This window comes from Notamacropus eugenii, chromosome 2 (genome assembly GCF_028372415.1).
Source record: "Notamacropus eugenii isolate mMacEug1 chromosome 2, mMacEug1.pri_v2, whole genome shotgun sequence".
Classification (NCBI taxonomy): Eukaryota; Metazoa; Chordata; class Mammalia; order Diprotodontia; family Macropodidae; genus Notamacropus; species Notamacropus eugenii.
Genome location: NC_092873.1, coordinates 538,916,649 through 538,975,640, shown reverse-complemented (window position 1 = coordinate 538,975,640; position 58,992 = coordinate 538,916,649). Strand labels below are relative to the sequence as shown.

Genomic DNA, 58,992 nt, shown 5'->3' with positions numbered 1-58,992 from the left:
CTCCCTCCACAGACTCAAGTCACTTCCATGTGATCCGAGCAGGTCACATAGGCTTATTAATGAATGGAAAAGATCTTCCCAATTAAATTACCATTATACCAACCCATTTTATATTTATGGAGTAACACTGTCCCACTTACATTTAATATTTAAATGGTTGGATGGGACTTCGACCAGACCTGGCATTTCATCTATAGAGTGAAACTCCCTCTGCCAATATATATGAATGTACATTTGCAACCATTCTGCAAGTCATACCCTTGGAAAGTTTTCTAAGGGTGATTCTCTAATTCAGTGACTCACTCAGGGTCACAAAGACAGTGAGCATCAGAGGTAGCACTTGAACCCAGGTCTTCCTGATTCATAAGCCACCTTCCTATCCACTATATCAAGCTGCTTCTCTTTGTCATCATTCACTTTGTTGGAAGGAAAGCTAAAATTTTTACATTATAAAATATGTAAATAACTTGATCTCTACCCAGTTTTCCATTAATACCACCACTCTCCAGGCTCTTTCTGGTTCATGCAAAAGCTTACTGAAATTCTTCAGGTTATATGGCAAGAGGAGGTTATCCCCCACGATTTCAAGGATGCTTCCATTGTCCATCTCTACAAATGTAAAGGAAATAGGTTGTCCCGTTCCAATCACAGAGGGAGTCTTTCTTAGTCATTGCTCGCAAGATTCTTCCCAGAGTCCTCCTATTTGATTATCTACCTGAAAGCCAGTGTGGCTTCAGAAAGAGCCAAGAACAGTTGATATGGTGTTTGCTGCCCAACAACTACAGGAGAAATGCCAGGAGCAGAACAGAGGTCTGTACACAACGTTTGTAGATATGACCAAGGCCTTTGACACTGTCAGTTGTGAAGGCTTGTGGAAGCTCATGGTAAAATTAGGTTGTCTGGAGGTGTTCATCAGTACTGTATGTCAGTTCCATGACAGTGTGCTTGCTTGGGTTCTAGATAATGGATGATGTTCTTGTGCTTTCCAGTCACCCATGGAGTGAAGCAGGGCTGTGTGCTTGCTTCCACACTTTTTAGCGTGATGTTTGCTGCTGTGTTGTCAGATGCTTTCAGTGAGGACAAAAATGGCATTAGGTCAGCTACCAACTGACTGTAAATTATCTAATTTGAGAAGGCTACAAGTCAAGACTAAAGTGGAAGAAGAGTTGGTGTTTGACTTTTTGTTTGCAGATGATTGTGCACTCAATGCAGCCTTTGAAGCTGAGATGCAACAAAGTATGGATCAATTCTCTGCTTCCTGTGCTCATTTTGGCCCAACAATTAACACCAAGAAAACATTTCCACTAGCCAGTACCACATCATCCATACATGGAACCATTGGTTACAACAAATGGACAAATATTGAATTCTGTAGATAAGTTCACTTACTTTGGTAGTGTACTTTCCAGGGATGTACATATTGACAATGAGGTTGATGCACGCATTGCCAGAGCTAGCTCAGTGTTTGGGGGGCTCCAAAGGACAGTATGGGAGAGAAAACGTTTTAGTCTGCCTACTAAACTGAAGGTCTACAGAGCCACTGTGCTGACCTCATTGTTGTTGGCCTGAGAAATCTGGGCAGTCTACCAGCACCATGCCAGGAAACTGAATCACTTCCATTTGAATTGTCTTAGGAAGATTCTGAGGATCACCTGGCAGGATAAGGTACCAGACATTAAGGTCCTTACCCAAACTGAACTGCCAAGCATTCAAACTCTACTACAGAGAGTACAGTTCCAAAGGGCTGGCCACGTGTTTGAATGCCAAAAGTTGTTCAAATGCCAAATTTATATTTGCTAAAAGACTTTTATGAAGAACTCTCACAGGGCAGATGTTCATTCTTGGTCAGAGGAAGTGATACAAGGACACTCTCAAGGTCTCTTTTAGGAACTTTGGAGTTGATTATGTGACATGGGAGACACTAGTATAGGATCACAGGACTGCCCAGCACAGTGTGCCCACATCAGAAAGGGTGTTGTGCTCTATGAGCAAAGCAGAATTGCAGTAGCTTAAAAAAACCCACCAGATATGCAGATTTAGAGACATCACCACTCTGAATGTTCACATGGACAATTTGTGTCTGACCTGTGGTAGAGCATTCCAAGCTCCTATTGGTCTGATCAGCTACAGTTGGAGTGGACACATTGTAACTTGACCCCAACATAGTGATGTCATTTGCGTTCTCTGTGAGAAGAAAGGACAACAACCTACCAGCCAACCAACTCTTCTCCCTGCCCCTCCACCCCGCCCCCTCAGGGAATTGGGGTTAAGTGACTTGCCTAGGGTCACACAGTTATTAAGTACCAAGTGTCAGAGGCAGGATTGGAACTCAGGTCTTCCTGACTCCGGGACCAGTGCTCTCTCCACTGTGCCACCAGCTGCCTCTTGCTCCCTACCTTTTAACAATATTAAGAAAACACTTTAAAATGATCCTGCCTGAAACCTTGGGAATAATCTGAAAGAGAACCCTCCTCTATCTCTCTCAACCATCAATTCCAGGACCAGAGAAGAGCCAGGACCCTCTGACTGATTTATCTAAGAACAGCTCGCTTTTCCCCCATGCCCTGAAGGTGTTAGGATAAGGGTCAACCCTAAGATGCTGCTTTGATGACTTCAGTTAATAGATTACTTGAGTTACTTCAGTTCATTTCACCTTTGGCCAGCTGGCAAGGAGAAACCTTGGAGGGAGTGGTCAAAGAGGAGATGAGTGGTTTAAAGAAATGATTCTCCAACGGTGAACTATTGTCCCATTTAATGAAGCACCCTGTTAACTGACCTGTTACCCAATCTTTGGAGCCTTGCTCAGTTTTAACTGTAGAATATTCCTCTGTTAAAAATCTCTGCCATTGGGACTTCAAAATAGAAGAGAGATGTGTGCTTGAGGTCCTAACGACTTGGGCAGAGTGGATATTTCATTCTCAAAGCAGATCAGTGCTTGCAGTTGAATAATTGGAAAGCATCATTGCCAATTTTTTTGATTAACTCATCAGATTAGATAGATCTGCATTGTTTTTTACTGTTGTGCAGCTGATAAAGAGCTCTTAGCAGACATAGGAGAAATGTCAGCTCTTCCATTGTCTTTCTGTAAAGGAACTGGCCTCTCTGGCCTGAGCCAGTTGGAAGCCAGGAAGGCGTGGCTGGCCAAGGATCCCAGTCCTCACAAGTGCAAGTGGAGTGCCCAACTCATGCTGTTCCCACAAGGAATGTGCACCGCACCTAGTAGGTGAACTAGAGCCCCTCAGGCTGGCTTTGGCTGCATCAGACTCCAAAGGCACCAGGTGGATTTCATGTTCGTCTGATCTAGGGGACAGACAAGGGCCAAGGTTGAGTCCTGCACCCTCCCCAACCATGTGGTCCCTGAAGGCAGATGTAGGCTTTTGCTCATTCCTTCTAGGTGACCTGAGCCAGTGAAGGTCCAGAAGCAGAGTCTATGCAGCTTTGAGGCACTGACCAGGGAGCTGAGGCCAGGGAGGTGAGCACTGGGGACCCATGCACTGCAGCAACCCCACTGTGGATGAGCGCGGTCCTTGGGATGGGGGAGAGTGAACCCCTGAGGTACAGGGGAAACCTGCCATTTCCCTTCTTGCTGTATCTTCAAAGCAAATATCCCTTCGTCAAAGCTAATTGAAGTTAATCGGTTCAATAGACTCAAGGAGAGCCTCTCTTGAATGCAACCCCAGTGAATGGAAGCTCTGGGCTACAGATTTAGAAAAACAAAAACACCTCAAGGCTTGGGGTGCCCCAGGACCCTGAGGGGGAGTGTCACCATCCTAGCCCAGGCCTGATTGGCCTCCCTGAATCAGACCTCCCCCGAAAAAGTCCCTTCTGAGCTCTGAGGTTTGCTGCCTGGAGGACTGAGGAGAGAACTTCAGGACACAGCTTAGTATCAGATTTTTTCTTTTTTCTTTCTTTTTAATAATACTTTGTTTTTCCCCAATTAAACATAAAGACAAGTTTTAATATTCATTTTAAAAAGTTTGGGGTTCCAAATTTCCTTCTTGTTTTCTTCTTCCCCTCATCTGAGCAGGTGAGCAGTTTGGTAGAGGTTATACACGTGCACTCATGCAAAACATATTTCCATATTAGTTGTTAGAAAACAGACCAAAAAAAAAAAAAACAACTCCCCGAAAAAATTAAGTGAAAAAGAGTTTGCTTCGGTCTGCATTCAGACTCCATCAGTTCTTTCTCTGGAAAGAGGTGGACAGCATTTTTCTTCATGAATCCTTTGGAATTGTTTTGGATCATTGTATTCCTGAGCTAAGTCCATCCTAGTGGATCTTCCAACAGTGTTGCTGTTAATGTGTACGATGTGGTCTTGGTTCTGCCCGCTTCACTTTGCATCAATTCATGTTAGTCTTTCCAGGTTTTTCTGAAATTATCCCAGCAGTATTTTTTTAAAAAAATAAGTTTCTATGGCTATTTTCTCTTTCTTGCCTCACCATAGTATCTCACGTGTCTCTCCCTCTCCCCCTTTCAGAGAGCTATTCCATATGACAAATAGTATTTTAGGGGAAAGGAGAGCTCCAGCCATGTGTGAGACCAGGGGACCTCCACCAAGAGGCAGTCTTCTGGTCACCGTTCATTTTGGATTTTTTGGGAGGGGTCATTCTTTGCGCTCACCTTGATGGAGTCGCCCAGTGCCTGGGTGGCAGGGCTCTGATGACCGCTAGTCATCTTCTCCGCTCCTCCTCTGCCTTCCCGCCCTGGAGTGGCACTCGCTGCAGCATCCTCTGGGACCACAATGGGTGGGCCTGAGGCTAGGCCCTTCCCAACAGATGGGCCTTGACTTTGGTCCCAAAGTTCCACAGCACATTCTCCCCTGGGAAGAGGATCGATGGGGGGGAGCGGTAAATGCCCGTTTGCACAGGCTTTGTCCTTGCTGTGGGCTCCCAGGAAACGCTCCTAGGGAAAAGCTGGCAGATTCACCTCCCCAAATTCACCCCCAAACCAAGAACTCACCCCAAAGGGTTGCATAAATGCTGCGCTACTATCTGTTGGGGAGACCACGGCAGGGATGGGACAAAGGGGTCCATCTCCTGGCGTGAAGGACTCTGAGCTGTCCAGTCTCCCCCCTTCCCCGTCCCCAGGACCCAAGGGGGCACAATCAGGCCAGGACGTCGGACTGAGGGCGCTGTACACAGCAGGCACCTAATAAATGCCCACGGACTCACGGGAGGCCAGGAGGTGTCAGGAGCTCCAGGAAGAGTCGGGACCAAAGCAAAGGGGGGGGTCTCCCTAACTGTCCGCCGCCTCGGGGTGGCTGGTGGGCAATCATGAAGACCCAAAGAAAGGACCAGACAGACCCTACCCTCAAGAAGCTCCCAGTGTACCCCAAGATATCCGGAGAACCAACCGAAGGAGGCGGTACCAGACGGAGGGGGCGGGACTCTATGCCTCGCCCCTCCCGAGCCCTGCCCCCTAAAACCCCGCCCTGTTTCGCGGGGGGCGGGGCTCGTTCTCCTCTTCTGAACCCTCCTCCTTCCCTCGAGCCGTGTGCACCCGCCTACCAGTCGGGGGCGGGGCTCACTTCCCTTTCCCCTCCCTCCCCTCCCCTCGGGGCGTGTGCGCCCGCCCTCCAGCCCAGGGGCGGGCTTCTTTCCTCTCTCCCCTCCCTCCTCCCCCTCCGCCCCTCGGGGCGAGTGCGCCTGCCCACCAGCCCGGGGGCGGGGCTCATTCCCTTCTCCCCTCCCCCTCCGCCCCTCGGGGCGAGTGCGCCTGCCCACCAGCCCGGGGGCGGGGCTCATTCCCTTCTCCCCTCCCCCTCCGCCCCTCGGGGCGAGTGCGCCTGCCCACCAGCCCGGGGGCGGGGCTCGCTCCCCTTCTCCTCCCTTCACCATCCGTCCCTCCTTTCTCCTCCCTCCTCCCTCCGCCCCCTCCCCCTTCTCCCCCGCCTCTCCCCTCCCCGCCCCGCCCTTCCCGGCTGGGCCCGCGGCCCCGGAAGGAGGCAGGCGCGGCGGCAGCGGCGGCGGCGGCCGAGGCGGGAGGTTACGCACCGAGGCAAGACGTGGGCCCCGCCGCGGGCCGTGGGCCGTGGGCCGTGGCCGGCGCTGGAGGCGGGGCCGCGGCGGCGGGTGGGACGAGCCCTCGCTGCCGCGGCGCTGATCCCGAGCGACCGTGACCGAGACCGTGACCGTGAACGGTGAGCGGGGCCTGGGGGGCGGGAGAGGCACCCGCTCGGAGGAGGGAGATGACAGCCGCCGCCTGGCCCGCAGCCCGGCCTCCCCTGGCCCCCGCTCTGCGCGAGCGCTTATTAAGTGCCTGCTGTATGCGAGGACCGGGCGGCGTCCGCCGGGGCCCTAACGGAGCCCTGGCTGCGCTATGGATGGGGGCGTGCCCCGAGGGGCCGCCGGGCGTGTGGCCCCTAGGGCGGAGGGCTGAGGTCCCCGGTGAGACACTCCGCCCCCCAGCGGCGGGGCCTTGAATGCCGGCTTCAGTGGGACCCGGGCAGGAGGGCCCGGCGCTCCCCCGAGGTGGGGGGCCCCGGGCAGCTTGTCCCCCCACCGGTCACCTCAAACAGAATACGGGACCGAGCTGGACCTTGGGCAGGGCCCCGGGGTCAGTGACCAGGGTGCGAGCCAGGGCACCGATGGCAGGTGGAAGGTGTGAGACTGTAGACAGTCGGTGCTTAATGCTTGGGCTCCTGTGGTCAGTCCCATGTCTGTGGAGGCGCTCCGGGACCATAGCCGAGCCAGGGTCAGTCTGACCGGAGCCATGGCTCAGGCCGGGTCAGTCTGCTGTGGCCGGGGTGGCCCGTCCGGGGTGGTTCAGCCTGGCTGGCCCGTCTTGGGTGGCCCGTCCGGGGTGGCCTATCCTGGGTGGCCAGGCCTGGGCCCAGCGCCTGGGGCTGGGCCCCTTCCTGGACAGTTCTGGCTCTCTTAGCTTACAGAAGCAGCACCTGTTGCTCACACTTTCAAAGGCTTGGAGGTTTGGCCTTAATCAGAACGGAGGGTCCTCAGGAGAAGCAGCCCCAGAGAAAGGCCTGGTGGCTGGCTGAGGCCTGTCCTCTCAGAAGGAGCCCACGGTCATTGATGTCAGGTCCATCTCAGATAGAGAGATGCCGAGCAGATGAAAGGGGTGGACTGGGAAAGAAGGGGAGTCTGGGGGAGAAGGGCAACATGCAGGGGAAAGAGGGAATTCCAGGTGAGTCCTGCACCAGCCACCTTCGCTGAGTCAGGCGGGATTTGAATGCAGGTCTCTCTCCAGCAGGCCAGGAGGAGGGATGGGAGAATTGAGACCTCTCCTCTGGTGTCCTCTGCTCTGCAGGCCAAGTTTGGGGTGCGTTGTTTGAGGAGGAGGTTGGGGTAGTCTCCAAAGGAATGACAGAAGTGGATCCGTTTGTTTCAGGACAATTGCCTGAATATCTTAGGAGTGAAGATTGAATCTAGGGACTGTGGGTGATGAAGATCCACTCAGTGGACTTCTATTGAAAAAGCGTTAAGCATCCCCCCTGTCAGGCCTCGCCCTAAGCACTGGGGATAAAGACAAAGACAAAAAACAACCATCCTTCCCTACAGGGAACTTATACTCTAGTTGGGAGAAAAAGCCTTGATATAGAAAATCAAACATAAACCATGTAAAGAAGAATTAAAAAAAAAACCAACACAACAATTTCCAGGGAGGAGAGCACAGGTCTAATATGAAGGACAATTCTGTGTTTTTTTTAAAAATTACTTTTATTTTTTTCATCAACTATTCCCCAATTACATGTAAAAAATTTTTAACAATCATTTTTTAAAATTTTGAGTCTCAAATTCTTTCCCTCTCTCTCCCACCCCTTCTTCCTCCTTGAGAAGCAAGCAATTTTATTTTGATTATACGCTGAGCTCATGCAAAGCGTATTTCTATGTTAGCCATGGTGTGAAAGAAAACACATGCACACACACACACAGAATAAGAAATCAGGTTAAAAAAACAAGTCTGCTTTGATCTGCACTCAGAGTCCATCCGTCTGTGGAGGAGGAGAGCCTTTTTGGGATTGTCTTGGTCCAGTAACAGAGTCTTTCACAGTCGCTAACTTGCAGTGCTGCTATTTCTATGCAGTGTCCTGGTTCTGTTCGATTTGCATATGTTCATATAAGTCTTCCCAGGTTTTTCTGAAGCCATGAAGGACAATTTTGTTAATAAGAATAGGTTTTCTTTTTAAAAAAATACTTTCAAGTTTAGCTTCAATAAGAGATCATTTTCATGTACAAAGGCTAGAAAAGGGGGGAGTGCAGAGGAATGTGAAAAGTAAAACAGAGAGTGGGAGGGAGACCTCTGTCCCGGTAGCCTTGAACATGGGGTCTTTACTGTAGCCATGGTCAGATTCTCCAAGAAAGTCAGGAAGTGGAGGAGCTGAAAAGACAGATGACTGAGGAGGATCCTGGGGCCTGGCTGGGAAGTCACAGGCTCTCATTCTCCGGTCCCTTCAGCTCACACTAGTTGTGGAAAAGCAGTTCAGAGAAACGTTTCTATGAACTTGAATTTTCCTTGTATTATTAGCTGCATTGTTTTGGATTCTGGAAGAGCTGGGGCCAAACCTCCTGTCTGCTGTGTGCTTCCAGAGTGCCTCTGGGCAGTTCTCTCTTAATTAAATCACAGGTCTGGGGCACAGTTCTCCCCCTAAGAAACAACTCAGACTCTTTAGAAGATTTTTTAAATGAGTGTATGGCAGCGTCTTTACGACCGATGGAATTACAGCCCTCTATGGAGGAGTTGGGTCAGCGAAAGCATGAACAAAGTATGCAAGGCTTGGGGCATCTAGGGGGCGCCATGGTGCTTAGAGTCGGGGAGACTCCTCTTGGGGAGATCAACTCTGACCCCAGACACTTGCTAGCTGTGTGAGCCTGAGCCAAGTCATTTCACCCAATTTGCCTCCGTTTCCTCACCTGTAAGGTGGGGACAGTAATGGCACCTATCTTCCAGGGTGGTGAAGATCAAATCTTTGCAAATAACGTGTTACACAAGTGCTATTGTCGTTGTTATCCTGATTTCCAGAGCAGTGGTCTGGACAGGTCTGCTTTTGTATCTGCACAACTAAAATACCACAGAAATCAGCTTTGGTTTCGTCCCTTCCCACCATATGGAATCCTGGAATTGGAAGACAAAGCCCCTGAGGAGCTGAATTTTCTGGACAACAAGGTTGGTTATCCAGCCTCTCCTTCGATATCATTTTACTACCCTTATTGGAGTGAAAACAACAAGAAAAAATGCACAGACAGGTGGAAAGTCTCCAGAAGACACCTGACATTTGGCAGAGTACAATTCTTTTCCTTTGTGACCAAATGGAAGACGTCTTGGCTGTTGGAAGGCTGCTAGTGAGCCCTCCATGACTGTCCCCCCCAGCTCTGCCCCGGCTCCTCTTCTACGATGGGGATTCCAGCTAGCTGCTTCCCAAACTGCCCTGTTCCATACCATAAGAAGACATGCCCAGTCTGTGACTTTCAGAAGAGCCAGCTCTTGTGGCTAGATGTGCCCCATTCGGGCTTTTCTCCATCGTCTTCTCTCCATGGCCTCTTAGGACTGATGGGGCCCACTGATTTCTCCTAGCCTCGGCCGCCAATTTCTGTCTTTGCCCGCATTGCCTTTGATCATTGTAAATTGCCGGTAACCTCATTTTAATGTGCTTTTCTCTAGGCAGTGGAGAATTGGAACAGCTCCTTGGTGGGATCACTGGGAATCTCATGAACCAGTCTGCATTCTCTTCAAGAGAAGACAGGCATCAGTTAATTTTTATTTAATTCTTCTCCCATGATTTAAGGGTGTGTTCCCTGTGAGCTCACAGAAGTAGCACTTTGGGGACATATGCCTGTGTCACCTGTAACCTGTCAGGACAGACTGAACCAAAGTCCAGGGGACCATTTCATATTGGGAAGTTTAAACAATGATTCTTTGGTAAAGTTGACTTCTTCTCTCATTGTGTGTGCACAGAGCCAAGCACAGAGTGGATGCCTTCTTGTCAAGCACTTGCTGGTAGGTTGGTGGCTGTGTGGGCCTGTGACTGGGAGCCCCTCTTGCTGTGATCGGGCAGATGGCCTTTTTTGGTGACTGGTGACGTTTAGGATCAGTCCAGTACTGCGTTTTCTTCATTACGCTGAAAATCAGAGAGTTTTCCTTCCTTCTTCCTCCTGGGGTTCTGTACTTTGTGCTGCTGTCTGCCTGGGGAGATCACACACAAGAGTTTCACGGTTTGTTTTGCTCTAGTTTTTGATGCTTCTGCCCCGATGAGAAGCAGCAGAGGCAGAAAAGGGGCAGCTCAGATCAGTGGGGCTGACCTAAACCCCAACCCCATTGCAATGAGACTCCGCTTTCATGTCTGTGATCTGCTAATGGGGTCACCACTCAGTGGCAATGCCCATAACTTCTGTGCTTTGTTTACTCCAGTTCTTGCCCAAGGACCTTTTCATGTGCTCCGGATCCAAGATTGCCTAGTTTGGGGTGGCCCAGGTTTGGGAGATAGGGCTGACCCTGTTAGAACCAAGGGTGGGGAAAACCAGCTGACAATCAGAACCTTCCACTTTTCAGAAGGCTCAGTGGTTCCCTTTCATCATTAGGGGCAAGTACCCACATCTCTGCTTGGCATTGTTTGACTGTGTCCCCTTTTCCAGGGTACTTTCACATGTATTTAAGATTCCAGCCAAAGTTCGACCTGCAGAGTTCACTGTTCCACAGCGCATACTAATAAGGGCTACCAGTGCCTTGACCCCAAAGCACATTACACAGTGCTTTAAGGATAGCAAAGCACTTTACATCTTCCTTTTCTCATTTCATCCTTACCACACCATGCTAAAGTGAGGGCTTTATTATCTCCATTTTATTGATGGGAAAACTGAGGCAGACCTGGCCAGGAGACTGGATTTGAACTCAGCTCTTCCCAACTCCAGGCCCAGCAGTAGCCTCCTTCAGCTCATTCCATTTTACAGGCTGCCCTCCATGCCTGGCATGCTCTTCTCTTCCCCTCTACCCTGGAGATCCTCAGGCCTTCGCCTCAGTGACCCCTCTTAGGGAGGCCTTCCCCATGCTCTGCGTTCTCTCTGCCCACTCTGGGCCCTGGCACTTAGGTATTGGTGAGCATTTCATTGTCTCTGGCCCCAGGGTTGACGACTGTCAATGCTTCCTGAAGGCTGTGTGTACGTCTCGTACGGAGGCCCCAATAGAAGGGCATCTTCTTGGGGGAGGTAGAGCCCGCTCTGGTGACAGATTGTTGGAGTGTATTTGTCCCTGCCTCTCCTCGGCTCTCAATCCATACTGGACACCCCATGGCCTTCCTGCAGGATGTAGCCTGAGCTATAATTCCTCGCTTCTCTTCTTTTAGGTCAACTTTAGGGACTACAAGCTTTGTGTGGGTCACTTAAGGTGACACTGGTGGGGCACCTCCACCGTCCCCAGTCAGCATGTATTTATTAAACCCTTCCTCAGTGCCCAGGACCCTGCCAGGCCTCAGAGATACAGAGATGGAAGAGAAATGGCTTCTGCCCTCAGGACAGTACCAGGGGCAGAGTAGAGGTCCTGTGATTTCCTGGATGCCAGGACCTCCCATGGTAGGGCCTGAAATCTTTCCTAAACACATGCCATCTACTTTTCGCCCCATTGCTCTGGCCAGGATCCAGGACACCCTCTGTCCTCTTTGTAAGATGCTGCCAAGACGGCCCCTCTTCACCCTGCCCTTCTGTCCTAACTGGGAGAGGGGGCTCAATTCATACATCTCCTCATCTCTCCCAGCCCCTCCTGAGCCCTCTTAGGCCCCCCTCAGCCTGCCTTTCTACTCCCTTTTGTGTGTTGTCTTCCCCCCATCTGATTGTAAGCTCCTTGAGGGCAGGGACTGGCTCTTCCTTTACATTGTTCCCTCAGCTCTTAGCAGGTGCCTAATTCATGCAGGCTGACTCAGGTCAGACCTGTGCTGGGCTCCTTCATTTGGGACTGGGACCATCCCCAGCTACAGGAGGGGAGCCATGAATCTTCAGCCTTTGCTCTAACTCTTTATAACAAACATCAGAGACCTCGTCATTGTGGGCTCTGAGATGCCCAGAATCCTCTTGAGCTCTGCTGGACAAGGGCAGGTTTGAAGCAGGGTGAGCCTCCCTAAAGGCAAGCCTGAATGTGAAAAAGACCGAGTTAGAAGCCCACTGTTTGTTTTCCTGAGGCACACAGTTGGCGCCACTCCGGGATTCGGTTGTTGAGATGTGCAGAGAGGCACCCGAAGAAGGGAGGCCTGCCTTGTCTTGGAGGAACTGTGCAGGAGTTTTGCCAGCCTGACTCACGCTGGCCATTGGATCATTCCAAGCTTTGTGCTTGAAGTCCAACATGTTGGGCCAAAACTAATTGTCCTTTCAAAGTTAGGCTTCTGTTTTCGAGCCCAGGTTTTCTAAACAACTGTTTAGAACCTAATGTCCCTGTAATATTCCTGCCTCCTCATTGTCCCAGCAACCAAGAATAGGATTTCTTTGCATTCACCTGGGCTTCCAGAAAGGAGAAAAATTTCAAAGATCCTACACTAGGTCCCAAGATTAACTTCACAAGTACAGGAATGGCAGGGGGTCAGGTGAGCAGCTGCTATCACTGCTTGCTGGGAGTCAGTTGGGTGAGAAGGCAGCCTTCTAGACTCAAGGACATGGTGATAGGCTAGCTGCTTGTCCTCTGCTCTGGTAGGCCACATGCAATCAGTTCTGGGTCCCTCACCCTGAGGTCTTAGAAACCTCAGTGACTCTCAGAGCCCAGCCTGAGCGTGCTCTTCCACCCTTGAAATGACCTTTTACATATTTTGTATGAAAATGGCTGATGGACCTGTTTCTCCCCCCACCCCACAGGCAACTATTGGAAGCCAGAGACCACTTGGTTTTGTTTTTTTGTACCCTCAGTGCCTGGTGGCATGTAGTAGATGCTATATAAATGCTTACTGAGCTCAGAAGAGGGCAGCACCTGGCATGTGCAGGAGCCTTGAGTGCCAGGCTCATGGTGATCAGTGGAAGGAACAGGAATGTTGATAATCCCCCCTTCCCCTCACCCCAGAGTATGAATGACCCCCCTGTGGAAGAAAGAATGGATGTGTTTTGTTTGTCCCTAGAACAGGAATCCTGAACCTAGGGTCCTTGGACCTTGGATATTTTCAGGGGCACCAGAAGTTGGATGGGGCAATTAGGATTTTATTTTCACTACCCTAATTGAAATTTAGTTTTTTCTTTCTTTTTTTTTTTTTAAATTAATTAATTAATTTGTTGTTTTTCATTTTTAACATAGTTCATATCACATAAAACAATTCCAACTTTTGGTCAGGTGATACTTCTTTTAAAGCATTTACAATAGAGACCACAAATGAATTTTTTTTTACATTAACCAACTGAGACACAAATAATAACTATGTGTGCTAACTTCACAAGCCTTGACCTAATTGTCTCCACACTGTTACTGAGAATTAAAGGACCCTAACTTATTGTAGTTGGTCTGAAGTCCTACGCCTAGTAGCTTAATTTTAGACTTAGCCTCGGATGTTCCCCTGCCAACAATCTATAATTTAATGGATCTGGTATGAAGCTTACAAACCTTTTGACTATAGGAAGTTGCCACTAAGAGTAGGCACACTGCAGGGAAACAATATCTCCCCAATTTCATGTCAATTCCAGACCGGAGTAGATTGTCAGCTTGCATTCAGTCAGGCTTAAAGTCTGCCAAGTGTCAGTGAGGAAATTAGTCAGGAGAATCCTACCTCAGCCCAAGCTGAACAGCCGCTCTCCCGCCCGTCCCATGAGATCACCTTTTGCAGTTCATAGCAGCATCGCACAGGCTTACTGGCATCATGGAGTGGAGGCTCAGACCACCTTTCTTGCTATCCATACCTCGAGTTAGACTCAGAAGAACAGTTAGTTAATAGTCCCATAGAATCTTAAAATAGCAAGTTCCAATAACCAGGTTTCAGATGTGACTATAATTTTGCATTGGTTAAGGAACATCTTTTGAGGCAAGTCTTAAGTGGCTTCCATGCCTTTCTATACATGTTCTAGTTCCTGATTAAATTACAATCATAAAATCAAATTTACGATTAAAACCTTAACTTTTCCATGAATGCCAAATTTTACCCAAGGTTACCTGCCTCTAGAAAACTTAAACTAAAATTCTTTTCCCCAAGCTAAAGATATCTCTGATTTAGTCTCAGTAATTAATTCAGTCAATTGTTTTAATACTAATTGCATTCACATCACTTTGTAACATGTCCAATTTTTCTCCCCATTTCTCCCCTCTCCCTAGCCCCTAATACCTTGCATTCTGATTAGCCCTTCCTTCAGTGTACCCTCCCTTCTATCACACCCCACCTTTCCCTTATTCCCATCTTCTCTCTTTTCCTGGAAGGCAAGATAAATTTCTATACCCCATTACCTGTGTTTCTTATTTCCTGGTTATATGCAATAATAATTCTCAACATTCGTTTCTAATACTTTGAATTCCAACTTCTCTCCCTCCCTCCATTCCCACTGAGAAGGCAAGCAATTCAATAAAGACTAAATATGTGTCGTTTTGCAAAAGACTTCCATAATAATCATGTTGTGTAATACTAACTATATTGCCCTGTATCCTACTCTATCCCCCCTTAATTTTTTATTCCCTCATTTGACCTTGTCCCTTCTTGAAAGTGTTCATTTCTAGTGACTCCCTTCTCCCATTTGCCCTCCCTTCTATCATTCCCCTCACCCCACTTGTCGCCTCCTCTCCTACTTTCCTGTAGTGTAAGATAGATTTTCATACCAGATTTAGTGAGCATGTTATTCCCTCCTTAAGCCATATGTGGAGAAAGTAAGCTTCACTTTCCCCCTCTCTAGTATTTTCTTTAATTGTGGACTCAAAGAAATTCTTTTTTCTGAGGTGTCAGTCAGTAACCATTTATTAGACACCTGTCGTGTGCTAAGTACGAAGATGCAAAAAGAAACAAAGGTGGCCCCTGCCGTCCATGAGCTCTCAGTCTTCATGGGGATGGGTCCATCAGCCTGCTAAGAGGTCTGAGAGACAGAAAAGGCTAAGGCTCCCTGCCCAAGGAGGCAGGACTGGAGCTGTGCTCTCATAGGCTTCATGTCAGCAGAGACTTTCTGACTCCCAGGGCTGGCTCTCTGTTTTGGCATGTGGGGGCAGCAGCCCCTGAGCAGAGATGGAATGACCACTTAGTAAGCATGTGCTGGGGGGATTCCTTTCAGGTATAGCTGAGTTCCCTCCCAGCTGTGAACCTGTGACCTCAGCCAGGCTTATAATATTTATACTGCAGTACCTTGGTCTGTAGTCAGAATAGTGAGCTGCGTCTGAGGAGAAGGGGATTATAGAGAGAACCTGCTTGGGAACACAGCCAGAGGGATCTGGTCGATGGTGGTTAGTGTGTTGTGGGATCTGATAATGGCTGATAATGGCCTTATCCCCCTGGAGACCTCCAACTCTGCATGCCATTTTGAGGGACTAGGATGGCCCTCCCTGCAGGGCAGTTCTCGCCCCATTTCCACTTTCTCATTAATAGTAGTTGTATGGCTGCCTATCACCCTTGAGTAGAAAAATCTACCTGGGGTGTGGTTGGCCTTTCTCCAGGCTTTTCCTGTTTCCCCACTGTCTTCTGTTAGCCAGCTCAGGTTCAACCCATAAAACAAAAATTTGATTTCCCCCAATGTATAAGAAAGGCCATTAGGGGTAGAATTGGAGGGCCCTGGCTTCTTTGAGAAATCTGACAGGAGGTTCCTGAGAGTTACCTCTGCCTGTCTCTAGTATTTGGGGGCAGGCAGGATCCCATTTTGCAGGGTTTACTTTGTGAAAAAGGAAGACTTACCTTAAAATATTTTTCAGGAAAGGCCCAGAGGAAGCAGGGTGCTTGTTCTCCAGATCTCTCGAAGGCAAATAGAGCTGACTGGGACACCGTGGATTTGGGGGAGCTACTTTTTACCTCTAACTTTTTATTATAAGAGACAGTGGGAGAAGAGAGCTGAAGGGCAGAGTCAGGCAAGAGTGCAGTACAAGGAATATTTTATTTATTGGCTGGAAAGTGAATTGAACTTGGCTCCATATGAATGTCTCTATGCCTTCTCATCCTCTTCTTGTCTCCACTGAGCTCTTGGGCTGGGTTCTTCCCTTAGGTAGAGGCGAGCCTGTTAATGGGGATTTAGAGGGGGCCCGGACATTAGGGTTTACACTCCAGTCTTCTGGGTTATGGGCAAGAAAGCCAACCCCCAAGTGCTGAGCTGGTACGTGGACAGAGAGCACCAGAGGAGACCACTCTACTTCCTCTGTCAGTTACTGGAGCAGCGCCCAGTGTCCACAGCATCCAAGGCCATCATCTTTTGACCATTGGGACTAAAGTAGGCAGCCAGGCTAGTTCTTGATGGGCATAGGGACAGTAGATACAGTACTGGGGCTGTTTTTTCAGGTTGGTGGAAGTTGCCAGGCCTGGCCTTCTGCAGAGCCCACCAGTGGTAATCTAGGATCACATCAATGAGCAGACCTTTGGAGAATTCAGTATGTGCTTCAGCAGTTAGTAACAGTTGTTTTTAAATAATAGTTTGGGAAATTTGTATTTTGCCATGTGTGAAAACATTTAGAAGGGTATTGATAATGTTTGGGAGCTAAAAGAAAAAGTTGATTGCCATAGTTCCTCTTGAGTTTATTGCGCACATGCAGATTTTGACCCTTGTTATTGGAGACTTGTGTTTAATAGCCTGGCCAGTTTGGAGCTCCCTATGAGTCATCACCTCTTCCCAGATCTCCGTGTCTAGCTCTTCCCTCATGCCCATGTCAATAAAGGACCTGATGGACTCTTCAAACTGAACTAATTTTCTCCTCTACAACCCACTGATCTTTCCACTTTGCCTTTTTGTCAGATTCTTGATCTGTATCTGTCTTCTCTCCTTAACTGCCATGAATTCTCTTCATCTCTGCTCCCTGAAGGACTCGTCTCGCTTTGTCTAGAGTCGACAGATTTCTAATTGGCCTTCCTCCTGAAGTCTTTCCCGCTCCCCTTTATAGTCCATGGAACTGCCAAAGGAATTTTCCTAAAGTGCAGGTATAATGTCGTTCACCCTCCCCTACTCAAATGCTGGCTTTTTTTTTCATTAATTTTTTTCCAATTATAAGTAAAACCAATTTTTAACATACACTTTTTTAAAATTTGAGTTCTAGATTCTCTCCTTTACCCTCATCCTACCCAGAAGGCAAGCAATTTGGTGTAGATTATATCTCTGCAGGCATGTAGAACCTTTCCATATTAGCCAGTTTGTTAAAGAAAATACAGACCAAAAAATCAAGAAAAATAAAGTAAAAAAAGTATGCTTCAGTCAGCATTCAGACTCTGTCAGTTCTTTCTCTGGAAGGGGATAGCATTTTTCATTCTGAGTCCCTGGGAAATGTCTTAAATCACCATATGGCTGGGAATAGTTGAGTCATTCAGTTGATCATTGCACAATGTTGCTGTTACTGTGTGCAACATTCTTCTGTTTCTGCTCATTTCTCTTTGCATCAGTTTGCATAAGACTCTCATGCTCATAATTTCTTATAGCACAATAGTATTTTGTCATAATCATATACTACAACTTGTTCAGCCATTCCTCAATTAATGGACATCCCCTCAATTTTTACCTCAATTTGCCACCACAGAAAGAGCTGCTATAAATATTTTTGTACACATAGGTCCTTTTCCCTTTTAAAAAATATCTTTGGGATATAGACCTAATATTTCTGGGTCAGAGGGAATGCCATGGTTTTATAGTCCTTTCCACCAACAGTGCATTGGTGTCCCGAGTTTTCCACAACCCCTCGGACATTTGTCATTTTCATTTTCTGTCACAGCCAATCTGCTAGGTGTGAGGTGATACCTCAGAGTTGTTTTAATTTGCATTTATTTAATCAGTTGTGATCTGGAGCATTTTTCATATGACTACAGACAGCTTTGATTTCTTCTTCTGAAAACTGCCTGTTCATATCTTTGACTGTTTATTGATTGGAGAATGACTCATACTCTTATACATTTGACTCATTTATCTATATATTTTAGAAATGAGAACTTTATCAGAGAAACTTGCTGTAAAAATGTCCCCCAGTTTCCTGCTTTCCTTCTAATGTTGGTTGCATTGATTTTGTTTGTGCAAAATCTTTTTAATTTAACGTAATCAAAATTATCCATTTTACATCCTATCTCTTGTTTGGCCATAAAGTCTTCCCTTATCCATAGATGTGATAGGTAAACTATCCCATGCTCCTCTAATTTGCTTATGTTATCATTCTTTATGTTTAAATGATGTCCCCATTTTGACCTTGTCTTGGTATATGGTATGAGATATTGATCTATCCCTAGTTTCTGCCAAACTGCTTTCCAGTTTTTGTTCCCAAAGTTGAGGTCTTTGGGTTTATCAAACACAAGATTCCTAAGGTTTTTGACTGCTATCTTGTGTACTTAATCTCTTTCGCTGATCCACCACTCTATTTCTCGGCCAGTACTAGATTGCTTTGATAAGATCTGGTATGGCTAGGCCACCTTTTTTCACATTTGTTTTCATCAGTTCCCTTGATATTCGTGACCCTTTGTTCTCCCAGATGATTTTTGTTATGATTTTTTCCAGCTCTATAAAATAATTTTTTGGTAGTCTGATTGATATGGCTCAGAATAAGTACATTTAGGTAGAATTGTCATTTTGTTCTGTTGGCTCAGCCTCCCCATCAGCAATTGACATTTCTCCAGTTTAGATCTGACTTTGTGTGAGAAGGGTTTTGTAATTGTGTTCAGAGTTTCTGGGTTTGTCTTGGCAGGTAGAGTCCCAAATTTTTTATGTTGTCTGCAGTTGTTTTAAATGGAATTTCTCTTTCTATCTTGCTGCTGGGCTCTTGGTAATGTATGGAAATGCTGGTGATTTGTGTAAACTCCAGTGGCTTCTTATAGGATCAAGTACAGTCCTTCAGGACCTGACTTGAAGCTCCCTTTCTTCCTTTAGCAGACACTCAGAGAGGTGCCCCCTCCTCAGTTCTCCCTGTTAGAGACTACGCTTATGGGCCACTTCCTCCAAGAAACCTTCCCTGATCCTCCAAAAGCTAACCACGGATTGATCTTCGTTTTCTTGATAGAATGCTCACTGCTGAAGGGTAGGCACTTGGTGATTTTTCTGTTCCTCTCTAGTGCTACACATGTAGAGAAGCTTAATAAAAGCTTGGTTGATGGGTTCCTTGCACTCACTTCTAGCTTCTATTCATGTCTTTTAAATTCAAGTTGGTTGGACAGAGGATCACGGGAGACAACGGAAATTTTGATTACATAAAATTAAAAAGCTTTTACACAAACAAACCAAATGCAGCTAAAATGAGAATGGAAGAAAGTAATTGGGAAAAAGTCTTTGCAGCCAGTTTCACTGATAAAAGTCTCATCTCCGGGATGTATAAGAAATGGATTCAGATTTGTAAGAGTAAGAGCTTCTCCTCATTTGACAAATGATCAAAGCATCTGAACAGGCAGGGTTTTTTTTTTGTTAATTAATTCATTTGTTTTCAGTTTTCAACAGTCACTTCCATAAGTTTTAAATTTTTCTCCCCTTCTCTCCTGTCTCCTTTCCCATGATGCCATGCAATCTTATATGGGTTCTACACATACATTCTTATTAAGCACATTTTCATGTTAGTCATGCTGCATAGAAGAATTAAAACAAATGGGAGAAACCATGAGAAAAACCAAAACATAACAAAATAGAAAATAGTCTACTTCATTCTGACTTCCAGCTCTATAGTTCTTTCTCTGCATGTGGATGGCATTTTGCATCAAGAGCAGGTGGTTTTCAAAAGAAGAAATACACATGACTAATAACCATATAAAATGCTTCAAATCATTAATAATGAAAGAAGTGGAAATTATAGCCCCTCTGAGGTTCCATCTCACGCCTATTAACAGAAGAAGAAAGTGGTATGTTGGAGGATCTGTGGAAAGTAGGGAAGGGATAAGGGAATAAGTATTAAGTACCTACTATGTGCCAGATATTCTACTGAGACCTTTACATATGTTATCTCATTTGATCCTCACAACAACTCTGAGAGGTAGGTGCTGTTGTTTTCCTAATTTTACAATTGGGGAAACTGGGGCAAAGGGCCATTAAGTGACTGACCCAGAGATAGACGACTAAGGAATCTGAGGCAAGATTTGAACTCAGGTCTTCTTGATTCCAGGCCCATTGCTCTACCTATTGTACTACCTCTGAAATGTACTATTGGTGAAGCTGTGAATTAGTCCTACCATTCTGGAAAGCAGTTTGAAACTATTCAGAGAGTTAAAAAATTGTGCATCCTCTTTGACCTAGGGATGCCCCTGCTAGTCTCTAACTACAAAGAGATCAGAGAAACTGATTGTCCAAAACTACAGCTGTTGTTTTAATTCTGGCAAAGACCTGGAGTCCATGGGGGTGCTCATCTGCTGGGGAATGATGAACAATGGTGGTGTGCCCTTAAAAGGGTGAAAGAACTGGTTTCAGAGAAGCCTGGGAAGATTGTAGAAGGGGAGCAGAGCCAGAAAACTGTCAGAAAGGCAGAAGAGCTCTCCCCCTGCCCCTCCTCCCATGAGTCCAGGGTTCTGGCCATGCTAGCCCTGGCTTTTTCCTGCCCCATCCAAGGGCTCCAGGCCATAGTGGGCTTCTCCTCTGTAGTTCCCCCATCACCCTTTGGAAGAATGAGCTTATCATCAGGAAGGCAAGCAAAGGCATTATGGGTTACCTTACTTGGGCAGAAACAGCTTCAACAAATGTCTGTAAAGTTAAGGTTGCACCATACTGGGCTCATCAGCTCCCTCCCAGACTCTTGTTGCCCTGTTGTTCAGACTTCCCCTCACTGGTAGGGGCCCCCCTCTCCCCTCCTGTCACCTCATTTTTAGATTATGTAGAGTCTTGCACGGACATGGTTTCTTTGCTGATGAACTCTAAGCTTCTTGAAGGTAGGGACTGCTCCAGTTTTGTCTGGTTTCCCTGATTCCTGGCAGAGAGGAGGTATCTTAGCCTACTGTCTGGCATGTATAAGCTGGTGCTTGATGAATGTTGATTGATTGGTTGCTTTTATAGAAAAATGTGTTCCAACCTCCAGAAGCTGATCCAAAGTAAGGGAGCTGGGAAGATCGAATTCAAATGTGGCCTCTTCAATATTGCCTGCCTCAGTTTCCTCATGTGTAAAATGGGAATCATAATAACACCGACTTCACAGGGAACTGAGATAGATGTGTGGTGCTTTCCAAACATTAAAGCATTATATAATTGCTAGATATTGTTATTGTTAATAATATTTTTTAAAAACCTCCATAAATCCATACATTGATGGATATGCAAATGAGGCTTTCTTTCTTTCACCTTTCATTTTAATATTTTTAATTGATTTTTTTCATAGAACAGTCTGATAGAAAAACCAAAACCAAAATCTCCTCTAATGCAGATTGGCAACTCCCTCTTTATAGCTCAGAGTCGTGGCCAGTTGCCTGGGACCCAGAGAGGTAAGACCACTGTCCAGGATCACCTGCTCATACGTGTCTGAGGAAGGCCTTGCACGCAGGCCTTCCTCTCGGCCTGCTTAGCCCCACACCATCTGCCTTTCTGGGCTTTTGACAACAGCTCCATTTGTCTTCTTTCTGAGATGAAATCCTTTCAAGAGGTAATAATGAGCATCGACTTCAAAATGCTCTGAGTTTCATTTGCTCTTCTGTCTTTTGTAAATCTCTGAAAAAGGAGAGGAAAAGGAGGAGGAAAGGGGCCAGCCCTGCCCCTGGTGATGCCAAGTGAGCATTCCAACACTTCATAAGGATTTGGATTTCCAGTGTTCAGATGAGTCTTACTGGCTAGTTCACCAATTTTGTGGCTAAACATACAAAAAACAGCTTTTCAGTTAACTGCAGGGTGAATTTGAATGAGTTTTCATTTTATTTGTACTGTTGCCTGCTGTGGGCATGAGGCATCTCCCTAATTTGTATTTTTTGTTTTGTTCTTTTTTATTCTGTCATATAGATATCATCTTGCCCTGAAAGTTCCGGGATATAAAGAAATGCCCACCGTTGAAATGCCGGCCCTCAGCAGTGACTGTCCACATTTGGAGTCAGTGGGTGAAATAACGAAAGAAAACTTGATACAGAAATCTCTCGTAAGCTCTCCATTTTTGTGACTTCAGTATTTGCCTCCCATCCGTTCATGCGCTTCCAGGCTTGTTAATGTCGCTGTTAATGACCAAGTGTGTGGCTGAAACTTGACAGTGTATGTGGTCATTTTTCAATTTTTTTCGTGGGTAGTTTTCCAGGACAGCCATATGTGTATCAGTCTGTACTCCAATGAGTCTTGGAAATGGCTGTTAAGAAAAGTTTCACGAAAAACCAAGCCTCCGAATCCAGATTGGAGAAAACTCAGATTTTAGCCGAGTGGGAATGAAGTGAAGGTGATTTTGTTAGTATCAGATATGTATGCTGTGCCGACTGTTCTTTTACTTCAGTAATTGTCCTAGCTCCGTGCTTTAAAACGTGTCTGATGCTGGTGTGATACAATGGCAGTGGTGTGAGCCAGAGGCAATGAAGTTGTTTTGGGATTGGGCTGTTACGGAGAGAATTAGCTTGAAGTAGAGAATTATAATTGACAAATAAAAGAAAAATGGATTGTGTGTGCAAGTGCACATATGTGTGGAGATCAGCTTGATTCAGTGACATTTTTATAAAGGTAAGGGAAGAGGGGAGGCCCCCAAGGGAATCCTCTGTGTGTGCAGGACCCTGGCCCTCTTGTGAACCATGAAGTAATTATGGCATAGGGATGGCTTACAGGTGGATTGCCTGAGGCTGCCTCTGTAAGTAAGCTTCCTTAGAAAGAGTCTGAAGTGAGACAGCAATGCTGCCCTGCAGGTATCCCCACACCTTGGAGTGCTCTGACAGCTCTGGAGGCCAGTGTGGTAGCCAATGGGGTGACTGGGGACAAGACAAGTGGTCATTCTGACCTCCTCCCAGAGGGTCACTGAGACTGTGGGGACAGGGGAAAGGACAACTGGGATGCCTTCTGAGCGTGTCTAGCACAGGATGCTCTGGGGGCGCCTTTGAGGGGCCATGAGTTTAGCAAGTAGCAGGATGAGATGGGAACCAGCAGGCTTGAGGGTGGCATCATGGAAAGAACCTGTGACCGAGGGGCCCTCTGACTGTGCTCTGATGCCCAAACCTTGCAAACCGCTTCATGATGCTGTGTCCTCCTCTGTAAATGGGGGCAGCCTCCAGGGAGTCAAATGCCAGGCTTCATTACACCAGGCTGCATTGTACCAGGATGCATTATGCCAGGGACTATCAGGAGGAAAGCCCTTTGAAGACTTTAACTTAAGACTCGACATTGTCAGCAGCTGGGGTCACAGCTTCCTTCGTGGGCATCATGATGGCGCCTCCCTCCCAGCATGATTGTGGGAATTGAATGAGATAAGAATTGGACCTGGCACACAGTATGTGCTTACTAAGTGCTGGCAATCGTTGTTACACAGCAGGATACCAGAAGATAGAGGTTAAGGAAGTGGATCATGAACATGCAGTATTGGTGACTCCAATGGAAACCAAGGCAGAGGAAGGGTCTGATTTTCACTGTTGCTGGACTTGGAGAATTTGCTCTGGGCCAGAGTCTAACCCATCACTGGAAAATAAGGGGTCTCCTAATGCCTTGAGAGGCCCAGAGGAGAAAGAATTCTTCCTATTAGTTGCTCAGAGCTGTGTGTCTGGCAGCTGGGACTTAGCCTCCAGTCTCCTGGCACCTGCTTCATCGTCCGCTCCTGTTTCACTAAGGCTTAACTGCATCCTCTTACTCTTACTGAAGTGTGTCAGGAGCAAAGGTGGCTGTGAAATGTTTCTTAAAAAGGCTATCTCTGTTCACAGGGCACTTGTCAGGACTGCAAAGTCAGAGGACCGAATCTCTGGGCCTGTCTAGAGGTATGTGGGCGACCCTGTCCGAGCATTCTCTTGAGATGCCTAACTAACTTTGTAATGTCTGAGCTCTTCAGGTGTTTAATATGATGGTGCAAGGCATTTTGGCAGAATTTTATAAAGATGATTATAGCTTGAAAAATTAATTTGTAAAGACAAATGTGTTTAAAAGACCACAGGAAAGTGTGTAATAATGTAAATATTTGCTTTAAATGTCTGTCTGTCTGTCTGGATGTTTAGAAATGGTTTGGAATGAACGTATGGGAGGCTGCTTTGTGGCTTTTATCCATTTTCCTTAACAGTAACACTCATCACCATGCTGTTGATTAGACACCGGACACTTTCTGGCTAGGAATCTGAGGCATTTTTTCTTAATTCGAGGACCTCCTCTCAGAGAAGAGCTGAGGCAATCCAAAGCCGAGGGTAGTTTGGCTGCCAGGTGTCTCACTTACTTTGTTTCTCTGCAGAACGGATGTGCGTACGTTGGCTGTGGTGAATCCTATGTCGACCACAGTACTATTCACTCTCAGGTAGGTACATCCCCGCCTTTACAAATGAATGTTTCTTGTCAAAGTGTGGGCAGGGTCATGCTGTCCTGGTCATCCATGAATTCTGGGATGTTGGAATTCTCAATTGAGAGATGGGTGACTATAGCATTAGGGTCCCATTAGCTTGGGGGAAGGATCTAAAGAAGGCTCTGAGGGTTGACTTGTGAGAAACTCTTTCATGGGACAGGCGTCCCATCTGTCTGCCACATCCTGGGGCACCCTGGTCACCTTGGAGGGCTTTTGTAACCTGCCAGACCAGCCTCTGGTCGTTCCTCCGGGGCCACACAGAACACAAGCAGATCTGGGATCCAGAGTGAGTCTGACAGCTGCCAAGGGTTGGGGGTGTGGGCTGGTTTTCCTGATGCTGAGGCCAACCCTCTCCCCAGTCCTCCCTTCTCCTGCTCTGGTGAGCCCAGCTCCTGTCCTTCATGTCATCTTCGGTCTGGATACCAAGGTATGGCCACGTTTCTACTATGATGCCTTCTTCGGGTCCATGCACTCCGTCCCTTCTGTGTCTGTGACCCTGTGCTGGCCTGAGGGGGCAGAGGTGCATCGAAGACCTCGGCCCCCAGCCATGTCCTCAACCACCGTGGGCTGGTCCCTCTCCTCAGTTTGCTGCCTCCTTGTTGGAGGGACTCCCCTCTGAGAGATTTCCTTTGGGGCAGGTTCTGTTGCTTGATGCCTCTGATCTGCCCCAAGGCCAGCATGGCTTGTTAGCTGTTTATAGATTGGCCACTTTTCAGGTTAATGAGGCAGGAGTTTGGAGTCATGGATGAGTCTCGAGGAATTACAAAAGACCCTCGGTGGATGCTTTGTTGTCCCCCAAAGAGTTTAAGTGATCAGGAAATTCTGGGGAGACCCCAGAGAAGAATGGTGCTGTCATGGTCTGGCTGGGACTGGCAAGGGAGCTCCCAGATTTGCATTTCCTCTGGCTTTGAGTTGGCAGCAGAGGCTGTGGATGTAAAGGAGATTTCCATACATCTCCCTAGACTTTGGCTAATCTGTGTTGTGTTGCATCTTTACGTTGGAACTTTGGCTTCTTTTTGATTCCTTCTAAGGGAAGCTTTTTGTCAGGAGCTCTGAAGGGATGGCAAGGAAAGGACCTCGGACTAGTCCTGAGCCCCAACTGGACCATCAGCTGGTGCCTGGGAAGGGACAGAACCAGGGAGGTCTCTGGATCCTGGGGTGCAGTGTTTCTCCCGGGGGGGCCCTTTGAGTGGCCCCTTCCTGTTCTTAGCCCATCGTTTCTCCAAGGTTTCAGCTCTCCTGCCTGAATCCTGGACCTTTTGGTCCCTCTCCATTCCGTGTATCAGGGCATCTCAGGGATGTAGGATGTAGGCTATGATTAGATCCCTAAGTCTTCCTTCCTTGCCCTCCCCTGCTGTTTCTATCCCAGGCCCTCCTGGTGGGGCCCTCCCTCTTATGCCTCACTGCCTTGGGAATGAGAGCATTAGTGCAGAGACGGGATCATCTGAATCCCCTGCAGCTCAGGACTCCCAAGCCCCAGTAATCCATCAGTCCCACCTCCCATCTGGTCACTGCGCCCCGCATGCCACTAGTCTGCCCACTCTGCTCAGTCAGAAGGCACTAGATGCACTACATGTGCCAGGCCTTGCAAAGTGCCAGGGGTACAAGGGAAGAGCAAGCCCAGGCTCTGCTCTCCAGGAGTTTGCCCCCTAGTGGTGTCTCTGTATGTACCAGCCAGGAAGGCCCTCGCTCCTGGCAGCCAGCACAGGCTTCCTACCGAAGGGGCCATCCCTCTGACACAAGCCAGGAATGCATGGGGTGGGAAGGGGGGGTGACACAGATGTGACAGGCCAGCGTGTGTGCATGTGCACATGTGTGTGTGCACGCATGTGTGTAGGGCCTGGCTGTCAAGAGCTTTCATGGCTCAGCAGAGACATTTGTCTGATCCCTAGTGGATCGATTGCTGAGCTTAGTGTCACAAAGCCCCGAGTTCAGCTATGGGATTCTGGAAAGGTCGCGTTAGCGCCTCTGTAAAGTGGGAGTGATGCCGGGGGGGGGGGGGGGGGGGGGGGGGTGAGGGGGGGGGGTGGCACTGATGTACTCAGACTTGTCCTTTAGAAGAAGCCCTTTTGGGGAAGGGGAGGGGAAGGGGTAGCCTGTTCTGGGCCAGGCCTTGCCCAAATCTTGTTTTGCAAATATCTCCTTCTATGCTCATGACAACCCTGCAAAGTGGGGGCTTTTGTTATCCCCATTTTACAGTTGGGGAAACTGAGGCAGGCAGAGGAGAAGTGACTCACTCAGGGTCACCCAGCTAGTCAGTCTGAGGTTGGGTTTGAATGCCGATCTTGCTGAGTCCAGCCTGGCCTTCTATCCACTGAGCCACCTAAGGGGAAAAGGCTGATGTTCACCTGCTCCTGGTTGGTTTAGCCTTTTCTTCCCTGTCTATACCAAACAATGACCCCACTTGCCCTCCTCCTCTCTGCCTTGGTTTCCCTCCATCTGCTCAAACTTCCTTTGGCAGCCCTGCCCCACCCCACCCCAGCAGTGTCTCCGTAGGAGTCCCCTTCATGCCTTGGGGTCCCCAGGCTGGTCTTAGGCCTAGGTGGCTACGGGGAGGGCTTGACTCTCTGGCCTTTTGTCTCCCCCACATGTCACCCCCAATGACTTGTCAGGAGGTTTGACCCATGCTGTGAGCCCTGGAAGGGGCTGAGGAGTTTCTAGGACACTGATGGGGACCCAGAGGTAGGGGGAACTGATGCTTTGGTGCCCCTAATCAGTGTTTCTGCCCTAAATTTCATAGGAGACAAAGCACTATCTCACCGTGAACCTCACCACTCTGAGGGTTTGGTGTTATGCCTGCACCAAAGAAGTTTTCCTGGAGAGGAAGTTCGGAGCGCCTGCTTCCCTGCCACAGACCACGAGGCCACTGCCTGCAGCTGCGGAAAACAGCGTCCAGGTGGGTCCAAAAACAGTCCTTGGAGGTATGGTCACTTAGAGAGGGAATATGGAAGGTGAGGGCAGGGTGGTGCCTGCTCTGTGGCCATGGGGCTGGTGTACCAAGGGGCTGTGCGGTGGTCTGGATCACTGTTGTATGCGAACAGGGCCACCGTGTGGTGGTGGGGCCTGTGTACTTCAGGGAACTTGACCTTTTTCTACAAATGAAACTGAATGTGAGACTAGTCATGGGGCCAAGCATTTATTTAACACCAGACTGGACTAAAGTTTGACTGAGCCCATCCTGGCCCTCGAGGCACTCATGGTCTAATGGGAAGGGAGGGTGGGAAGGCAAGCAACAAACCTTTGTAGAAAGCCTACTGTGTGCCAGGCACTATGCCAGCTGAGATCTGGAGGGTGCTGGCCAGGCTCACACAGCAGAGATGTGGCTGAGGCTGGATTTGGACTCAGGTCTTCCTGACTCCGGGCCCAGCACTGTGGGCACGGTGGCTTCCCTTTGACGGTGACTCCCCTTGGATGGCGTCAGAGGGTTAAGAAGGATGAGGATTGAGAAAGGACCTTGGGTTTGGTTGTTGAGAGATGTAGGTGACTCCTCACACACTAACAGCGGGCCTGTAGACTCTCCCTTGGCATTGGGCATGTCTTGCTGGCCTTGTGGTACCCACCTCCTGAGGCTGCATGACGCTCTTTGTTTCTTTCCCTGAAGAAATACCTGGCATGTACTTCTAGAACACATTATCATTAGATGTGTACATCTAAGAGAAAAAAGGCATTTTTAATTAGAGTCCTTGGAGCAGAAAGAGCTGAGACCCAGCCATCTTGTGGGCTAGGTGGGCACAGAGATTCTGCTCACCCTCCACAATGGCTGCAGGAAGGGGAGAATGTGGCCACCCCTCAGCCAGCCTGAATCTCTGGATTATGTCTCATCTTGAAAGGCAGGAGATGTTTGTCCTGGGTGTTTTAAGAAGATGTCATTAGTTTAGTCATGCTGTGTACTTGGTGTTGTTCAAAGCCATGGTAAGATGCTGTCTGCTTGCACACAGAGCCACCAAAATGCTTTTCGGTGGGTTTTGCCTCTGACATGGACTCATGAGACCTGGATTTTCCACGCAGCTCTTCTGCCGATGAGCCTTGTGCTCATAGACAAGTTGTTTGCTTCCCTTATCTGTCAGGTGACAGGAGAGTTTGGGGTCTGTTGTGGCATCTTGGTTTGTCCCAGGCCGTTGGCAGCAGGCCTCCAGACTCCCCTTCACAACCCAGGGTCCTCTCAGACATCTGGATCACTCCACTATTAAAAGAGCTTTTGGCTTTTCCCACAGTCTTCACTTCCTTGTCTGACCCGGGAGTCAACACACACTGCCTGTCTGGAGAGCTGTGATCAGTGCTCCCTTTTCGTACACGAGGAACCTTTTTGCAGTGACCTCAGGGTCACACTTGGCATGCATTCTCACTCAACTCTCACACCTGCTTTGTGAGACAAGTACTTCAGATAGGGAAACTGAGGCCCAGAGTGACTGACCCAGGGTGCCACAATGAATTAGAATGCATGGTGGCTGGATTGGAACCCAGGTCTCCCCTTGCTCTAGTCCTGGCCCAGTACCTGTCCAAAGTATCACCGGCCACTGAAATCCTGCTTCTGTGCCCCAGGCATGGCCTTGGGCCATAAGCCCCCTGCTGTAGAGCAGGGCCTGCTTGGGTGTGGTCAGTGCTCCAGATGTTTGTTGATGTGCCTGGATAGGACTGCCCAAGCAGGGGTCTTGTGGCTTTGGGGTCTCTGCTGGATGTGAAGGTTCTCCATGTGTATTACTGTAGGATAAAGCAAGACCTGGCCATGTTCACAGGGTCTCACAGCATTGAGGGTAAAGCTCTCCGTTGCTTTGAGTCCTTCCCAGGCGTCCTGGAGCTCACTGCCTGGTTTGAATGACCTTTCGGGGGCCCCTTCCTCTCCCTTTGTTCTAAGGCAGTCCCTAGGAGTTTTGCCCCTGTCTCACCAGGCATTTTCCTACTGTGATCAGATTTGCACCTCAGGGGTCCATGGATTCATTAGTGTGACTCCTCTGTCCACTGATGCCTGCCCTCCCTACTCTGGGACTTAGCAATTGGTCTCTGGGAATTGCTGTGGCTAGAACCAAGCCTGGCAATGACCCTCTGTGACCTTAGGCAGCAACCAGATGGCCCATTCCCTTTGACCTTGTCCTCATTGGGTTGAGACTTTAGGAACTTCCTCTGTGCTATTGTCATGCCAGATGAGGCCCTTCAGGAATTTTGGAGGAACCCTGCTGGGCTTGGAGTATGCAGTCTCTGCATGGCTGCTGACATCACTTGAGATCTAATACATGTCTCTTCTTGGTTTTCTCGGAGCAAGGACTTTAAGGTGCCTCACCCGACCCTCAAGACTCTTCTTGCTGCAGTCTTTGATGATCTGGACAGAGATGTGGAAGAAGAAGATGAGCTAAAGGCAAGAGGTAATTCAGGGGGCTCCATCACCATTTCTCTCCTGTTTCTTAGGGAGTTCTGACCATCTTCAAAAGGGAAAAGAGCAGTTCACAGCTCTGTGGTAGGATGGCCAATGGCACCATGCTCATGGCTGGGTGGGAAGGGCCTGGCTGTGAAAAGCGGTGTTGTGTCACATGAATGCCATATGGCCTACCCCAGAGGGGTCAGTTAACAAATGAAAATGCACTAGTACCTAGGTGACATTAGTGTGTGGCCATGTTTCCTTTGACTGTGATGTCACTGGCCCACATAGATTCCTGCCCTTTGGTTTCCTGTTCACTGTAGCTATCTGCACAAACCCACTTAAACAAAAACTTTAGTAATTTTTTCCACCTCAGGACTGAAATGCCCCCAGGCAATGAGACAAGCTTGCCACTGGAGGCCTCCAGAGCTGAGGTCCCTCCAAGAGAGCCCAGGGGTGGGAAGCAGGGAGATGTGGCCTAGAAGATCTCACATCCCGACACTTTAAGCATTGGGACTCTGAAATCCCTGACACTCTGTCTGCAGCCTCTGGGGAGGGTCCTAAAGATTCTGAAGCTCAGGAGAGTTGATCCTCTGCTCATATGGGAAGCAGAGGAACAAAGCCTGACCCTGGCAAAAAGCCCCAATTCGGGACCACACAAGGTGCCAAACAGTATATAAAATGATTATAAATCTTGAGAGGTTCTGATTAACTTTATAACATCTACCAACAGAAATTCAGAGGTAAAAATGGGTCTCCTCCTGAGAGGAACCCCAAAAGACAAAACTGCAGGAATGTCACAGCCAAAATCCTACGCTACTATGTCAAAGAACAAATACCACAGCAGGTGTCCAGAAAGAAGTTTGATTACAAAGTAGCTGCAGTCAGAATCACACAAGACTTGGCAGTTTGTACCTGTAATGAGGGGAGATCTTGGAATACAGTTTCCAAAAGGATGGGTTTACTACTAAGCATAATTCATCTTGCCATGGGAAGGACATGGATTTTTAATGGAGTAGAAGACTTTCAGACATTTCTGATGAAGACACTGGAGCTAAGTAGTGATTTTAAAATGCAAACACTAGAGAAACAAGAAACCTGGAAAAGGAAATTTGAGGGATTAGAATGGGTTGTAGAATGATGCAGTGCTAGCTTTCTAAAGGAGGAGACAAATGTCCTTTGAGAATCTTAATGTCTTCTGAGGTCTTAAGAAAAACTGAGGACCTAAGACTGGACTGGTTCTGTTGTGAGGGTTTAGAGGGAGAAGAGGAGGAATGGTAAGAGGAAACGGTGATGGTAGAGTTCACAAACATGGAGGAAGAGATGGGGTGAGTGGGCATCTGGTAAAGTTCACTCTGATCTAGAACAGACAAAGGAGGAGTGAAGAAAGATGTGCATGGAAGTAGATCAGACCCAGGGTTAGTAGAGTGTGATAGAGAAGGAAGTCTTCATGTGCAAAGCAGTTTTCTTAATACTGGTGGCAGAAACAGAACATCTAGTAAAAGGAATAGAAAAGAATGGGCTGGAATACAAAGGGATGGGTGTCCAGATCCATGGTGGTCTCTGCATGAATGGGGCAAAAGACTGTTGCACTCCCAGAAATAAGATTGCATGGCCTGATGTGGATGAAGTAAAGGGACACGACGTGGTATTGGCAACTCTGTAGACAAAGGACTCCTGAAGGTGGAAGGACTTTACAAGGAATCAGCCAGGCGTTGCCATGTCCTGTCAGAGGAGAAGGATGCCAGGCACAGGAGGAGACACAGTCTCTTCACTAAACATGTGTGTCACCAGGGAGGAGAGAAACAGGCATGGGAGGGAGCCTGTGGAGGCAGAAATCAGGACGTTTCAGGGGCTGTGGTTGGTTACTTTGTATCTGCTCTCTGCATCTCCATGTAACTTAGGTGGCTCCCCCACCACAATGTAGCAGTATAGCCACTGAGGCAGGACTGGGGCAGAGCTAGGTGTCTGTCTTGGGCCCTGCATGAGCTCTGTCAAGCTGCTGTTGGCCATTCCATCATTCAGGAGACACATGAGAGACGGGTGTGGTAGCCTTGGGCCCTTGGATGGAGCCACCTTGGGTTCCTCACTGCCGCTTCTGCCAGGTCTCCTTGTGGATGCAGCCTCCTGAGCTCTTTGCAGATGTGGCTGCCCAAGCTCTTCACAGAGGCAGCCTTCTAGGCTCCTCATGGTCCATGTGGCTGCCATTGGGCATGTGGCTGCCCAGGTTCCTCATGGATGGTGGCCACCTGGTCTCCTTGTGGATGCGGCCTCCGGGTTCTGTGCAGACACCTCCTTGTGAATTCTCTCCCATTTACACCCTGACCAGCTTGGCTGGGCTTGAAACAGCTGGTAGCTGAGTGCTTGACCCTGATGGGGCTCCTTGGATGAGGAGTGTGTCTGGTCATGCAGCCATTTTTTGGGCCAGTGAATTTGCTGTTGTCAAAATTGGAGATTTCTCTGACCTTGCTTTAGCGCTGTGGTACTGTGCTGGGTGCATTTGGGTGTCATTGGTCACTTCCAGTCTCCTCCTGTCTCTTGTTCTCTGCAACGTTTTTGGTTGGGTTTTCCTCGGTTTCCTTATAATGTCGCTCATAGTAAGTGATTCATTTAGTCTGTGGCTGTAACTTTTCCCTCAGACACTGTTGAAGAATTTTGTTTGAGATGAGCCAGAGGATGCTGGGTGGACGTGATGGACGTTTGCAGGAGTATCCTTGAAGAGAATGATGGCCAGGAGTCAGGGAGCCCAGAGAGCCTGGGTCACTCTAGGTCAGCTCTGTCCGGAGCATGCTGGATGTCAGCTGGGGGAGAGACTTTGCTGTTTCATCTTCAACTGCCTCACAACCAATAGCTCTTTTCATTTCTTGCTGTTCACCTTGTCCAAAAACCCCAGCCTCCCAAGGACCACTGGGCATTCTGTGCTTGGCAGACAACAGCGAGTGGATGGAGTGCTGGGCCTGGTGGCAGGAAGGCCCAAGTTCACATCCTGCTGCAGACCCTGCCTCTGTTTTCCTCATCTCTGTGTCAAAGGAGGGGCTTAGATTTGATGGGGTCTCAGGTCTTTCGGTTTTAGTCTTTCTAGTCCAAGGTCATCTTAGGAAAACAGGCCCAGTAGACCTGAGCTGTAGCTCTTCCCCTCCACCTGCTGTGTTCCCCTAGACTGTCCTTAGCAGCCCAGCCCTGCAGACTCTTTCCATGCACTCCCTTGCTCCTAACTGATGTCCCCCGCAGAGCCTATGCTTGTGGGCCCCTTCCTTCAGGGTCTCCCACCTCCTTGCCCCTGTCTCCCAGATCTAGAGAATTTCTCTGTGTCTTCAGGGTTGGAGCCACCAGTGAGCTCCTCTGAGCCCTCACCATTACTGCACTGGGCCTGGTGACCTCTCTCCAGCTCAGCATTTGGGATCCCTGGCCACCTCCTCCCTTCCTTCTCTTTCTCTCTTTGGGGTCTGTTGGTTCCCTTTTTCTGAGCCCTCTTGGGGTGTTCCTCATTCTGCCCTGGAGAGTGGCTCAGGAGGCTCCCTTGGCTTCCCCTGCCAGTGTGAAGGAAAGGGAGGACCTCACCTGGCTCTTTCTGGCTCTCTCTTTCCACCTGGCCAGGTTTTTCTGTTCTTTGCCTTCTCTTAGAGAAGGCATGTGAGAAATGGGTGAGGCCCCTGGATTTGAGGAGGAGAGAGGGCCAAGTCCCAAAGGGAGACTGGTTTGGAGAAAGCTCAGCTCTGGCCATGCCAAGTCAGATGTGGGAGGTGGGGAGAGACAGCCTTGGAGCCTTGGTGTCCAGTGCCTATAGAAATGGGCGCCACTCAGGTGGACATAAGGGTCCCTGTGGAATGCTAGTATATCTCATCCAGTTTGTGACCTACCTCCGAGGGGCGTCTTCATCTGGTTTGGGCCATGCTCTGGAAAGTTGGGGACTGGAGCTTGGACTGCCTTGGGTGGGGAGGCGAAGGTGGGGGCACCCAGAACAGAACTGTGAAGGATGTCCAGCTTCTACTAGAGAAGGAGGCAAGAGAAACACCTATAGTGGATGCCTTTGTGTAGCATGGAAAAGTTTACAAAGGGCTTATGACCACCCATCTCACAGATGAGAGCAAGAGGCAGGCAGAGGTCAAGAAGAGTGTGTCTGAAGCCAAGGGAGGCGAGGCCATGTAGGGGGCCGAGGGTGGTCAGATAGAAGGCTGCTGGCTTTGGCAACCAATTCAACAGAGGAGGGGAAAGGACTGCACCTTGTGATGACTTGAGAGGGGGTAGAGACAGCAAGGAAGAAGGCGGACAGGACTGGACCCAAGCCATATGGGACAGAAGAAGCAAGGGAAGCCATGGGGGGCGATGGCTCTTGGGGCATGTTAGCATGTGGTTTGTGGAGAGAATCCAGGAAGAGAAAGAGGGCATGGTAACTATCAGGCTGTGAAGGGGGGCCAGAGGGTCCCATCTAGTCCAGTCTCAGTGGTGGCTCCTGTCCCCTTGAATCTGGCATGTGGCCGCTGCCTGCCTGCATCCAGGCTTGTCCAATGGAATGTCCTCAGTGCTATGTTGTTTTTTTAATCTGACAGGTTCCTTTATTTTCTTGACAGGTCTCACGGGTCTGAAAAACATTGGCAACACTTGCTATATGAATGCCGCTTTACAGGCTCTTTCTAATTGGTGAGTGGAGAGCTTGTAGCTAGGCCTCCTGCACTCCATCTGCAGTAGTGAGAGGAACCTGCAGGAAATGTGTGTGTGTGTGCATGCGTGTGTGTGTGTGTGTGTGTGTGTGTGTGTGTGTGTGTGTGTGTGTGTGTGTGTGTGTGAGAGAGAGAGAGAGAGGCCTCTCAGAACTGGAGAGACAGCCTCAGGGCTTGACACCACTGACCTTTGGGGGACCCAAAGTGGGGCTCAGGTGGGAGGAGATGTTGTGTCATCCTCATCTTGCTGCAGCTAGTCTGTTACCTCCTATGTACCAAGCACCATGCTAAGTGCTGGAGACCCAGAAAGAGGCAGAAAGCAGCTCTAGGCCCCCTGAGGTGCAGCCGGCAGGCCAGGCTGGACGCTGTGGGGAGGAGCTGGCGGGCCTGGCTGGATGCCGGGATGGAGCTGGCAGGCGGGGCTGGGTGCTGGGGGGGAGCTGGGAGGTAGTGCATGGTAGTACGTGTTGTAGACTGGGAACTGTTTTTGTTCACTTTTCTCTGCTCTGTCTCCCTTTATGTTAGCCCGCCATTGACCCAGTTCTTTCTGGACTGTGGAGGCCTGGCCCGGACGGAGAAGAAACCTGCCATCTGTAAGAGCTATCTTAAGCTGATGACAGAGCTCTGGCACAGAAGCAGGTATGTGCTTGGAGGCAAGATTCTGTCAGGCTATGTCTTTAACTGTGGGAGGTCTAGTGGAGAGTGACCCACTCTTGTCACTGTGATCTTGGGGGGGGTATAACCCACTCTTATGGTCAGTACGACCTTTTTTGGGGGGTGTATAATCCACACTTGTGTTCACTGTGACCTTTGGGAGGTGAAACTTGCATTTGTGGTCAGTGTGACCTTGGTGGGGTGGTGTATAACACACTCATGGTCAATGTGATCATCGGATGAGGGGAGCTGCACCAAGCATCATGTTTCCCATGTCTGATTTCTCTGCTGCTTGACATCAAGTCAAATGTCTCCCGAGGAACGCTGGAGGCTCGTTCTGCTGCCTTGTCCAGGCTGAGGAGACCACCTTCTGCCTGTCTGGAGCGTGTGTTTCGGCTGAGTCTCCGTGGGCCTCCTGTCGTCCTTGGGCTGTCCTGGGGCGAGACAGTGGCGTGTTTGGTAACTGAAGGAAGACCAGTTTGCAGCACAGACGCTCCCTTACAGTGGAACCTGGGGGGTGAGCACACGCCTGTCTATGCTTCAGTTGGTGTCAGTGTCTTCTGACAAGCTGTATGGCAGTGTGGTCTTGTTACTTGGTGTGAGGTGCAGATAGCCTGAGCTTGGATTGGTCTGGGAGAGCCTGTGTGACCTCAGGGCTCTGTCCATGCCAGTGTGCATCATCAGAGGATGATGTGCCAAAGACCACGAGAGGAGTTTTCTAGGACAGTCTTTCTCTGGACATTGCTCCAATTACCCACGGTCAATCCAAAGAGAGCCGATGAGGTCAGAGCACCCTGTGATGAACAGGACCATCAGTGCGTGAATCAAGTTGGAGGCGAACCAGCTGGGTCCCAGCCGGGGTCTTCTGATGACCCATATGGCTATCGATCATGGACCAGGTGTAAGGATTCCAATCTTGCTTGATCCAAAAATAGCAGAGTGATGTGGCGTTGGGGATCTGGCCCTGCCGTGTTATTAACCTTGACCATCAAGGCTGTGTGGGCCTGGCAAGCTGGTGAAGTGAGACCAGGAAGGGAAGGAGAGCAGATGGGCATCACTCCATCAACAGGTATTGGGGATCAGAGAGGATCTCCTGCAGAACTTACAGGAAGCCAGGAGCAGAGGGATGGCTGGACCACAGACTGGATTGCTCACGGAAAGCTGAGATTTTCAAAGGAGGAGTTCCCAAGCTCTTCAATCTTTGTACTGCCTTTGGTGCTGAGTAGACCTCTTCCATGCCCTTAGTTCCCATGAGAGCAAATGCACATCAGACACATTTCTCATGAAGAAAACTTGATTACTTCCATTTTTGGTATAAAGATGTTAAAAGTATATAGTGTGGTCAGACAAATGAGGGACAAATGGTTTCGGTGTATGGTAACCTGCATATTTTATTCACAGTATAGTTTTTGAGACAGACACACCTGGAGAAGGTGTCAGGGAGCCAGCTGGGCTGTTGAATGAATTACGTTGCTCTCACACATACCCTTCGCTGAGAGATGATCCTGCTCCCTCAGGGTAAACACACCTCAATAATATGCATAGTCTCAGGTCTTTGTGAATGAGCAGGAGGCCTTCTTTAAAGAGAGCTGGTCTTTGAGGCACCAATTCTGATATTCTTCATTCCTTCCAGGTGGACTCAGAAACATAGAGGGGCCTCATAGACTGAGGGGCCGTTTGAGTATTGCCTTTCTAATGACTTGTTAGGGACAAGTGTTTGTGTTGAGGAAAGAGGATAGTGGAAACATAATAAATTTGATATCCTCCCCACAGAGCTGTGACCTTGACTGATAGACCATCGTGACATTGAAGCCAAAACAATGATGGCATGATCTTACTCCAGGGAGAGAGTAGGGAATCAGAACGATTGGACTGTGGACCCCAGGGGACAAACACACTGGAGCTGGAATTTTTTCAAGCACACATGCTGTCAGGAGGACCTCTTAACTTAGGACAAGCCTTGTCAAAAATGATTCTTCTATGTTGGAGAAGATGTGGGAAAATTGGGACACTAATGCATTGTTGGTGGAGTTGTGAATTGATCCAGCCACTCTAGAGATCAATTTGAAACTATGCCCAAAGGGCTAGAAAACTACATACCCTTTGGCCCAGCAACACCACTGCTAGGTGTGTATCCCAAAGAGATCATAAAAATGGGAAAAGGACCCACATGTATGTACAAAAATATTTTTAACAGCCCTTTTTGTGATAGCCAAGAACTGGAAATTGAGGGGAGGCCCATCAGTTGAACAAGTTGTGGTATATGCATGTAATGCAATGCTATCATGCTATAAGAAATAATGAGTGGGTGGACTTCAGAAAAACCTGGAAAGACTTCTATGAACTGATGCTGAGTGAAAGGAGCAGAACCAGGAGAACATTGTAAACAATGACAGCCACAGTGTATGAGGACTAACTTTGATAGACTTAGCTCTTCCTAGCAGTACATTGATCCAAGATAATCCCAAAGAACATATCATGATGGAAAGTGCCCCCTACATTCAGAGAAAGAACTGTGGAGTCCGAATGTAGACCAAAGCAGACTATTTTCACTTTTTTGTGTTTTGGTTTTTTTCCTTTTGGTCTGTTTCATCTTTTACAACATGACTACCATGGAATTATGTTTAACATGGCTGCACATATATAGCCTATATCAGATTGCATGCCATCTTGGGCAAGGGAGAAGGAGAAGGATTTGGAACTCCATATTTTTTAAAAAATGAATATTGATAGTATGGTTTGTTTTTTTTTTTAAAAAAGATTCCTCTGTGATGAAAATAGAGAACACTCCAGACCCCAGGTCCACAATGATTTCAGAAGGGAATGTGGCTGTGAGCTCTCTTTCCCCAAGGCCTGAGCAGGTCTACAGATTGCCCAGCCCCCAGGGGAGAAGAGTTGGCTCCCATCCGCTTTCCCACAAGAGAAGGCTGATTCTAAAGTCTGGCACTGGTCATAGGAGAGGTTAAAGCTTAACGCCTGCAGGATCCAGAAAGCGATGATGGGATGCTGCCCCAAGACAGGGCTCCACAGCTGTAGACAGTGGCGATCTTGCCTTGCGAGGAGCACTGGTTGCTGGTCCTTGGGTGGTGTGCATCAGCCACAGGCTGGCAAAGGTCATCCCTTTGGGCCCTTTGACATATTTCACTCATGGGCAGAAAATAGGGTCCCATTTGCATCTTGCTAATTCAAAAATATGTATTCTTATTTTTTCCAGTGATCTGAAGAAAAAGAGTAGCCTCAGGGAGCAAGACTGTCCTTCCTTGCCCTGTGGGCCAGTGGCTCAGAAAACCACAAATTAACATTCTTTGTGGTGTTTGTAGGGGGTTCTCCTGGAGTTCTGGCATGGAAACAGCAGGTCCTAGGGGGCCCCAGCACAGAACAGATGTCTTGGTTTTTGGGTGTGTCTCTGTAATCTAAGGAGGTCTGGGGTGTGAGAGGCTAGACTTTGGCCTGGGCTGATGTCCTTTAAAGGCGGCAGAGGAGCGTTGTCATTCCCTAGTGATCTCTGTTTGTTCCTGACCTCTGGTTTTATATAAGAAGAGATTTCCGGGGCTTCATCCAAGACCCATCCAGCAGCGTTCCGTCTTAGGAAGAAGACAGAATTCAGGCTGTGGCAGCATTTTGTTTTGCTCATTGATAAGAATCGCTGTTGAGCATGCCCTTGAATCTTTTTCTTAACCTCTCTGTTTTACAACATTTTTACAAATGACTAAGATGGAAACTGCAAATCTCAGTGATGTTGCCATTTCTGAATGTTTTCTTTCCCTCCCCAGGCCTGGATCTGTTGTTCCAACTAATTTGTTTCAAGGAATTAAAACTGTCAACCCAGCATTTCGAGGTTATTCCCAACAAGTAAGTTGGTCCTCACTGAATTTTATCTGGTGATAGAAGCTTGAACTGACTTTGTCACAACAAGTCATAGCTGGCAGTATTTTTGTGGGAAAAGTGTGTTAACAATGAGTCTCTGCAGTTTGGCCTTTGGTTTTCAAGGTCACCAAAATAATTGTTTGGGTCTACTGAGGGTTGGATCCAGGGTATTATGTAAACAAAGTGGTCCTGAAGTAGAAATAGCTTGAGGCTTCAGGACCAAGAGGATGGGTGATTAGTAGGCAGCGATGTTTTTCCCCAGGTCTGTGAGCATCAGAAGATAGGGCAGTAGGAGCATGAAGAATTCATGAGACCTCATGGCTGGCATGGAGCCAACCCAAGGGGGAGTTTTTGTGACTTCTTAAGACATTTCTGAGCCTGTCAGTTTTTCCAGTCAAGAATTGGTGTACAATCCCACCTTCCTCTGTTGTTCCAGAAGTGACCTCTCCTCCCTTTGGAAAACTAGGGCAAAAATATATATGCTAATCTATACACACCCATGTGTGTTCAGAAATTTTCCAGATGCACTGAGGAGCATCCACTTTGTCTCCAGTATTATTTATCGCTGATGCGGTGGTCTCAGTCAAGATTTATTAAGCACTTACTGTGTGCCAGGCACCATAGGGTTGGAGCATGGCCATTCCTTGGACAGGGATCTTTCATTAGGCACCACTGAGTGAGGCTGGCCTCAGGAGCACCCCACACTCCAGGGCAGCCAGAGCTGACTTAGCCATCAGGAGCCCCAGTTCCCCTCCAGGTCATCATGGGGAATGACAGAGGGGTTTTATGGGAGTCCATGTTTGGCTTTAGTACTTAAAGACTGTACCACAGGGTCAGAGATTTTAGAGCAAGGTCCATAGAAACTGGTGCTGCTGCTGAGCATTTGTACAAAGCCATGAGGTTTGTTCAGTGGGTCCTCACAACAGTTCAGAGTGGGGAGGCTGCTAGGATTATCCTGCCCATTTTACAGATGAGGAAACAGATGACAACTTAAAGTGACTTCCAGGTAATAAGTGGAAAAGCCAAATCCCCCTAAATCTGACCCCATGCCTCTCCACTCTTCCTATCCAGGATGCTCAGGAATTCCTCCGATGTTTAATGGACCTGCTTCACGAGGAGCTCAAAGAGCAGGTCATGGAGATTGAGGATGGGGCCCCTCCTGGGCTGGGTGAGGAGAGCTTGGAGGAGGAGAAGAGCCCATCGGAGATGGACTTCCAGTCGTGTGAGTCGTGTGGGAGCAGTGACAAAACCGAGAACGAGATGGGCTCCCGTGGTCTGATAGAAGACCACACCGAGACTGCCATGTTAATCCAGGAGGATGAGAACAACCCTAGCCTTGGGATGGCAAAAGAGAAAGCTCTGTGTAACAAGGCGAACCCCAAGAGTCCTGAGGACGACTTCGAGAAAGACGTAGACACTTTATCAGAGATGGCGGACATTTTAAACAGCCAGGAAACTGTCAAAGTGCAGATACACAGCCGGCTTTCAGGTGAGCACCAGTGGGGTTCTTCCCTGGGGCCTGGACAGATGAAGGGTGACTTGGTGGCTGGAGCAGGAGGTGCTACAGGGGCACTGTACAGCGACAACTTACTGCGGGGTAACATTTCACAGATGTACATGTGCTCAGAGTTACTGCTTTGAATGAATTTGGGGAGGGGTGGAATGTTCAGTGGGAGCCATTGTGTGGTTAAAAGAAATCTGAGATCTGTCTGCAGACTCAGGGACCCATGTGTCCCTGGGGGCAGCACTCCTATATGCACTTGTCTCTGGTTTTGCCTGCCCATCTGCATCCTTGTGCTGACCAAGATCCATGGAGAGACCCTGGAGAGGCTTCCAGCCTTGCCTCCCTGTCTGGATCTAGGCTCAGTGACTCCTCTTGCAGCAGCTTTGAGCAGGGACTGGGCTTCTGTGGGTCAGCCTGTGGCCCTGGTGAGCACCCAAGACCTTGCTCGATGTGGTGTGCCCCTGCATTCCCCTGAGCCTCTGACCCTCTCGAGTGCTGTTGCCTGCTTGGCTCAGCACAAGCTCACTGCAGGCTGGCCCCTCAAGTGACCCACTCATGTTACATCCCTGCTCCCAGTGACTTTGGAATGCTTCACAACACGTGTGATTCCATCCAGGAATGGGCCTTGGCTCACCCAAGCTTATGGCAGGTGCTCAGACCTGAGGGATACCTTTTCTGCCTGGCTCCTCCCTCCCCTCTTCCCTCCTCTCCTTCCACCTCCTCCCATCACATCTCTCTTGGATGCAGGAGGCAGGACACATCCGGCCCGTGGCCAAGCCAGACATTGATCTCAGGCTTGACTTGAGCCCTCTCAGTGAGTGACCTCTAAAAGATCTGCCTGAGTTTTAGAGGAAAGTGCTTGTTTCCTCCTTGTTATTTTGTGGTTCTTCCCTGGTCCAGCCCCTGAAACCTTTCCTCCTTTTCTGGAGAGTTGCCAGTTTGCTTCTAACACAAACATTTGCCGTTTCCAGAACCTGCCCCTGAGAATCACTTGAACGACCATCTCCCATCAGTTGAAGGAGGCAATCCACGCTTGTCTTCCAGCCCTCCCAAATCGGGTTCCTTGTGGCCAGGTTCAGTCTCTGGCCACAAAAGAGGTAAACATTTATCGGCCAAGTCACTGTATTCAAGGTCTACAGAAATGCTGACTTTTAGCATGTTGCACCAACAGCCAGGGGGTGCCACAGAGCACAGAGCACCAGATCTGGAGTCAGGAGACCTCCTACATGCTATGTGTCCCCAGGCAGGTCACTTACACTCTGCCTCAATGCCCTCATCCATAAAGTGGGATGGCATGTGCATCCAGTGAGATCATTTGTCCAGCACCTGGCACATGCTAAGTGTTGAATAAATGCATGTGCCCTTTGGTGCCTCCGATGACCTCCGTGGCTGTCTGTTCCAGCCCTGTCAGAGCCCACATTGTCTCACCATGAGGGCACTCAGACGTGGAGAGCTTAGTGAAGGGAGGTGTCCAAGGATTATCTGCTGGTTCACAATGGCCATCATTTCCAGAGTGCACCCTGCAAACACATCTCATTGGATCCTCAAGGTCACCCTGTTATTATACTCATTTTACAGGTGGGGAAATTGAGGTAGCCAGCCAGCATGGGCCTTGCCCAAGGTCTCACAGCTAGTGAGTGGGTTAGGCCAGGCCCTGTGCTTTGTGCAGTGGCTCCCCCTCATGACCAAGTTGGTGGCAGAGCTGGGACAAGAGCCCATGTCTCTCGACTCTTTTGGGGGTCTGTTTACAACCTCCTCTCATGGATGGCACCTCTGTGTGCCCACGGCCGTAATTCAGCCTTTTCCCAAAAGGGAGGCTCTTGGTTTGAGGAGGATTGTGTGAAAGGTGCTGACATGGATGGTTACCTCTCCTCTCTGTCCCATAGCCCTGCCGGCCTCATCTCCAAAGAGGAAAAAGCAGCAGAAGAGATACCGGAGCGTCATTTCAGACATCTTTGATGGAACGATCGTGAGCTCTGTGCAGTGTCTGACTTGTGATCGGGTGAGTGCTGTGGATGGCCCCTCCCTGAGGAGCATTAATGGGTTGGGACCATCTAGGAACCTGTGGCTGGCACTCCTGTCATGAGGGGCGGGGATGGGGCTGGGGCTCGAGCCTGGTGGTGGCTGCCCTCCCCTTTCCTCCAGAGATACACCCCCGCAGGGCAGGCTTCCTCCTTTTCCTCCGGTAATGATGCTCATTATGCACCCCTGACAGTATGAGTTGCTACATTTAAGTCAGATATTCATATTTTAACAGATAATTTATGAATTTGACAGTTTCCTGTCTGAACTGAGTCATGTAGTGATTGACCTCTTGAAATTGGATTCGTTTTTACACTTGGCTTAAGTCTTTAAAAATCATGCAATCTAACAACATCCAACACTTATCTAGTGTCTACTGTGTACTGTGCTAAGCCATACAATTATCATCCCATTTGAGCCTCACAACAATCCTAGGAAGCAGGAACTATTACTATCCCCATTTTACCCATGAAGAAACTGAGGCAGGCAGCAGTTAAATGACTTGACCAGGGTCACAAAGCTGGTGAATGTCTGAGACTGGATTTGAACTCGAGTCTTCCTGACTCTGGGCCCAGTGCTTTGTGCACTGTCATACCACCTTATTTTTCCCACAATCCCATGGAGAGTGAGGGGAGAGCTAAGGTGGAAGTTTGGTGCGTTCTTCATAGGGTACCTTGCCCCCTTCATCCTTGCAGCCATGGGGCATTCCTGATCTGGCCAAGCAGGCCTGTGGACCTTTTCTTGGTTGCCATATTGTTTACCCCTGTGACTGCTTCACTGGTCACTCAGTAACATCAGGAATTGGAAGAGGTGCCAGACACACGTACAGAATTGTCTCAGCTCCAGGTGTGAGCCCCCAAGAAACCTAGTTAGGAAACCCCTCTTACTTTTAATAGGAAAACCTTCCCCCCAGAGAATAAGTGCATTAAATTCCCCTCTGACTAAAGAGAGTGATACTGAATGGACCAACCCAACAGTATGTCCATTAGGGAACATTCACAGGATTAACAGACTTAAGAATTTCGCATGAAAAGATGGTCTCAAGGTTACCATTGTTGTACACACTCCAGGAATTATGAAGTTTTTATAACATTAGTCAAAATACAAGCCCAATTAGAAAGTGCTGAGGGGAACGCTAACAAGGAGGCGTGTGTGCGTACCCGTGCTTGTGTGTGTCCATGTCTGGTATATGTGTGTGCCCATGGTGTGTGTGTGTGCGCACATGTACATGTGCATGCGCGCATGCGCATACACCCTGGTGTAAAAATAGCAGTAAGAGTCTTTATAACAAACCTGACTTGAATGGAATAGTGAAAAATCCTCAATTTTACAGCCCTAGAGATTATTCAGGAGAGTTTCAAACCAATTCCAGTATGGAAAACATGATCTCTGTATTATGTAGGCTTCTTTCAGAAACAAAGATGACATTCTGTTCATCTCTTTTTGGAAAACTGAGTCCTCCTCTCTAAACCAGGTAAGGATAAGTAGGAAAAGAGAACTATGACCAATGCAAAGAACGGCGTGATGGAGAAATATTATGTAAGAGAGCAGCAGATGAGAAATGTGTTTGAGATAGATACAGGAGGATCGTTCAGGATTAGGGAAAGTAGCATAGCAAGTCATGACAGCCACAAAATCACACATTCCTAGCAGCACGTGTTATCTCCGCTAATGAAGCTGCCAAGGTCAAAGGTACAGGTGGCTGCTCTTTTAGTGACACTAGAGCCAGAAGGAAAGAAGAGAGCATCTGAATGAGCACTGATCTTGGCCAAAGCCAGGGGGATGATGGCTCCAGCAGAAGAGCCCACAAAGTCTTCGTGGCAGCCTTGGGGAAGGAAAGGCTTTGGTGCGGAATGTGTGCGCTGTTTGAGTGTGAAGCTGCTCAGTTTGCGTAGTCAGCCATGAGAGCAAAGGGACGTGCCCAGGCACTGACACCTCCTTAACGGGGAAGTTCCTGTGTGGGAGCGCTCAGTACCCAGCCAGACTGGCACCCACCATGGCTGAGAAGGTGGACTGATCCAGAGGTGTTGTTGGAGCTCTGACCCAGCCAACCCAAGCCCAGCACTGGTCATTAGGTCAGAACGATCAAGTTGCTCTGTGCAGGATCAGTCAGGCATTTCCTCAATGCTGGAGATTCTCTGGGCTTGCCCTTTGCTGGGTTAGGCCCAGTATGGCACAGCTAGGGCTTCTCAGGCAGGGCTGCAGCTCCAGAAAATGGGGCTCTGTGTGGGGCTTATGGGGCCTGGCCCCAAGGAGCAAGTCCATTGGGACTCCCTGGCAGCTCGCTGCAGAAGAGCCATTGGTGAGGGAAGCCTGGTGAGATTCCGTGCCGCGTTTTGCTGCTGCAGGTGTCAGTGACGCTCGAGACCTTTCAGGATCTGTCCCTGCCCATCCCTGGCAAGGAGGACCTGGCTCGGTTGCACTCGGCGAGCCACCCAACCTCCATGGTGAAGGCGGGCTCCTGTGGGGAGGCGTACGCGCCCCAAGGCTGGATTGCCCTGCTTATGGAGTACTTGCGCAGGTACGTTCACCCTTGTTGACCACAGACTCTGTCCAGGGTCCCCTCTTGTTTCTCCGTGACCAGCACTACACTTGCTGGCCCTTCTTTTTCTGTCAATGACTTTCCAGGTTTGTTGTCTCCTGTGTCCCTAGCTGGTTTTGGGGCCCAGTAGTGACCTTGCAAGATTGTCTCGCTGCCTTTTTCGCCAGAGATGAGCTCAAAGGTAAGGCGACTTCCTCCCATTTGTAATAGGGGATGTCAGTGCAGGCAGCCTTTGATCTGGGGGGGGTAGATGGATCCCTTCCTCAGATGGCTGAGTTTTCAGGAGTGGGGGTGATGCAGAGTCATCTTTCTCAGCCTTTTGTGTGTTGCTTTACTGACTGTTAGGGTCAGGTGTGAAGGGGCCCTCACCTGACCCAGCCTCTAGTGGTCTGTTCTGCTCCTGCTGCTGTGCCTTGTCTTTGTTCTGCATTATTTAAACTGCAAGGCTTTGCTGAAATCTGGGAAATGAAGCAGCCTCTTTTTTAGGGAAGCAGTCATGGATGTTTTAGATCTCATCCTTAGCACTAAAAACATTCCTCGTTCCTTCTTATGGGGGTTAGTTGTCCTTCGCTTCCATGTCCCCTCCCTTCTGGGTTGAGACTTGCATTCTTGTCTCTGCCCCCAACAGCAGCCACCACCACTGCTTCCCTTGGGGTTTCTTTGGCTACAAGGCAGTTCAGACTTCATTTCTCTGCCTCTTCACTGCCCCCCATTTCTGATAGTGTGGCTTCTGTCCCTGCTCCCAGTGCTGACCCTTGGGGTCCTCTTGGAAACAGCAAGGGTCACCTGCAAGCTTACCAGGAGCTCCCCCTTCCTTCCCTAGTCACAGAATATGGGGAAGGTGCCTCCAAGGCTAATCTAACACGGACTTGCTTAACCCAACAGCTTCTTCTCAGCCAAGGGTTATTTTCCTTCGAGTCTAATTTTCCTTCCAGTCTAATGTCTCTCTGCCCATGGCTTCTAGTTCTACTCTCTCCGAGGGTTAGGGTTAGAATTGCGTGTAAAGTTTAATTTCCTATCCAGCAAGCAAGGGGTCCAACATGTGCTGTACTCCTTCCTGCAGGCAAGTGGTCCTGTGTGTAGACCCCTACCCCCTAGCATCCTGCTTCCAAGCCCCCATCATCCCCGGGATGACTTCCTCTGCGATTCTAACCCTCCTCCACCTGCCCCACTACTCCCTCCCTCATCTCCTAGACTGGGGGAGTCTGTGTCTCTGACACTGACTGGATTCTTGGGTGGAGTTGTTTCATCCTTTCTCCCTCCTTAAAGGTGGGCATGGTGAAGTGCTTCTAGATAGTTAGAAAATAGGGGCCCCCCAGGCAGAGGTGGGCTTTGGCCTTTCCTAGCACACACCCCAGGATGGGTTCCTGGACTATGTGGTCTCCCTGTGGTTTTTTTGTGCCCTGGCCTCAGCAGCTGCACAGGCTTCATCCATAAAAGGGGTGTGGAAGAGGCTGGAATAACTTGCCATTTACCCTGTGTTATGAAAGGAGTGGATTTGATTTTGCAGAGATGTTCAAGGCTTTTTCTGTCTACAGGTGACAACATGTACAGTTGTGAAAGATGCAAAAAGTAAGTGGAAGAAGCCCTTTGTTGCCCTCAGAGAAGGCCCCAAGTCTAGGGGCAGGTGGGTGGATAAGTGCCAAGTCCCTGGCTTATGGGGCAGGCCAGTGCCAAGTTTTCAGGAGATCAAGGAACTTTGGCATGAGCACATAGGCAAAGGGTCTCCAGGGTGGGAGGCCAGGAGGCGTGGGGCCCCAGGGAGCAGTGCCCTCAACTAGTCTTGGTCCTGTACCCCCTGTAGCCTGGCAGGGAGGTAGGGCAGCCCATTGATTAGATGACACCCCCAGTCCAGCCCTGCACTGACAGGCTGTGAGGTGACTCCAGGCCACCTCTCCCCTCCCCTGGCCTGAACAGTGGAGCCTTGGACCTCGCTATGTACGTGGGTCTTTCCTAACCTGGTTTCCCCTTCTCTATTCAGATTGAGGAATGGAGTGAAGTTCTGTAAGGTGCAGAAGTTTCCTGAGGTGGGTGACGCATTTCTGATTTGGTTCCTCACATGGTAGCCAGCCTTGGGGGGTCGGGGGAGGGGAAATCTGCCTGGTCTGCTGTTGCCACACCCTCTGCAGCACGCTTCAGATTTTGATTGGAAGGTGGATTCTCTCCGGGCTCCCCCAACCCTTGCAGGCAACCAGCCAGTCTGTAACCACTGGGTAACTTGGCTCATTGGCTCCCTTGCAGATCTTATGCATCCACCTGAAGAGGTTCAGGCATGAGCTCATGTTTTCTACCAAAATCAGCACCCACGTGTCTTTTCCTCTGGAGGGCCTGGATCTTCAGCCATTCCTTGCCAAGGACAGCCCTGCCCAGATCGTGACCTATGACCTGTTGTCAGTCATCTGTCACCATGGAACTGCGAGCAGTAAGTACATGGGCTTTGCTGCATCTTGAGTGTTTTTGATGAGGGTGTGATGGGCACACATGTGAATCGGGTCATCAAAGCCTCACCGGCTAAGCGGTAGTCTGTGGCCTGTGAGAGCATGTCCAGCCAGCATCAGCCTGTGTTGTGTGGAATGGCAGCCGGACTCTGCTCCCAGAAATCTTCACGCTCATGTTTTAATGTTTCAACCACTGTTGTGGGGCCTGCTTTACGAAGGATCACACTGTTGATGCCACAGTGAACTTATACAGAACAAACCAAAATCAAAAATGTTATTGCATTGGCTGCCGCAAGTTTAGCTGCCTTACCAGGAACCATCTGAAATGAAAGAAGGACCTACCTTAGAAAAATCATCCATCTCCATGTTTAATTTGCTCATTTGAGGTAAAGAAAATGGCTTTCATTAGACAGTCTCCAGGATCTCAGCCTATTTGCAGTCTTATGGTTTTCTGGACCAGATACTGTGGCCTGCGACTTTCCCTGAGACCTGTGCCCAGGCAGGAATGGGGACCTGTCCGAGGTCCTGCCTGTTCTTGAGTTCCATGGCGTGATCAGAACCCTCCCACTCCTTACAAACCCTGTCTCTGGTGTTCTGGGAACACTTCTGGTCTGCTTGTAGAGACAGCAGGGCTCATGACTTCCTGGGCATGCCCCATTCCAGCTTTGTTGAGGGGCCTGATGCTCACAGCATGTCAGACATTGGCACCCACCTAACACACAGGCATGGTTGAGGAAGTTGTGGCTCGTGTATTAGGCACCAGGGATATGCCTGGCTGCATGCTGAATGCTGGGAATGCTTCAAGAAGAGCAAGGCCACCCAAAGATACCCAGTGTGGGTCAGGGGCGGAGACATTGGTGTAGCCAAGGCACAGCAGACTGGCTGGAGATGGAAGCCTGGGAAGATGAGCAGAGGGGAGAGGCCGTGGGAGAGGCTGGGGACTGAAATGGGACCTTGCTTCTAGGCTAGGAGACCGCAACATTCCCAGTGTACAGAGACATTCAGAAAAGTCATCCTACCCATGAAAGCAGGATCACCATGTTCGGCATCTTCTGGGCCTGATCAGAGGCAGACACACGACGTCCCCCCTTTAGCCACAAGAGTGGCTCTGTCCCTTTGCCCACAGATAAACTGAGGCATCTTTCAACTCCAGGGAGAAAGAGTGGGGAGTGGGGGAAGAGACAGAGGGGAATAGGAGAGGGGGACAGAGAGAATGGGAGGAAAGATGGGGGGAGGGAAAGGTGGAAAGAAGGGAGAGGGAAGGAGAGCCAGAGGAGGGAGAGATGGAGTGAGGGGGAAAGAGAGAGACAGAAGTGGGAGGGGAGGGACACAGAGAGAGACAGGGAGGGGGGAAAAGAGAGTGATCCCCACTGGAGACAAGCACCTGGAGAGAAGGAGTGACCACCAATGTCTTCATGCCAGAGTGCTGGAGGGGGACCTCAGACTGGCATCTGCTAGGAACTGCAGGGAACGCCTGCAGCACCCGGCCCATCCTGGGTAATTCTGGCGCTGGGCACCAAGTGAATCCCAGATGGGAGCTGGTGCCACCACCCCTTCCCCTGTCTTGGCCATCTGTCCCAGTAAACCATGAGCTCTGGTCCGAGAGGCACCAGGCAGCCTGCTCTTGACTTTCAGAGACTCGCAGAACAGAAATGGACATGTGACAAAGCTGGGTCATGGAGGGAAAGGGGTCTTCACTCGTGCCCCCACTGGCTCTCATACTTATGTGTGCTAACCTGCTTTTCCCGTGACCCTTTCAGGTGGACACTACATCGCTTACTGCCGCAACAATCTCAATACCCGGTGGTACGAGTTCGATGATCAGAGCGTGACTGAAGTCTCAGAAGCAACTGTGCAGAACGCGGAAGCTTATGTGCTTTTCTATAGGTAAGAAAACAGTGCCCTGTGAGAGACTCGCCTACACTAACCCCACATGGGCCATTTGGCAGTGACATCTTTGGACATGGCGACCAGTCACCCTGGCCGGCCACCATCAAGAGCATCATTGGGGCTGGACTCCTTAGCGCTTGCTGGAAATACAGAGACAAAGCCCTCAGGGGCTACCCTGGTGTGGGTCATGGAGGGGAACAGGGATCAGGAGCCTGGAAGAGGCCAGTGGCTCTCCTGTGTTGGCAGTATCCTTAGGGACATCTCCAGCACAGTGAGTGAGCTGGAGAGCACTCTGAAGAGGACGGCCCTCCTCGAGGGACCCAGACTCCTGGCACGTTTCCATCACTGTCACCCCTGGAAGGGGGAGAAGCAGGCTGCCTTGAGCTTTTATTAAGTGACTGCTATGTGCCAGGCCCTGAGCCTCATGACCCCCTGGGGAGGGAGGTGCCAGTGGGACCCCCATGTTACAGAGGACACTGAGGCAGGCAGTGGTGAAGTGACTTATCTAGATAAGTGTGGTGCCAGCCTCTCTCTTTCCCTCGCCATTCCTGGGGCATCCTCAGTGGTCCCCTTCCTTTCTGGGTCTGTGATGCTCCGTCACCAAAGGCCCTTCGATGGTGCAAGGGAATGGTCAGCCCAAGTGCCCGAGGCCTTGGGTCCCCAGGTTGCCCCTGCTGGGAAGGCCTCATTGAGCGGGGGCTGCTGAGGCCACCCCTGTGCACACGTGTGTGTCTGAGTGTGTGCACACACCTATTGCACAAGTGCATGCGTGTGCAAGTCTTTCCTGCACCAGACCAGTGGGGTACACCCATTCCATCCTCTTTGGTGGGGAGGCTGCTGTAGAAAGGCTCCTTCCCTGGATCCCTTGGAGTGGTGGTGTCCACACTGGCTGGGGCTCTGTGGGTGTCCTGAACATCTGATGTCCCCTGGTGGATGTGCAGGGACTGCTGAGAATTCTCTTTGGGGGGGTCTTCTCCCTTTTGTGTCTTTGGGGGGTCCACCCAAAGGGTCAGAGGGTGCATTTGTGAAGAGGGCAGTGCAGAGGGCGGGTGAGAGAGGTGCCTAGAGTGCACTTTCATGCCCGTTGATATTTGTCAGAGCTCCTGTCATCCTCATTTTACAGAGGAGGAAGCTGAGGCAGGTGGCCCATGAGGCACAAGTCAGATCTTAGTCTGTGGCTGGGCTGTATCCTGCTCATTTTGGAGAGGAGGAAACTGAGGTTCAGGGTGGCTGGGCCTCAGTCAGGAGACTGGTGCAATCCCGCGTTGAGGAAATGCATCTGATCTTCCCAGGAAAAGCAGTGAGGAAGCACAGAAGGAGAGGAGGCGCGTGTCCAATCTGCTGAACATGATGGAGCCGAGCCTTCTTCAATTCTACATCTCCCGGCAGTGGCTCAACAAATTCAAGACCTTCGCCGAGCCTGGCCCCATCTCCAACCATGACTTCCTCTGTATTCATGGAGGTGAGAGGTCGGGGTGGATGGGGGGAGGCCTCTCTGGGGGCACTGCCCACCTGGGCCCGGCTGAGACCCTGACAACCTCGCCGTGTGTCAAGGCCCTCCAATGACCAGGGGCTGCTCTCCCCTTCCTCTCAGGTGTCCCCCCACACAAAGCTGGCTACATCGAGGACCTTGTTGTGATGCTTCCTCAGAATATCTGGGATAATCTGTACAGCAGGTACCCTCCCTCCTTCTCCTTGTAGTCTGACAGATCGTGGTCATGGAGCAATGAGGGGTGACTGACCACAGATGGGGGAGGGTGGCAAGGGGGGAAGAGAAGGGGAGGGGGCAGAAAGAGAAAGGAGAGGGGAAACGGGGGGAGGGGGACAGGGAAGGGGAGTAGTCGATGAGCACACAGTCAGTTTCTTTTCCTCTTCAGTCCCTCTGTCAGGCCCAGCCTTAAGGCCCTTGATTCAGTGCAGACCCAAAGACAGATTAGGAGAGTGTGCAGAACATTCCTCTTAGTTGCCTTATTACGAAACAGGCTAGCTATTTTGGGAAAGTTCACTTGCATATTTTCCATATTGAAGCTACTTTGATATTTTCAGGAATCTTCATCAGAATCATGACACAGAATGAAAATGAGGCAGGTCCCAGAGCAGAGACTCTGACTTTGTCTTGTGTGTCACAGAGGCAGCCGTGCCAGTGTGGCTGACATCCCACATTGGCCCATTTGGCTGGTCCTTAAGCCTGTTCTCCTGTGCTCCCTAAAGAGACAGGTGGGAGTTTTAGACCTGGGAAGGATCCACTGCAAACAGGGGCAATAGCTGCCACAGTCGTGGGGTGGACATGAGGCAGAAGCTCCGCCCTGCCCCAGGTTGTTAGGGCTCCTTGGGGGGCAGGCATCCCCCCACTGGGCCTGGTGGACCTTGAGGATGTCTTCCCTCCGATGGAAATTGGAGCATTCAAGCGATGGAGCTATGATGGAGGTGTTGAGGGCGGGTTGAACATACCTGGAGGGGGTGTTTCACAGGCGTTAATGGTGCCGTCCCTTGTGGTCCAGGTACGGGGGAGGACCGGCTGTCAACCATCTGTATGTGTGTCACACCTGTCAGATAGAAGCAGAGAAAGTAGAGAAAAGGAGAAAGATGGAGCTGGACACATTTGTTCGGGTAAGGGCGCCCTCCTCTCTCACCCCGTTTCTCCCAAGCCAGAGTCTATGGCTTAGTTGTAGATGAACAGTTGGTATTTGCTTAGAAAGCTAAACATGGAAAAGACCAGAGGAGAGCATAGGAGGAGAGTATAGGGGCCCTGACCTGGTCACCTCCCCTGGTGCACCTCAGCTGTCCTGCCCTGGTGCCCACACTGGCCTTTTCAACCATGAGATTGGAGCTGTTATGTCACCGTGAGAAAGCTGCAGAGTTGGGGCTTCCTCGGCACACATTGGGGCACGCAGAGGCTAGCCTTTCCTCTGAGTCCCAGCTGACCTACCAAGGGAGGATCTGCCACCTGAGCCAAGACGCTGCCCTGCCCCCTGCTCGCCACATCCCAGAGGCCCTTGGGCTGGGGATAGGGGGATGCCTGCCTCCACCCCCAGTGTCTATTAGCTTGTTTGGGGGCCTCCTCCATCTTCCCATCTAAGACTGTGATGGGACAATGGGACATGCCTTGCCTTTGAGAGACACAGCTCCACCATGCTAGAGGTCCCCAGGCGCATCCGGAGGAGCTTAATAAATGCTCCTTGTAGTGAACCACATTTAACCCAGCTTTTGGGGAATGATTTTTGGTGATAACTTCATTTCAGTTCATGTATCAGGCTCTTGCTGTTTGAACTGCTGGGGGAGATTCTAAGTTCTTGAGAACCAGGTCTAGTCTGGTCTTTTCACTGACAAAGGCACAGGCTCAGTGGAAGCGGCTGGACAGTCAGGAAATGGTAGAGTAGGGGTGGGGGCGGGGGGAGATGCTTAGGCCTGCCACTTGTCAAGGGACAGACTGTGGAGGTGGTAGAGCCCCCAGCAGCCATCACCATATTCTAGGCACGAGCAGAGGAGGGTCTGCTCCAGAGCAGGGGAGATGGTGGAAGGCAGAAATGGTAATAACTGTTGATGGGTAGGATTTGTGGGGTGAGTGGGAAGGCAGGGGGCTGTGGATCTGGATGACATGGAGGATGGGGATGGATGCCATCTATGGGAGAAAGGAACCTGAAGGAGGGAAGGATCTGGCGGGAGAGTGAGGCCGGCATTGGAAGGAGACCCGCACAGAGCCTTGGCCACACCTTGAGACTGGAAAAGGGGGCTGGCGTTTGGGGGTGTTGGGGATGAGCAGCACTGTGTGTCAGTGGCCAGGAAGGGAGGGAGACCAAGGACCCTGAGCCAAGAAGTGGACAAGGAGGAGGCTGGAGGAGTGGGGACGGCTGGGGCTCAGGTGAGATGGGAAGGGGTGAGGGTGGCCTCTGGAGCCTCCTTGTTTCTCCCTTCCAGCTGAACCGGGCCTTCCAGGAGGAGGAGTCACCGGCTGCATTTTTCTGTATCAGCATGCAGTGGTTCAGAGAGTGGGAAGGGTTTGTGAAAGGGAAAGATGGAGGTGAGTGACTGGGGAGATGCCGTCCCTCAGATTCCCTCAGAATTCCCTTTGGTCTCCTTCGTTCTGAGCTTTGTTGTCCAGAAGTCTGGGAGCCATGGGACACTTGTCCCACAGCTTTGCAAGGCTGCTCCATGAGGCGGCAGATGGTGGCAGGTCAAAGGTCTGAGTTTCCTACCCTTGAAGAGGACTTCTGGGCAGCCCAAGTCACTGAGTCCCAGCCAATGAGTGTTGGACGAGCAAAAAGTAGCCCAAGTGTCCAGATGTGAACTTGATCAGGGGATCAGAGAGAGGAAGAAGGCACCCTGTCAAACCTGGGGATGGAGCAGGTGCCCATCAATGGGGGACATGAGTGTAATGGGTGTGATCACACAGGAGGAACAGCTGCCCCATGGGGATTCAGGAAAAGACCCTGAGAGCCTGGGATAGTCCTGAGGAAAGGACAAGGAGACTGTCCCAGGGGGGAGCCCATGGCCCTTGGTCCAGAGGAGGAGCTTCCCCTGGAAGGATATCCTGTCCAGGCAGGGTCCGTCTGGAGCAGCAACAAGACCTGTCTGGGCCCCTTCCAGGGGCTCCTTCTCCAGAATAAAGGAGGGAAACCCCACCTTGAGGTTTTCAGGACTCAGTCTACCTGGATGTTCAGAGTTAGTTCAGTCAGGAGCTGAGTTCCTTCAGCCTCCCCGAGCAAGGATTTGGGGTTGCTTGGCTCCCAAGTCCCTAAGATTCTTGTCTCCTCCATCTAGTGCCCATACATGTCTGGCAGGTTGGTTTTTTTAGTAATTTGAGATTTTAAAACTCTCTGCTGTCTGGACACATTTGGAGACAGCTGGCTAGATCATAAATGAAGGGAGGGCTGCCCTTTCCCTGACCCCCTCAGCCTCTCCCTGGCCCTCTGCTTCCCTCATTTCTCATTCTGCAGTAACTTAGCAGGAGCCTCCCCTACCAGGCAGTCCTGCTGAGCCCTCTGGGGGTCTCAGGTTTCCATCAAGTCCCATGGTGAACTGTGTAGACCCTGTCTGAGCCATGGAGCTTGAGTCAGGTGAAAGAATGAGGGAGTCTTCGGAGTCCATGGACACAACTCCTGTCTTAGCTCTGAACCCCAGGCCCTGACAGTGCTGGACATGCCTTCCAGCCCTGGGTCCACCATCGGTGCTCCCATTAATGACAGGAGTGTCTTTGTTATGGCTCCTGAAACACCCGCTTCCTTCACCTTAGAACCCGGTGTGTTCCCAGTGCCACAGCTCAATAAGTTTCTGCTTCTTGGCTCTGGGACCCTTGTTGGGTTCAAAGCCTTCCCCCGCTTCCACCCCACCTGACCTCACAGAGCTGGTGAGAAAGTGGTGGTGCATGCACTCACTGCTCCCCTGCCTTGATGCCCCTTCTAGCGTTTGTCCCACGTTCCCTGTGGGCAGCGCAGGCCAGGGAGGTCAGAAGTGAGACCATGTAGACTTCAGCCACGTGATTGCAGTTAATCTAGTACAGATCTGCTGTGTTTGTGACCATCACATTTGACCTTTTTCCCTCTGCTGTCCTAGATCCCCCCGGCCCCATTGATAACACTAAGATTGCCATCAGCAAGGGTGGTAGCATCATCCTCAAACAAGGTAAGCCGAGCGGTGCACACATGCCTACCTGTGTTGGGCTTCTTACCCACCCATGCCTTATTTCAAGGTTGTGGGTGTTATTTATTAGAAAGTCATGACATTTCAGTAAGGAGAAAGGCTACTTCAAAATGAGGTCAGAGGGGTAGATCCCTGTTCCCAGGCTAACAAACCTCATGGGATGGTGGGTGGACAGAGGGAGGGAAGGAAGGAAAGGAGGGAGAGAGGAAGGGAGGGAGGAAAGGAGCGAGGAAGGAAGGAAGGAAGGAAGGAAGGAAGGAAGGAAGGAAGGAAGGAAGGAAGGAAGGAAGGAAGGAAGGAAGGAAGGAAGGAAAGAAGGAAGGAAGGAAGGAAGGAAGGAAGGAAGGAAGGAAGGAAGGAAGGAAGGAAGGAAGGAAGGAAAGGAAGGAAGGAAAGGTTGAGTAAAGGTTGGATGGTTGGATGAATGGAAGGATAGATGGAAGGTAGGTTGGGTAAAAGTTAGAAGGAAGGATGGATGGATGGAAGGAAGGAAGGTTGGATGGATGGACAGACAGATAGTTAGTTGGATAGATGGAAAGTTGAATGACTAGATGGATGGACAGACAAGTGGATGGACACTGTCTTCAAGAGTCAGAGCTTCTGTTAGCTTCTCTTCTCTAGCCTTTCTTCAAGTTGGAGCGAGAAGTAATAGATGATGCGTTATCTCCAGAGCAATTTCATCTCCCCTCTGTAGAGGACTGGACACTTTGGGACAGAATGGGGTCAGAATACAGGTGGAAAGTATCGGACAAGGAGGGGGATCAAAGCTTTCTTTGCCCTCTGTGATTTTTTTCTTCTGTTTTCAGTAGATGTGGGCCCTCCCCCACCTCCCTTTTTCTCACTGACTTCTTGGGTTGTACTTGCCTGAAGTGTGGGGGAGCCTAGCTTGGAGGCCCTTTGGGGTGGTTTGCAGGTTAGCTGCTGTCTGTAGACAGGGCAGGGCAGGGCTCGATGACACCTGATACCATGACTCTGTGGGTGTTCCTCTCCCAGGGGCAGATTCAGGGCAGATTTCTGAAGAAACATGGAATTTCCTTCAGTCCATCTATGGTGGAGGACCAGAGGTTATCTTGCGCCCACCTGTTGCCCCTGTTGACCCAGATGTGCAGCAAATGGAGGAGAAGATTGAAGTAGAGACCCGGGCTCTCTGACCTCAACAGCGTGGATCATGGCATCCATGGGGAATCCTTCCCACTTGCACAAAGAAACCATTCCTGAAAGCATGTTTGTTTTCTTGCTTTTTTACCTTCCTCCCCTTTCTTCCTCCTCACTGGGCATTACAGTTGTGGATGAGTATGTCTCAACTTGGAATCTACTACAGGTGACGCATTTAATGCTAAATAATTTACTGTGAAATCTTTCAAAGGTCACGTTTTGAAAGAGACAAGCTCCGTGTCTTGAGATTGTTCAATCAGTGGACAGTAGGTCATTGATCTTTTTTATGACATGTAACCCAATAGTATCCTTTGTAGACTTGTAAAATAAAATGACTTTTAAAATGTTTTTCAAATCCTTATCCCATAATTCTAACCCCATGTGGAGCACTCCACCAAGGGCACCTGTGGGAATGGACTCTGTAGGGCCCCTCTATATTGATCAGGTCGGGCCTGCAGGATTGGAGTGAATTTCCCCAAACTCAGGAAAAGTCCCCCTCCTTCCTTTTTTTGGCACTGCAGTACAGAGCGGTGTGGTCCACGAAAGCCTCAGCCACACTTTCTCATTTGGATGGATGACATGCGCCACTGGTTCAGATGGATTTGTCAGCAGATGCCATTTATCACTTGTACGGTGTCCATGTTAGAATGTTGATCCTTACAGAAAACATTTCATTGGTGTCAGTGGCTGTAATATCTCTCGCGAGTTTTAGGTCCTTTTCTTTTGAGAGCATGTAGTCTGTAATATGCATCCATCACCCTGCCCACCCTGCAGAGCACCTGCAGAAGCTTTTGTCAAATGCATCGACATTCCTTCTGAATAATATTCTGTTCTGCTCTGCGGCATGACTACCTGCGAAAGTTGGATGGCGCTGGTCAGGGGTGGGGGAGGGGCCACTTGTTGCTGCTACGGCTCAAGCAATGTTCTGAACCAGCTCAATAAAGTAATTTTTAAAAATAATCTTTGAAGATCTGTAAGTGTTCCCGGTGGGGTTGTGCTTGGCACAAGGCCCTTGAGCATGAGAAGAGAAAATGAGTGAGGAGGGCAAGGGTGGGAGATCCTAAGCAGCTAACCCCAAAGCTGTGAGAGAGAGGCCTTCCCACCTCCATTGGAAGACCTCTGAGAAGGGAACGAAAGTGGCCAGTGGCTTCTTCAGGGTCAGAGCTTCAGAAATTTCAGGGCTCTTGAGTGCCCCCAAGTCTTCTCCAAATGAAATATCCCCAGTTAGGGTTAGGGTTAGGGTGAGTGCCCTTCCTAAATTGGAGCTTCCCCTGAAACATGCAGCATTTGAGAGGGCCTTGTTGAGGGCAAAAGTCAGCTCTCTGTTCCTGGAAGCTCTCCTCAGTGCACGGTTGCAAAGGGTCTCCTAGGTGCTGGGAATGCAACAAGCAGACCTTGCTGATTTTGTGGCTGTTAAGCCGGTATCCTTTCCAGATCACATCCACCCAATTTTGCGAAGACGTGAAGAACTGCTGGGTTTCACTTTGATAGATCCATCAGGATGCCCACTGTTGGCTGTCCCTCCCGACCTTTATCAGGCCATTGGTAGAGATATCGCTGAAGTGTGTGGTGTCACAGAGCCTGCGCCCAACACTTTCCACATTGTCTTGGAGCCCTGGAGGCCTGCCCTCCCGCTTCACCGTTGGTCTGGTTCAGAATCCACCTCATTAACACAAAGGCCACATTCTCCCATCTTTTCTCCCATCTTTCACAGGGCAAGCATGAAATGTTTGCCAGACTTCCTGCCGAGCGCAACCTGGCCTCCAAGTGCCAAGGCCGTGTCTGCTCTGTGACAAGTCTCCCTTTTCTCCCTTTCCCCTCCAAGTATGAGCACTCCCTGACCTATCACAGAGTGAGCATCCTGTGCAGCAACCTTGCCTGATGAGCCCCAGGTTTTCTCCTGGTCCCTTCTCCAGAATCCTTGTTTTCTGTTTCTCAGTCACTTCCAAACGTCCGTGTTATTGTCGCTAATGTGCCTTAGGGACACTCACTTATTCTTTAACCTGACTGATTGCTGTCCCTTAATTTGTAACCTGTACTCAGATGTAAGTTTTCCTGAGGAGGAAGGACCTGACGTGTTGTCCCATTCATCATTTTTTGCCTTATTTCACTGGTTTTTCGCATGTCCACCCAGCAGTTCTCTCAGGACCTGAAGACATAGTTCATCTGCCCCGAGTGCCTCACCCACGCTGCCAGCATGGGCATGGGCTGGCAGGATCTGTATTCAAATCTTCTTGACTAAGTCCAGTTCTCTGTCCATGACCCCAGGCTGCCTCAGTAGCACCCACACCAAGATCTCCAGCACACCTCCCTCTTCCAAGTCATGGATTTCCACACTTAAGTAGATCTTCTGACTACCCAGTGTTACCCACCTCCCATCTTCCAACTTCCTTTAAAAATGGTCTCCACCCTTTTTTGGACACTGCAGTGCGTAAGCCATGTGCTTGACTACAACTGCTCTCTCAAAGGTTGCCATATTGCAAGTCTTTCCCTCCATTTTTGCTTCTCCACACCTGCTTTGTGACACTCATTTGAAAATAGTAGCGTTCTGGCTAGTGCAGCAACATTCCTTCTTCTGCTAGGTGGGCAAACCACGTCTTCAGGACAGCCAACAGGTCCAGAGAGGCTGTTTCTCTGGCAGTGACAGTTAGTAGTAGTTACCAAAAAGCTAATTGGTTGTTTTCCCTTTTAACTCCAATTTAATGAAAGTTTTTTTTTTTTAATTCTCTTTTTTGGTGTGTGTGGGGGAAGGCAGTGAGAAGAGTGGGTCTGGAGCTGCAGGAACTCCCTGTATGGAATCTCTTCCCAAACACATAGAT

The 58,992-nt window shown here is 49.5% G+C and overlaps 1 protein-coding gene across 2 annotated transcripts; it reads left to right on the top strand.

The window, feature by feature from the left end:
• The first annotated feature begins 5,899 nt into the window (after window positions 1–5,899).
• On the top strand, window positions 5,900–57,133 carry USP33 (ubiquitin specific peptidase 33). 2 transcript variants are annotated; one of them, XM_072649910.1, is made up of 24 exons: window positions 5,900–6,139; window positions 21,948–22,080; window positions 23,825–23,878; window positions 24,340–24,402; window positions 27,188–27,343; window positions 29,708–29,807; window positions 34,372–34,441; window positions 34,987–35,100; window positions 38,889–38,967; window positions 40,054–40,471; window positions 41,458–41,583; window positions 42,373–42,488; window positions 44,857–45,029; window positions 45,161–45,231; window positions 46,589–46,622; window positions 47,032–47,077; window positions 47,292–47,472; window positions 49,249–49,375; window positions 50,671–50,840; window positions 50,973–51,054; window positions 51,880–51,988; window positions 53,297–53,399; window positions 54,932–55,000; window positions 56,012–57,133. In XM_072649910.1, exons 2-24 carry the CDS (start codon window positions 21,985–21,987, stop codon window positions 56,167–56,169), a joined length of 2,715 nt encoding a protein of 904 aa, XP_072506011.1. In that variant the 5' UTR covers window positions 5,900–6,139; window positions 21,948–21,984; the 3' UTR covers window positions 56,170–57,133. The 2 variants fall into 2 exon arrangements, with proteins under 2 accessions (XP_072506011.1, XP_072506010.1); XM_072649909.1 differs by having other exon boundaries at window positions 5,901–6,139; window positions 45,137–45,231.
• The last annotated feature ends 1,859 nt before the right edge of the window (window positions 57,134–58,992 follow it).

Bases quoted from the DNA above. Each gene is read 5' to 3' on its own strand.
- USP33 (XM_072649909.1), top strand. From the start codon at position 21,985: ATGCCCACCGTTGAAATGCCGGCCCTCAGCAGTGACTGTCCACATTTG. The intron at 34,442-34,986 runs GTGAGTGGAGAG...CCTTTATGTTAG, and splicing joins TTACAGGCTCTTTCTAATTG to CCCGCCATTGACCCAGTTCT. The intron at 41,584-42,372 runs GTAAACATTTAT...TCTGTCCCATAG, and splicing joins AGTCTCTGGCCACAAAAGAG to CCCTGCCGGCCTCATCTCCA.